Source organism: Euprymna scolopes, chromosome 7 (assembly GCF_053919585.1).
Source record: "Euprymna scolopes isolate OS-2025 chromosome 7, ASM5391958v1, whole genome shotgun sequence".
In the NCBI taxonomy this organism is placed as follows: domain Eukaryota; kingdom Metazoa; phylum Mollusca; class Cephalopoda; order Sepiida; family Sepiolidae; genus Euprymna; species Euprymna scolopes.
Genome location: NC_136488.1, coordinates 21716528 through 21788616, shown reverse-complemented (window position 1 = coordinate 21788616; position 72089 = coordinate 21716528).

Here is a 72089-nt window from a genome sequence, read left to right as displayed (position 1 = left end):
CCCATTGCTTGTCATAAATACTTTTACCAAAAATTCTTCATAAGTTTTGGTTTTGGTTTCGAGTATGGCTTATGGTACTTAAGTCATCTAATACTTTTTAAATGATTTTATCAAGAATTCTTCGTAAGTTTTGGTTTTGGTTTCGAGTATAGCATATTGTACTTCAGTCATGTAATACTTTTTAAATAATTTTACCAAGAATTCTTCACAAGTTTTTGTTTCGGTTTCGATTATAGCTTAAGGAACTCAAGTATATATATATATATATATATATATATATATATATATATATATATATATATGTGTGTGTGTGTGTGTGTGTGTATATATAATTCAAACAGTGTTGGAATATATGGTTAAGTGGCAGTTTTATTCATTTAGAAATGCTTTAAAGCTTCACCGCTTACTCATTTTCGACCAAATTTCAAACAATTATTACAGTTTATAGATCACCTTCTCAGCTATATTGTGATTTTTTTTTTCAATTTTCGTTTAGTAAAAGAAAAATTATAATGAATTTACTGGTGTTCAAAATCGTAAAAAAACGTAAGGAAGTGAGCGACATATTTTATGGCTGGTTTCCATAGCAACCACGTCGCTTCAGCGACTAGTGTTTCTACCAGTTCACTGCTGTCGCGAAGAGATAAGTAACAAGTGAAACAGACAGAATGAAAGAACGAAAGGGAGATAATTCGGGGGATTTTATTGAAGCAGATGAGTGCCGTACATTGTTATTACATATAATGTTATGTCTATGGGGGCAAAAAAATAAGGCTGAAATTAAACAAAGAACAACTGAATTTATTGGAAGCCTGGAAAAATCATGGATTACAATAGAAAAATGCGAGCATGAAAAGTAATATGGTTAAGCTTAAATATGGAAACGTAAAGGACTAGTTGTTAAAACTGGAAAAGAAAAGGACAAAATATTCTAGTAAAAAAATATAATAAAGTTATAACTTAAAATATTGCAGCATTAAATTAAAAAAAAATCAATTTAACATTATATAATCAATTCTTAATGCTGCAGCGAATTGTGTGAATAGATGTTGCTTTTGGTGGGGTTAATCATCTTCTCTGTATTTTACGCATTTGTCTAGTCTCTCAGGTTTTCTACGCAATCTTCGATACTTATAATTTATACAACTATTAATCATTTTTCTTATTCTTATTCGAGTTATATACTTTAGAAATTATTTTTTGTGTCTTTTACCCAAATTTCTATACTTATCAGCCCTTTTTCCTCTTCATTCCATTTCATGTAGTCGGTCAGTATAAACTTTCGGATGTAATACATTTTCATGGTCATTAGTTTCATAGTTTTCTGATCATGCTGTTTAACTTGTTTAATCCAGTCTATGAATGGTCCAGCGTATCTTAGTGATACTGGCCAGGTGTTCATTTCTTTAATTAGATCTTTAATGTACAGTTTCTGAGAATTTCCTTGTTTTCATCGAATACTCTTTTCCAACCTTCTACTTCATTTATTATTATTATTATTATTATTATTATTATTATTATTATTATTATTATTGCAACTTTCTACAAATAGAAGATACACTTTATTCATACTAAAAATGTTACTTGTTTATCACTAGGAAGAAAGGCAGGGCTATTAAGTTTTGGTCAGACATTTAATTAGAGATTCCGTTTCTCGACATATGATGGGCAAAATAAGCAAAAAAAAAAAAAAAAAAAAAAAAAATCAATATAAAAAATTGAAGACCATGGAATAATTCATAAAAAAATTTCCGATGGTCGAAATTTTGACGTGAATGCAAAAATAGATCTCAATTTGTGTGGGTTTTATGAAACTTTAAAAACAGACTAAAATATTCGGTCATGGAAATAAACAACTGTATATAAAAGTAATGGATTTGAAGTTATTCATAATCGAATTATTCATATCGAGTATCGATCGGACTCTCTCTCTCTCTCTCTCTCTCTCTCATCGCTTGTTCTCTTTCTTTCTTATCCCCTCTCTCTTTTACTTCCTAAGTCTTTCTTCCACTCGCTCTCATCATTCCTCTTTCTTTCACCCACTCTCTCTTCCTTAAGTTCTGTCTTTCTTTCTCTCTTTCTCTTTCTATATATCTATCTTTACTATTATATAAAATCACTTTGTGTGTGTGTGTGTGTGTGTGTGTGTGTGTGTGTGTGTGAGTTCCTGTCTCATAGCTTCCAAAACGGCTGAAACTATCTTTAGCAAATTTTCCAAAGGTAATTCATATGCCTGGCAGTGTTTTTAGATGTTTTGTACAGAAATTCACACGATAAGTAATGAAAATCGAAAAAATCCTGTTAAAACAGTCTTTCTCTCTTATAGATAAAAAAAGAAGAATTTTTACATGGGAATATTTTACGTTACACCGGTTGAGGTGAATAATAAAATCTCAGCTAATCATTTTCGAAAATCGAAAAATCTGATCTTACAAATAGTCTTCCTTTTTTCATAGATAAGAAAGAATTTTTACAGGGGAATATTTTCGTTACACTGACCAACGGAAATAATAAAATCTCAGCAAATCATTTCTTCTTAAAAACTTTTATTGTGATCTGGAGATATAACTCAGTGGAAGAGAATTCGACTACAGATCGAATGCTCTACTGTTTAAGCCAGGGTGTACCTCCATATTTTAGTTAAATTTTTTTCTTATTAAGGAGTTCAATTTACGATAAAAGAAGAGGCACCATTTAAAATCGCCGCCAATCATTTCTTCGTTTGCATATTTTAAAACTAAACATTAATAAGAAGTGACTTTTCTAGGGCATTTATCGTCAAGCCCAAATATCAGCTGACGTGATATTGTAAACAACCACAAACGGAATTTGATGAACAACATTATCATTAAAAAAATTTTTTTTTATCATTTGCGAATTAGTCCATCAAGCAAATTATTCATTATATAATAATCAACAGATTATTGATTCTATAATAGTACATACGCAATCTACATAAATTAAAATATCATATTTAAGCGTATTGTACGACCAGGCAACGACCGGTGACCGTTTAGTATACATACATACATACATACATACATACATACATAATGATTGGAACGTCTTGTCAGACGAGTGTCACTCCCTCAGACACTTTGTCTATGAGCCAAAAAATGACTTTTTTTTAGTCCTACTGGTGAATTCACACGCTCAAGCAGGCATGATACTGAAAACGGTCATTGAGATCAATTATTACATGCTTCCAGCATTTCAAGCCTCCACGCGTCACAACTTTTCTATCGCCACAGGACCATTTTTATAGACAAATGCCTGAGGGAGTATCTATACACAGATGATGTTACAGAGTCTTAGCTTTGTACGACAGCTAAATCTCCCTCTCGGTTCAAAATTTTGAGATCCAGCAACAAGCAAGAGAAAGATAGTCAGCAACAAGTTAAACTGTAGACCAGCTTAATGCGGGTACTGGTCTCCCGCTTTATGTTTTTTTTTAAATCAGAGATTTGCTTCTCCTAGAAAGGTTGCCTTCACCACGGTTTGCCCTCTCCATCCCAACACACACATGCATACACACAAATATACACGGTGCTAGTTTGCCGTTGACCCCGAAAAAGGGTTCATTCGCTCTTTGGAAGGTCTTGTTTTTAATTCTTCAGGGAGACTAGCCACCTTCCTCACCAAACAAGTCTGGTGGGGAAACCAGTTTAGTCGCCGGTGACCCGACCATACATACATACATACATACATACATACATACATACATACATACATACATACACACATATATATATAAATACATAAATATATTATATATATATATAAATTAAATAAATGAAATACTGAAATGTAATGTAATGGAAAGATAACTTCCCCCAAAAGAATATGTGTATGAATATTGATAAAGACGATCCCAAGCAGTTAAGTAAAGTTCCATATGCGAGATAGAGCAATAATATAAATGGAAATAATAAGATTATGTAAAATTACAATAAAATTTATTGTTTTATAAAGGAGTACGAACACTTATTACAGTTTTTTCTTTGGATTATTTATGAATGTCTCATCGCATATCAACAATAAGTTTTGTTGTACGTCTACATAATTTAATTAATGATTTACACACACACACACACACACACACACACACACACACACACACACACACACACACATATATATATATATATATATATATATATATATATATATATATCGGATTGTAGATCCGAGATAGACGTATTGTCCTTAACAGGAATACTTCCCATAACAAATCTTCATGTATATGAAAAGTGTTAGAATTGAAGTGAAACCATTGACGTGATAAAATATTTCACCAAATATCAGACTTTTCAGACGTGACAACTGACTAACTAACCGATCCTAAAACGTGTAAGATGTTTTTTGGGATAGTCTTACATTTGGGGGATGGAGTAAGAGTTTAACTTTCTTAGATTCAGTTGAACTTTATGCCATTTCCTTTATGAAAGAAATCTGATTTATTGCCTACAGGTCCTCACGCAATTCCTCTCTATACCCATCATAACATATCCAATATTTTCCATCCTCAATTACGTGAACCAACGTAAGGATTGTATACATATAATGTGATAACTATATCAACTGGAATACATAGTAAGGAATAAACCTAATCCATACACAATAAATATGAACGGCGTTCTAAAAGTAATGTCTCCTAAATTTTATTTCGCCCGAATTGATCAGAGTGGATTGCAAATTGTCTTGTCATAATGACTAAACATGCATTCATGACCTGAAAGTTTCATCTCTTTGTTTCAGATATTGATGGTGTGAGACTCTATGAAAGCAACCCTTGTTAATGACATGCGTCACGAGCAAAGATGCGTTATTGAATTCCTAGCAGAAGTAATAAGTAAAAACATTAATATATACAAGTAATAAGTATGGAGGTAGATATACATTATAATATAGTAATAATTAGTAATAAATGGTGATATTTACAACTAGAAATAAAAATAGATTTAAGGCTCCTAAAATTCGTACTAGAATTGTCTGCAAGGGCCGTGGCTGACTGGATAGAGGTCCTAAGTAAATTAAGGGTTACGCTCAAGATTCCGTCCAAATTCCCGAGTTCGATAAAATATACCTGAAGAAGGTCGGGGGTTATATCGACCGAAACGTTGTGAAAATCACACTCAAGATGAGAACAGTAGTCTGATGAATAATAATACAAATAACCAATCCTCATCTAAAAAATTCAGAAACTTTAAACCTAAAAGGCCAACCGTTAATAAAGTTAATTTCGACAACAGTGAAAACATGTTAAAATACTTTAATGCTATTCCTAATGCTCCATTAATACTAAAACCAATTCTTACAAACTTAACTACTACCACTCATAATTGTTCCAGAAAATATAGCTATTTTACAATTTAAACATGAATAATACCTTCCGTCATTTCTAAAACGTATAAATAATTCATTATAGAAAATACTACTAACATTAATTCGTCTATTTGTACGATACCCTCATTATATCCAAAATCCTGCCCCGCTTTTCAAATCCTAAACTCACTCTAAATATTGATAATTAAAATGTTAGTAATTGTTTTTTTTTCGGTTTCATATAATGCTGAATCTAATTCTTCCACGTGCTGTATACTGATTGTTATTTGATGTCGACAACCCCTTCTTTCCACATTGCCGAGGAGACTATATCTAAACACACACGATATCGTCTCTGAAACGATCGTACACTATCCTTGGCTGTTTATTGTCTTAATTCCTTTGAATATAAAACTGAACTTATATTAATTCATTAAATTCATTTACTCCCCATATATATATATATATATATATATATATATATATATATATATATATATATATATATATATATTCTAGCAAAAGTACCCGTCGTTTACTAGGTTCAAAAACAGCCTACAGAAAATGGACTCTGATTTATGAAAGTATGATAGGTTATGAAAAGGAAGGATTGTAAAGAGATAGCTTCGAATTTGGGGGTATCAAAACCAAAGCAAAATATTATGAAAGTAAAAATAAAATAGATAAACCCCATAATTCATTATACCGTACCTGTTCACACTGAAACACTTATCACAATATTCTATAGATCTATATTAAAAAACCTTGTTAAACTTTGTGACATATTTCCATTATATGGAGGTCAGGCGCGAACGAACACCCCATAATTTTATTATACCATATTTCTTCAAACTGAAACATAATTATCAAATTATACTTACGCAGATAGATATGGAAAGTCTTTATTAAAGTTTGTGCCTATTTCCATTCTATGGAGGTCAGGCGCGAACGCAGACCCCACAATTTTATTATACCATCCCTATTTAAGTTAAAACATACTTATCAAAGTATTATTATGTACATCTTTATCAAAAACACTTGTAAACGGTTTTTTTTAATTTTTAAATTTTCTATTTCCATACTTTGTGGACAAGGCGCGTACGCAGACCCCACAATTTTAATGAGTCATCATTCTGCCAGATCAAACATACCCATTCCTGTGTCTCGATACATCTTTTATCATTATATGTGATCAGTTTTCTATAATAGTCAACCATATAGGATCCTATTCGTGACCAGACACACACACAGACGTTCAGCTTTATATTATACTAGCGGGGGGGGGGGTACCCGGCGTTGCCCTGATTTTTAAAAGCGTATGTGATTGGGGTGGGTGGGTGGTAAAATTAAAACAAAGCAAAGTCATAACCCTGTTTGAATATGATAAAAACAAACAATGTTAAAACTATATAAAAAAAAATCGTGTAAAAAAAAATGAACGTGATGCAATACGAACGGTTCGGCGGTGCCCGTGTGTTTGAAAAATCCCCAAAAAGTTTGAAGCGGGGGTGGGTGGGTCGAATTCGAATCATTGAGGCGAAAGCGCCCCCCAAAAAAACAAACAAAAAAAAACGTGATGAATTAACTAAAAAGTGAATTAGGTCAAATATCAATTCCGCAGTGAAGTTTGTTTTGGTTTAGTTTCAGTAGTCACATCACACTCGAATTCTATATGAAAGTTTTTGTTTTCTCGAATTCTAAATGAATTTATTTGTTTTAATTTTAATTTAAGTGTAATACAAGTGAAATCACGATATCGTTGCGTTGTAATCCTTGTGTAAAAATAAATGATGAGTTGAAAGTACTAATATATAAAGATCATAGTTAGATTTCACGGTTAGAGTCGTTAAAACCGGAAGTAAAATCCGGTTAGTCTCTCAAATTGCGTCCTACACTAACGAAAAAAAAGTAAAAAGAAAACAATAATAGCAATCGCATTTTCGCGTTTTGTTTTTGTTTTTTTTAATGTTTTTTATTCTATTTTATTATGGAAAAAACAGAAAGCATAAATCAGGGACAAAGATAAAATAAAGAAACGGCATAAGTAACGTCGTACGATTCCAAGCCAGTATGTTTCCTCGCAGTGTTCCGTGTGAACGCATCCGCTGCGGTGTAAATGGGGAGAGGAGAAAGGAGGAATCTAATAGGGAGAAAAGATGCTGCAACTTCCATTGAATCTAAGCGATTTTGTCAGTGGACTCTCACCGGAAAAATATAGGAATGTACCATTGTCGAGGAACTGTAGAGGTAATAGGCCTATAGCAAACCTCAGATAATGTGCTACAGTCTGTACGCATTACATTTGCATGTAATATCATGATTTTTAATCCTATTAAGGTCAAAGTTGGAGGGGGAAAATGCGTTTATTTTATTTATATAGAGAAGAGAAGAGGATATATATATATATATATATATATATATATATATATATATATATACATAGATATTTGTAGTATTCCAAATTATACTGGGTTAATATAATTCAATAATTGTTCATATACCAATAAATTTAAGTCAAAAAGGAGAGATGACTTAAAAAGTAAGCTACAAAATTATCATATTTAATAATTGAGCATACATATACTGTTTTAATATATATATATATATATATATATATATATATATATATATGGCTACTTCATTTAATCACATAAATTAATATACGAAAGTATAATTTTATGCGTAAACATTAAGTATTTACTTCAACAGTGCTCAATACATATGTAGAGCTAGGTAGTAATTTATAAAAAATATACGCTAGGATTCGTGAGGTATAAGCCTAGCGTGGATGAAACGCGGAATATTTTGTGTAGTATAATTGTCATATATATTTTTATAACTTACTACATATATATATATATATATATATATATATATATATATATATATATATATATATACATATATATATATATATGTGTGTAGACAAAAGATTTTGAAACATCAGTTGGAGATATTTATTGATTTAAAACCACCTGAACAGTGAGATTTTTTTTCTCACTGGTCTTCCATCTGAAACCAAATTCCCTTCTTTCCTCATTCGTTTCTTAGTTTTTAATTTATCATTCTGACGTTTCCTCTTAGAGGGTCAGACGATAAGGCCTTAAGGAAATTTTAATAATTTCACCTGCCCGTTTTTTTTTTTGTATTTAAATTAAATTATGTTTCCTCTGAAATTTCTCCTTCCATTTTGCTGTACCAAGAATTTATATATATATTTGCTGTACCAAGAATATATATATATATATATATATATATATATATATATATATACGTAAGCAAACATTATTAAATGCAACGGAAATACTTTACATTAGGATTCTTCTTTTTATTTTTTTTTGATTTTCCGTATAATCTTTTATATCAAAATCGAAAATATTAATGAAGGTTCAATAATTGTTACTGTCACGAGCGCTTTCGATTCGTCCACGAATCATCTTCAGATGTTGAAGAAGTAAATGTGAGAAGGACCGGAAATGGAAATTAAAAAGTGAAAAGTAAAATATACATTGAACCGCGTTAGGTGATGATAAGTTAAAATATATAAAGTCGATGAGAAGTCAATTAAAATATAGGTCGATTAAAAATTAGAGAATCATAATCAGCAAGTTCATAAGCACTACTGGTAAAGCCCGTCTATTACGCGCTACACAAGACATTTTAACACTTTGCTGCTTTTCTCGAATGCAATATTACTTATAGTAGGGTGATGATTTCACTGGTTTATAAAAAATAATTTTTGGTCCGAAGTAAGAATGGGGATAGTAGTTTTTTGTTAATTTGCTCTATCATCTCTGGCTTTTAAATAGTCTCATTTTAGTATAAACAGAGAATATATGTGAATATTTCAAGAGTTGCAGCAGCTTATAGCAGATAAATCAAGATAGATAAAGAAGACTGATTGAATTAATATACTTGGATGACACAATTACACAATTCAAATACCACAGACAGTCAGAAGTGTATTTTCTTAGAAGATCTGGTGTATTTTGCATCCGGGATGTCATGTAAGAGTATCCAACAGAAGTCTCCCATCATGCCGAGGCTCCATTTGCCTTGATGGTTACTCTCTATCTTCGTAATGTCTTGATGGAATCTTTCTCTATGCTCATCACTCACTGCCTCAATGTTTGGCGGGAAGAAGTTGAATTGGGAATGGAGAAAATGAAACTTGAGTGACATTCCGCACTCCCTATCTAGTACACGTGTGTTACCAAGGAATCCACTACAGACTGACTTGAATATTTCCCATGCTCTCAGTTCCTTTTCTTTAAGTTAAGAAGCTCATCAAAATCAGCACTTCTCGGATCTGAAGTCCGACAAAGATGCCCTCTTTGAGCTTAGCAGCACTAAAACCTGGGAACACAGTAGACAAGTGTTTGAAGGCAGCACCGTTTTTGTCCAACGCTTTAACGGATTTCCTCATCAAACCAAGCTTGATGTGAAGAGGAGGAAGAAGCACTTTATTCATGTCCACCAGAGGATTCTCCTTGAGGCTCTCTTCGCCAGGAACAAAAGTGCTTCTAGACCCCTAGTCTTTCTGCTTGTAATGCTGGGATACAGCCTGTATATCCCAGAGACAGAAAACAACAGTAATTTGTGAAGTCTGCTTGCATACCCATAAGAAGACCAATGACCTTGAGATCCCCACACAGACTCCATTGGTACTCGCTGTACTTAATAACTTCTAAAATAATCTCCATATTGTCATAGGATTCCTTTAAATGGACAGAGTGTGCAATGGGAATGCTGGGATATTTGTTCCCGTTGTGCAGAAGAACATCTTTGAGATTTCACTTGGAAGAGTCTATGAAAAGATGACAATCTGAAGGATTAAGTGGCAAACCAAGGGACGTAAACAAGTCAGGTATGTTTGTGCAGTAGCACAACTTGTTTTCCATGTCGAAAAAGAAAGCAAGGTCTTTGTTCCAATTTCTGAAACTGGCGATCCTTACATCTTCCTAGACTAGGTTCCACTATTTAAGACTGTTTTGACAGATACAAATCTAGAGCAAGATCATTCAGGTCTTCTTGCGTGATCCAGTGAGACTTGTTGCCACTTGTACCTGAATATCTAGACTCAATATCCTGCAAAGACATTGACTCGGCAGAATCCTCCCCTGAAAGCATTTCTTCATCTTATGAGGAAAGAAGATCCTTATTTACTGGAGGTGCGGGTACAGGAAAATCATCTGAATAGGGAACGAGTCTCATAGCAGATCGAATGTTGGGATATTTGATCTTTTTTCTAGAAAATGCATTAAAACCAATTATATTAGTTAAACAAAAATAACAATCATCTACGTGGTTTCACTGCTCTCTTCAAACTATCGAGGCTGTAAAATTGAAAGCTGCTTTCTAGCCATTAAACCATGTCGTTAGTCCATCGTAGCAGAGTTTACAACAGATGTGTGGAGCCCAAGACGTATCCTGATCACCAATTTTACAGTCAAAATAGTGAAAGTAGGCGGTTCTGAGGAGAGAAGTAATGGTTCGACACTGTGCAACTGTTGTGAAGTCCCCATACAAATAGCAGAAAGAATTGGCCTTGTTGAGGCATCCTCGCCGTTTTAACGTGCTTGAAGCCGTTAGAGAATCTGAAAATATAACAAAGTAAAACTAAATAATATGCAAGGCAATAAAATGTGCAGTTGAGCAACCCAAAATATATGTAACACGATAGTTTAGGGACACCAACCTCCAGCGCCGCCTGCGAGCGAGACATCTTCCAATGACTGCCAGACTACTACTGAGTGTGGATTGAGACCTGCGGCCTTAACTGTAAAAATCCGTCTTGATATATATATATATATATATATATATATTTATATATATACACACAAATATATAAACACACATACACACACACAGACGCCACACTAGACGATCTGAAAACCACCCCTGCTCAGGTGCATGCTATCATAAAAAACCTTGACACTTCAAAAGCATGTGGACCCGATCTTATCCCAGCTGTGCTATTAAAAAGTGCTCAGCCGAAGTAGCTCCAGTTCTCTCCAAACTCTACAACAAATGCCTTAATGAAGCTTGCTTTCCGGGCTGTTGGAAAACTGCTTCTGTTGTACCAGTATTCAAGAATTCTGGCGAAAGGACAGACCCATCAAATTATCGCCCCATTAGCCTCCTCCCACTTTTTGCCAAAATATTTGAGACCGTAATTAACCATGCTCTAGTCCATCATCTTACAGATGCTAAACTACTGACTGACAAACAATATGGATTTAGACAAGCCCGTTCCACAGCAGACATCCTAACTGTGATCTCTGAACGTATATACCATTCACTGGACAAAGCGGGGGAGGGCAGAGCGGTAGCTCTAGATATATCTAAGGCTTTTGACAGAGTATGGCATGAGGGTCTCCTCAGTAAAACCAGATCATACGGTATCACTGGTAGAATACTTAATATAATTAAATCCTTCTTAGATAAGAGAAAAATCCAGGTTGTCCTCGACGGTCGTACATCTAAACAATATGATATAAATGCGGGGGTGCCCCAGGGTTCTATCCTTGGACCTCTATTGTTCCTGATATTCATAAATGACCTCCCCGACAACATTGCCTCTGAGATGGGTATATATGCTGATGACACTACACTCTATGGCAGGCACGACAGGAAGACGAATGAACACATTTCTAAAGAAATGGCAGAAACACTAGAGGAAGACCTCCAATCTGTAGTGGAATGGGGACAAAAGTGGTTGGTCGCGTTCAATGCTGCCAAGACTAAACTAGTTTCATTCAATAATTACAAGAAACCCTCTCTACCACCCATAGCAATGGCCAACGACTCTTTATCTGAGAGTCCATCTTTCAAACTCCTTGGCCTAACGTTCACAGGAAACATGAGTTGGAACAATTACATTGAAGGCATTGCCAGGGCCGCTGCAAGAAAGGTGGGCTCTCTCTACCGTGCTAGAAAACTACTAACACCCGAAAGTATCCTGTACCTCTATAAGGCCACCATTCGCCCATGTATGGAGTATTGCTGCCACATCTGGGCTGGTGCATCTGCTACTAGTCTCTCGCTCCTTGACAAGGTTCAAAAGAGAGTCGCAAACCTGATAGGCCCTGAACTGGCATCTAAGCTTCAGCCTCTGTCCCATCGACGAAATGTTGCATCCCTCTGCCTTTTCTACAAGTATTTTAGTGGTGAACGCTCTGACAAACTGCAATCACTTGTGCCCCCACGACGTGAGCACCCTCGACAAACCCGACAGGCTGCTAAATCCCACCCCCACACTGTAGAGATCCCTAGATGTAAAAGATCTTTTTACTCCAATAGTTTCTTCCCCAGAACCGCTAGACTCTGGAATTCCATTCCAGGTCCCTGCTTCCCCAACAGTACTGACGTGCAGAAGTTCAAGTGTAACGTGAACCGACACCTTGCTGCCCAAATCCCTACATAGTACCCTAGTAGTTGTTGCCCCTGACAGTAGCCCCCTACACCAAAGTGGCAATTTGCCTTGTTTGGGGTGAAAATGTAATAAAATATATATATATATATATATATATATATATATATATATATATATATATATATATATATATATATATATATATATAAATAATGTAAGGCTATCATTTACATTTATTGCATAATAACTAAAAATAAGCCAGAAGTCTCACAATATTAGAATTAATCCTGAATTCATGTACGATGTTATGTATCTTATATGCACAAAATGCACACTATGAATATCTAAAAAACTAGAGGTGATGAGAAAAAACAGATTTTAAATTTGAATTCGCCACCCCTCAAATTTGGTAAAAAAGGGTATTTTTGTGCTTGCTTAGATTTCTTCGTAAACCAGTGTTATTTATAGTAAGGTGATGATATATGATGCTTTAAGAATTTTGATGTTTTTAAGATTATTTTCACGTTGAAGAATTTTTGTGTTCTCGACGAGGATTTTTCTAAGATTGGAGGGGAGGCAGTTGTGTTATTTTAGTAAATGTTCATATATTGCGCTAGTATTGTTTAAATGGTGATTCGTATGTATTATTCCTATATTTATTTTAGGAGTTACATTATCCAAGAGAGCATTTAAATTTATACACTACATTGATTTGTTTCAATGTTTTTATAGTCAATGATATATATTTGTTTGTATTTTATATACAAATATAAAACATAAATAACAAACATAAATTCTAGCCTCCTGAACTTGAAAAGTGAGTGCTTAAAAAGATGCAAAATAGCCATAATAAAAAAATTATTAAATCCCGCTAAAATGATATCATCCACAAAAAGGCACCACTCATTGAAATAAAAAAAACCCATTAAACAAGTACTCATTAAAAATCACTTTCCGAATTATATTGTTGATGAACAAATAAAACGAATATTACAATCCCTTGAAAACCCTAATAATATTATTAGCCCAAACCGTAATACAAACTCCATTAATATATTTTACCAAAATAAAAATGACACCTAACTTCAGAATCGAAGAAAATGCAATTAAAAATATCGTTCGTAGATACTTGACGCCTATTGATAGTAACTCTAAAATTAAATTTATTATTTACTACAAGAAGTTTAGAACACAAAACCTCGTGGTTAGAAACAACTCATCACCAACTATATAAATGTTGGAACAAACCAATGTAGTGTATAAATTCAAATGCTCTCTAGGAGAATGGAACTCCGAAAATAAATATATAATACATATATTGGGCAGGCAACAGCAACATTGTCCCAACGAATAATCATGCATTTAAACAATACTATGCATTTATGCATTTCAACATATCAATATTTAATAAAAGAACACAACTGTCCTGCCTCCAATCTTAGAAAGATCCTCATCGACAATATAAAAATTCTTAAACGTGAAAATAATTAAAAAAAATTAAAAATTCTTGAAACGTCATACACTAGAACTCATCATCTTACTATAAATAATATTGCATTCGAGAAAAGCAGCAATGTGTTAAAATGTCTTGCGTTGCGCGTAGTGGACAGACTTTGCCAATAGTGCTCATGAACTTGTTGATTTTAATACTCCAATTTTAATCGACCTATATTTTAATCGATTTCTCATCGACTTTATATATTTTTACTTGTAATCACGTAACGTGGTTTAATGTATATTTTATTTTCACTTTTTAATTTCCATTTCCGCTCCTTCTCACTTTTACTTTTTCAACATCTGAAGATGATTCGTGGACGAATCGAAAGCGCTCGTGACAGCAACAATTATCAAATCATCATTAATATTTTCGATTTTGATATAAAAGATTATACGGAAAATCGAAAAAAGAAAAAAAAGAAACATAAAGCAAAGTATCTCCTTTGCATTTAATTATAATAATAATAATAATAATAATAATAATAATAATAATAATAATAATAATAATAATGATAATAATAATAATAATAATGATAATAATTATAATAATAATAATAATAATAATGATAATATAATAATAATAATAATAATAATAATGATAATAATAATAATGATAATAATAATAATAATAATAATGATAATAATAATAATAATAATAATAATCATATATATATATATATATATATATATATATATATATATATATATATATATATATATATATATGAGGTTTATGTAGTTTTCGTGATGCATTGTATAGTGTGTATATAAAAGTAATTTCGAAAAAGCAATTTAATGCAGAGGAGTAAAGAATCAACACAAACTAAAGTGTTACTAAATTTATATTTTCTACACAATCTCTACCATTCTTAATGCGTTTTTGACAGAAATTCAATGACACATCTCTGCTGCTGACGTACGTCCGTGACAGGGATTCTTTTCTTAGAGTCTCCCACCGTCAGTATCTACAACAGAGAATAAACTTTCAAGTCATGAATGCATTAGTTCAGTAATCATAATAATGCAAAGGCGGGATAAAAATACGAGGTATTACTTTTTGAACAGCCCCACGGATTAATATATACTTTGAAATTATAAATGTCTGCCATTGTTAATAGTAAAAGTGGCACTTTTTTGTGTGCGAATAATTGTAATTAACAGTTAAATAATCTTTAAATTAATAAAGCGATCAATTCGGACAGAATCACAAAAGAGGAGGTATCGCTTTTGGAACGTCTTTTCTATATATATATATATATATATATATATATATATATATATATATATATATATGTGCATATATATTATTATTATTATTATTATTATTATTATATATTATACTATATATATATATATAGTCATCCACATGCAGTATTGTTTCGCAGCTCATCAGTGCGGCTAGATAAGCAACTACCTCAAGCCAGGATCGAAACCCGATCGCCCAAACGAACGACAGTCGGAGCTTCTAACAATTGCGCTATACGGCTGCTGCTATGCGGGTAGTGAATAAACAATGTTTTGACATTGTCCAAAGTACCTTAGCTCTATTTGCTTATACAATATATATATATATATATATATATATATATATATATATATATATATATATATATATATATATATAATCTTCTGAAAATATTTCTATAAACACCAAAGTAGCACATTCGAGGCGGCGGTCGAACCTTTTTTTCCCAAAGAAAGAAGTTTCATGAGAATATCAAATTCACAAACGATCGAAAATCGCTTGCATATCCTTATTAGAAAAGATTGCGATGTTTGGTTGCTGCAGTTCTTGCAGGAAGGTATCGAAATTCTGCATACAACGCACAGTATTCACAGATAGTCACCTACCTGGTACTGACCAGAGTCAACGTTGCTTAACTCCGGTTATCTAACGAGAAACGATGTCTCAACGTGATTATGCCGTACTCTATGTACTCTCTACAAACGTACTTCAATAAATATAAAAATCTAACACAAAGCAGTGTTAGATTAAAAGTCTCCCTTCTTTTATAAATATGACCATTTCAAAACGCCCATTTTCCGTTGTGTTTTTTTTATCCGTTGCAAGCATAAAATTTGAATTAAACAAATGGTCTTCGGTGCATAACATATCTAACGTCAGCACCGAGCAATATGAGCTGGGCGTGACAAGTTACGAATACTTGATTTATTTATGTAGTCACTCATACTTCTCTCAAAGCAAACTAAAAACAATTCGTAAGCTTTTCAGAAAAGATGTTCGTATCATTCGTTTTATGGAACCAGTCTTGCGTATGTGTGAATGTATTTTTTTTAATTAATGAAGAAAGCACATTCAAGTTATGCGCAATTGAATTTTATAATGAAATTCATTTAACTTCGGTTGTATAGAGTGTGTGTGTATGTGTGTGTGTGTGTGTGTGTGAAACGGCTCTAACCCTATTCGGGTTTAACCGGATTCCTCCAAAGGAGGAAGTTTCATGGGAGTATGAAATTCACAAGCGGTCCCCAATTGCATGTTTTTACTCCGTTAGGGGAGATGACGACGTTAAATTTTTGTAACTCTAGCAGGGAGGTGTCGACATACTCCTACATACAGCGCCTGGAATTCCCAAATTGGACACTTACTTTAATTATGACCAGGCTTAATGTTGCTTAACTTCGGTGATCTGGTGTATCAATGTGATTTTGCCATATATGTTGTATGGATTGAATTACGTATACTCTTGGTACAACGGAAAGGAATGTATATTCGTAGAAGGTTGCATGGTATTTGATCTAGGAAGAGCAAAATAACTGATGACAAAAAAAAGAAACCCAACTTTCTATCGCTTTGTCATGTAACACTTTTCTGAAAAAATCTTCAGAAAATAATAAGGATTAAAAACTAGGACAATATCAAACAATAGAATTATGTATTTTCCAAGAGTGTGAGAAAAAGTGAACAAAAAATGATTAAATCTTGAAATGATGAGATTATTACTTCTGCCCAATCGTAAAAAAATCTCAAACACGTGTTAATACGCTTTATCTGCATACGCTAGGTCAGTTAATGTTAACAATATTTACCTCAAAAGAACCACGAATCAGCATGTGTGTGGAAAGCAAATGGTCTCCAATAGTAGATTTATAGGCCTGTAAGGTCTCGAGTCTTCTCGAAACATAGTGTATGCGATTAATGCGTGGGATGTGTTGGGAGATTCTTATATATAACCTTTCGGTTGTTTTACCTATATAGTCAGTTCCATGATGAGAAATGAATTCATACATAATGAAATGCTTGTGAATTGTAAATGGAACATTTGTAAAAAGAGAGGAGAAAATGTAAAGCGTTGTGTTAGCTACTCTTCTCTTGCTTTTTTTATGGCAAGTTCTCGATTAAGCTTCAATCCATTCCCTTTCCCGCAAAAGAGTCAAAACAAACGCGCGTCTATCTACAACCACTGTCAACAATTTTCCTTATTCTTTATCTGCGCCGAAAGTTAAAGTATAATTCTGTGAATAAAGTTGTTCACTAGAATTGCCCGTCTGTGGAACTGTATATAGAGAAGGTGCTTTTCAACTAACTATAATATTCGTCGTTTTCTAAGTCACATGTAAACAAGTTCTTCTTGAACCGGCCTCTAAAATAATAAACTTCAACTCAATTTCCACTGATATCCATCATTGTGTTGTCTTACCGACCTCTTGACAATTATTAATCCTTACCCCCGAGTTCCCTTTGGGACTTGATAATTTCCTATTCCAGTAGCTTCATTCCAAGAATTACAAGCGTGTGAAATTCTTATCCTGTTGAATATTTGCCTTCTCCCTAATAGATTTGGTATTTTCAAGACCAAAGTCAATAGGCATTGATTCTGTTTTTGTGATAACCATATTTCATTCTTGTTAACCCTTTTACATCAAGTAGCTAGATACCCTGCCTCATAATGGGCGTATTTAGTCGATTCGTTTAAGGATGAAACACCATTTACGCGCGATTTCAAATTCATTCGTAACAGAGACAAAAATGCCATTTAATACTTAAGCTTGATTCATGACTGACAGAATTTTTCAAGAGATTCTTTAGCATGTTTGGAATAAGATGCATTTAGTGCAACATTGCGTTTCATGATGACAAAATTCACCATAGATTTTATTTATATCTAAGCGTGATAAATGAACAATAATATTTCAAATTAAACGTGACATTATGAGAACATTTTAGTTAAAACATAAGAATGACAGACCAATAAAAATTTTATTTAACGCAAGCGTGGCAGGTAAAGAAAAATGTTTGAAATATACGTTTGAGAGACAAACCGAACATTTCTTAAAGACGCATGTGAAATATAACTGATTCATCTAATATCGGCGTTTGTTCATAATCTGCTATTCTAAACCTATTCTTGACCTATACATACGAAGAAAAGTTAATTGCATTTCTATATGTGAGTCGTGGCATCACAGTTAAACGGTTGATCTAAGAGCCGAACCCAACGCAGAATTGGAATAATCACCTTCAATCCGATGTGCTAATCAATGTCAGAAATTATCCATCTAGTTATTTAAAATTAAAAGGACATAAAAATAACAACACTAGAAATAAATGTTCCGACATGTTTTCACCTCTCATTTACTCGATCGAACAACGACTTTTCACGTCAGTATCTGAAATTGCACTGTTCGACCACGTCTGCGATGAGAATATTGAGATAAGAGAATAGAAGTACATGTGCTTGGCGCCAATAACAACATCGTCATGAAACTTGCCTTTCCATTAAAATTCGCAAAAATACGCCCAACGAGAAAACCAATCATGAGATTAGATGACAACTTGCATAAAGGTTTATGTAAAACTGCCATTTAACCGGACCAAGCCTGTGATCGTGTTAAGTAGAGGCAAAATCTATTATGTAGGACTCCGTTATAGCTTGGCATAAACTCATAACAAAAAATTGAAAAAAAATATTTATTAATCGATAGCCTTGTGGATAAGTGTTCGCCTTCTGATCTCATATTTTATGTCATCACAAGTTCGAATCTCACCTTAAAGAGTTGTTTTTCTATAGCGTTCCAGTTATGTCTTAATCGATATCGATTATCGTAAAACCCCGAATATTTTAAATAAAAAATAGATGAACTCTGTATATATATATATATATATATATATATATATATATATATATATATATATATATATATATATATATGTGTGTGTGCGTATGTGTATATATATATGAATATATATGATTACTTCATTTAATCACATAACTTAATATACGAAGATATAATTTATGCATAAATTTTTCAGTATTTACTTCAACAGTGCTCAATATATAGGTAGAGCTAGGTCGTAAGTTATGAAAATATATACGGCAATTAAGCTACACAGAATATTTCGCTTAAGCCTGACGAATTCTCAAAATAATGAAACGCGAAATATTCTGTGTAGCTTAATTGCCATATATATTTTTATAACTTACTACTATGTATATATATGTGTGTCTATATCTCTCTCTATATATATCTATAACGTAAAGCTGAACGTCTGTGTGTGTGTCTGGTCACGAATAGGTTCCTATATGGTTGACTATTATAGAAAACTGATCATATATAATGATAGAAAATGTATCGAGACATAGGAATGGAGATGTTTGATCTGTCATAATGATGATTCATTAAAATTGTGGGGTTTGCGTACGCGCCTGGTCCACAAAGTATGGAAATAAAAAATTTTAAATAGTAGTATAATAAATTGATACACCGGTTCTCGATAGATCAACGAAGGTAATCGCCGATGAGTCTGAGCAATGCTAAAATCGGTTGCCATTTAGGAATATCAGCTGTTGTATGTGCTCTGTAGTATGCGAGTATTATAATGGTGACTTTCGTAATATATTACGAAGGTCGAGGAAATAAAGTCATGAAACCCGTTGACGTCATTGGATTGAGTCTATTGATTCTGGTCACAAGCCCCAATAAACAACCGGAAGTAGATAACATCTTATACCAAAACCGAAAAAAAGATAGATAACTATTTACGAGGATTTAGCAGAGAAGCCAACAAATGAGAAAACGGTCAAAACTTCAAATATGTAACAAATGAATATTACCAAAAGCAAGATGTATTATAGTTCTATATCTACCTGGATAAGTTTTGTGTGTTTTAACGGAATCTAAAGCTTTTATTCGGCTCGAAAAAGAACTAAAGTCGAGCTGCTAAGGCAAACAAGCAATCAAGATGGCTGACGATAAAACTGGTTCAAAATTCGAAAGAATAAACAAACTACTGATAGAAACGCACCCAACAAGTGCCAGGAAGTACCACAATGACACTTATTGGGTATATTTTTATCAGTATTTTGTTTATTATTCCAAATTTTGAACAATGTTTGACACTACAAAGACAGTATATTCGTCAGCCGTTACGTTTTAATACATGCAATTAAAAGAGAGAATTTATTGCCAAGTTAATATAACAAATAAGGATTTTTAAAAAGTTTAATTATGGGTAAAATTGTAAATTTCATAACGATATTTTAAAAAATTCCATCGTATATAATAATTATGAAATAAATGAGGTTTTTATATTATCATTAGAGTTTATTTAATATTTAATTTATTTAATTTTCTATTTATTAATTTATTATTTATCATATTTTTCTATAACTGTATATTTGTTAGTGCAAAGAAAGTGGCACGAATCAGGTGAAAAATGTGTTTCAACCTCGCAAAGAGAATAACAAACTAAAAGTAAACGAATCCAGAAAAAGAAAAAATATTCAAACTTTTAATTAAATTCTACAACAGACATTTTTTGAAATATTTAAAGTTTGAAATATTTCTGCACTTTGGTTATATTAACATTATTTGTTTGAATTTAATTTGTTTTTATTGTTCTTGACATATCGTTCGTTTTCCAGCTAAACTTATTTAGCACTTTCAAAATTATTTATTATTGGTTTTCATTTAAAATAAATATCGTTCGTTTTGATTAAAACAGTATTGTTGCTCGTTTTAATTAAAAAAGTATTTATCGTTCAATTTTAAATTCATTGTTTAATAATTGCTTTCTAGTAAAACTTATTTATTGATTTATTTACATTTTCCAAATTATTTATTATTGGTTTTCATTTAAAATAAATTTGATTAAAACAGTATTGTTGCTCGTTTTGATTTTTTAAAAAATATTTATTGTTCGTTTTAATTAAAAAATATTTATCGTTTGATTTCAAATTGATTGTTTAATAATTAATTTTTGTCTAAATTTATTGTTAATGTCTTGCAACAGTTGTCTTCTGCTTCAAATATTCATAATTTTACATGTATAATTTTTTAAATTTATATTGAATAAAGTTCAGTTTTTCTATAAATCGAATCTTGTTCCTTTCTTTTCTTCTTTTTAATTGTAATTTATAAGTAAATAATGAATATTTTAGTCTTTGAAATCCACGAAACAACGAAATGTTTAATTACTTTTAACACATAAACATAACACTTTTCCGTTTCTAATGCTTATTTTTTAACTTAATATTGAATGAATTTCCGTACAAATCATTGTATTTTTTTTTCTCTTTTCTAATGCACTTCTAAATTTTCTAATGTTTTCTGTAAAGAAATTGATCCATTATCGACAATCTGTCTGTTCGACTGATCTTGCTTGCTAGTACCTCAGCGATGACATTATTTTTCAGTTCACGGAATTTAATGTCATATATTACGAAGACCACGATATAATATTCCAAGGATCTGAAGGTCAATACCTTGCACAGTTACAGCCGAGCTGAAGGCAATCTATGTATGAAATAGAAAACTCTAATGAAAAACCAAACCGAATAGCAAGAGTCTGATAGTCCTGTAAGGCAGTCTTATAGTGATGGCGTCATAAGCAACACACCCGCTTCCAATTTGTCATGAGTTAGCACGAAAGTAGTAAGGTTTATAAAACTGTCATGAACAATGTTCAGTCGAGGAATCAACGGAATATATTTCCTCATGTTAGTGTGCAATCTGGTCTAATTGAAGAGCGAAGTATATAAAAATGATAGCCGTTTCTTCCAATCTTGGCTATAAATTTCAACGAAAATTGTGAAACACCGAATAGAGCAGTAGATGATGTAGTAAATTATATTTTGAACTTTACAGTCTAACAAATATGTTATTTTTAATTTACGAATAAGAAACCGATGAAAAAGTTGTTTAAAATTTCCAACGAGAGAAAAACTTACCAACTAACGAATGTGACTTTTTTATTTGTGACACTTGGCCGCATCCGCAATAAGATACATCCACTTAATCTAGACAGCAATACAGTTTCGGGCCTTGTGTAGATTTGTGATATTTTAAACCAACACATTTCAGGTGGAAACATAATTATATCCATACGTGTCATATAAAAACCAGTATAAATTCAACAAAATACGAAAAGTGATGAATTAGATGTGCTAGATGTATTTTTAATAACATTTATTCACAATAACGTTTGTACAGATTTTATTTTAAAATGGCAGACTATTAATTTTAATTAAGGAAAATATGTCAATTTATCATACTGTATTAGATGCACAACTTTTACATATTAAAACACAATGAAGCTCAATCATTTTATAATATTAATTATTTTTCTAGTGGATCATTTTTCATAATTCTTGGAATTTAATGTACGTAATAATATTTTCATATGAAATCATTAGTTTAAAAGATAACCAATCTTCATAAGCACCATTATATTTAGCTGAAATGTGACAGGTTTGCCAACCGATGAAGAAAATTTCTCAAATAGATGCGAGGACGTTTTTTTTTTTTTTTTTTTTTTTTTTTATTATATTTTCACCCCACTCTAAACGGTAACATGTAATTTTCAGAAAAGGCTTTATTGAAAAAGAAATTCGGTTTTAAAATATTTAGGTTTTTTTCTTGTTAACGTTCGGATGCAGAGCATCTTTCAGTGGCCCTTGTTTATTTTGTTTCAATTTGTTTATCTACACTCTTGATACGATATTCAAATAGCAGAGAGGCCAACGTCTAACGTAAAAAAAAGAAACCTGATTTGGTAAAAATCAAAGAAAGGCCAAAGAAAAATAGACAAAAAAAAAAAACATAAAAAAACACAACGGGCGCAAACTTTTTGCTTCAAATTAACCATGCGTCCTTTTTTTTAGTTTCTTGAAGTTTTCATAACTTGTGCAAGGTTATCAACAATCGGCGTCATTCGTGGATAAAAAAACGTTCTTTTTGTCAGTTGTCAAGAAAGTAAGATGGATATATTCGATTAAAGTATCTGTTATTGTCATCTTTGATGAAAGAAGAGGAGAGAAGTAGAGAATATATGCACAGTAATACATTAAAAGCACTTAAACACACACACACACACACACACACACACACACACACACACACACACACACACACACACACACACACACACACACACATATATATATATACTAGTAGAGAAAACTTACGTTGCTCGGGATTGAATACGGATTTCACACTTTCAATATTTTTTGTCTTCGAAATCGATGAGATCACTGATTTTTCAATCAAAAAGGCTGACTGACTGTTTTTGTCGGGGACTCATCTTGGTTCACCGAGAAGAAGCTTCACAATAAAATACTCAAAATTATATATATATATATAGTTTATATATTTATATGCAATTTATTTACTTTGGGCAGTCATTACATATGGTTAAATAACAAAGTTTTAATTTAGATAACTCTATATTCTATCTGGCCTAAAAGAACATGAAATATTGTTTTTTTTTTCTTAACGCGTCAATGAAGCCCAAATTTGTGCAAATTATAATTTGATGAGCAGGTATATTCTGATATTTCAACACTGGGGCGCAATGTTGTGACTAATAAAAACTTCCCGAAAATGAATAAATACTGGTGTATCTACCCCTCTCTCTCTCTCTCTCTCTCTCTCTCTCTCTCTCTGTATATATATATATATATATATATATATATATATATATATATATTACGTACATTCAAATAAGAAAAATGCTGAATAAAAAACAGCATTAGCGAACCGCTATTGGGAGCTCAATGAAAGTGAACGATCACCAAGTGAAAAATAGTACGGCAAGCCAGTTCATGTAGAAATCTACTGTAGACTATGTTTGAATGAGGAATCAGCTACCGTAAACTTTAAAGAACCCCCAAATTTATTAAATATCAAACGTATATATACACAAAATAATGATTAACTACCACTACTACTAATGATAACAACCAAAATAACAAAAATGATAATCATTAATAAACAAATCCATAAACAAATACTCTATAACTTGCAATGTAAATAAACATTCATATTAAAACCAGGTCATCTCCTGTCACAAAGAAATGAAAAATAACCTAAAACAAAAATGAAACATGTGCGCATACTCATTGGCTGCAATAAATGGGTGTGTGAATAACTAAGTATCTGATCGGCTGACTAGAAAACCCAGTAAAACGTGGATATATAAAAACACGGAGCAACATTAATTCCATGCAATAACCTGACGAATTCTCACAAGGATGAAACTCGGAAAATTCTGTGTAGCTTAATTGGTACTAACATTTTCAAAGCTTATATATATATATATATATATATATATATATATATATATATATATAAACTAGCGAGAAGATGCTGTTTTCCTTTGTCTTTCTGAACCCACCCCATAACACCATATTAAAGAGCATATGACGTCGGATATATATTTCACATTCTATATAATAGGGAGACCGAACGTTCGTTTTTATAATTGACAATTTTGTTTATGTGAGCAATACTGATAAATAAACGGTTAAATTGAAAATAGATTAACCTTGCTTTAATCATAGAAAGAATAAAAATCAAGGATCGAGTGAATATTAATGGATATTTAAAATGACGACAAGCGTATAATAAACAACAGTATACAATGCAGTATAATAATAAAACCGAGAAAATATAGACAATATTAATAGAAATATTCTATTCGGCAATAAACTGAATAATGTTGGGTAAAACCAGAAGAAATGATAGAAAACAAAACATAAATCATTCTGTAGTTATATTAGTTATATCCGCACACAAAAAATACGAACATCTTGGCAAACCTGAACGAGAATCACTTCCCATGATTTTTATAGTATGTTTTAGTATGTACGATAGTTTTCGAAGTTAGGGGTGTTCATTCCAAAGGCCGTTCTTAACATGGGAGGGGGTTAAAGGTGTCTATACTACGCTTGGTTAGGTTGTCAAAAATACCAACTGCAGAATACCGGTAAAAATTATAGAGTTGGGTGATTCTCGTTCAGGCCCGCTCAAATCTTAAAAGTACTATATATATATATATATATATATATATATATATATATATATATATATATATATATATATATATATATATATATATATATCAAGTTAGAGGTATTTAGGAGAGAAAAGTCATGACTTTTACGAGGTTATCAAAAGTGCTCAATAAAAGATGAGCAAGATAATTTTTATTTATGTAGATAAATTTACAAGATTGCGACACTGGACATACTAATGTTTTTTGTTTTTTTTGCTTTATTCAATTTTCCCCACAAACAAAGCACCGTGCCACTTTGATGTAGAGGACTACTATTGGGGACATAGATTACAGGGATACTATGTAGGGAGTTGAGCAGCAAGGTGTCTGTTCACATTACACTTGAACTTCTGCATGTCAGTAGAGTTGGGAAAGCAGGAATCCGGAAACGGATTTCCAGTCTAGCAGTTCTGGGGAAGAAACTATTAGAGTAAAAGGCTCTCTTACATCTAGGGATCTCTACTGAGTAGGGATGGCATTTGCTGCTTATCGGGGTTTTCGGGGGTATTTACGTCGAGGGGGTACAGGGGTTTGTAGTTCGTCAGAGCATCCACCATAAAATACTTGTAGAACAGGCAGAACGGTAGACAGAGGTTGAAGCTTAGATGACAGTGCAGGTTGGCGACTCTCTTTGGAACCCTGTCCAAGAGCGACTAATAGCAGATGCACCAGCCCAAATGTGAGAATAATACTCCATACATGGGCGAATGCTGGCCTTGTAGAGGTATAGGATACTTTCAGGGTTAAGTAACTTTCTAGCACAGTAGAAGGAGCCCGCCTTTCTCGCAGCGGCCTTGGCAATGCTCTCAATGTATCTGTTCCAGTTCATGATCCTGTGAATGTTAAGCCGAGGAGTACCATTAGCCATAGCTATTTGTGGTTGAGAAGTTTTCTTGTAATTATTGGAAGGAAACAGGCTTAGTCTTGTCAGTATTGGAAGTTTTCCTCTAGTGTTTCTGCGAATTTCATTAGATATGTGTTCATTTGTTTTCTCCTCGTATACGGCCTTCAATTTCTCAACTAAAAAATTAAATGCTTAAGAGGTATGAAAACAGAAGTAGAATTATTCGAACCAACGATCGTTTGTATTTTAAAAGTTATTTTTCACCACACTTCCCAATACATTTTTTCAGTTTTTCTTTATGTATTACTCGTAAAAGTCCGGAGCGAGCTTTGTCACCATTCAGAAATTGACGAAACCATCTCCTAATTGTTCCTATTTACCATGCCTTCCCCCCGTTGTGCCATTATTTTAATCGTTTTTTAAACGTTAATAAACTTTATTTTAGTGTCCCCGTAATTTTTGGCACATTTAATAGTTCCCCATCAGAACTCTTTACTTTAGACATAGTATTATTTTTTACGCTATCGATTTTCTCCTGATGAGATGATAGATGAAAGAGCTCTCGAGAGACTTCCGCCCATTATATTTAAAACTGTATTTAAATTCTGTACCTCTAAACATTTATATATATATATATATATATATATATATATATATATATATATATATATATATGCCTGCATTATATCTTACACACGTTGTTTTGTTCACATTAGTTTTAGGAAGTAATCGTTTTATTTAAAATTATGTGGCTAGAAACTTTTTAATAATATATGATTAATCTGATTTAATCTAAATATTAATTTACTGATCCGTATGTCCAGTGCCATAAAACCATCATCATCGTAAACATTGCTAGATGCGAAACGAATTACCCCCTTTTATAATCGCACTTTATCAGTTAAAAATCATAAATACATTTCCTCTCCAAAAATTTTCCAAATCACAAACATAGCTGTCTTCTTACGGGTTCAGAATAGAAAATATCCGCAAAATGTACATTATATATATATATATATATATATATATATATATATATATATATATATATATATATATATATACTAGCATGGGTACCGAGCGTTGCCTGGGTTGGCATGAAGTTCTGTTTGAAACACACCGCTATACTAATCAGTTTCATCATGGGCAACATGGATACCCTCACAACAAAAATAAAAGAACGGATGAAAACATGTAAATGTAATCGCCCCAAAAAGGAAGTATGTGATATCCTCTTCACCAGATGTTTCGACAGAAGGGCTACACAGACAAGAAACTATTCTCCGGATATTGAGCACTGGAAAGACCCCCCCCCCCAAGAAAAGATAATTAAAAATAAATCATTACAACTTTTGTTTCAATAAAAATAGCAGTGAATGCCCGTGCGATCTCAAAAAAAAGAAGAAAAGAAACAAGATCTACCAAAAATTAATTCCAAAAACAATTATATGACATTTTTCGTCATTTTATATTTCTAATGCAATTCCCCCCCCCCCCACCAAATACTGATTTTGTCATATTTTGGGGTTCGTTCTGTTTATAAAATTGTTAGGTGAAAGTACAGAATAGTTTCATAAAAATTAATTAAATTTATCGTTATTTTATGTTTCAAATGTAATTCCCGCCCCGCTCCGCCCCATACAAAAAAACTGAAAATTTTGGTATTTGTCATGTTTTGTCTCCCCCCCCCCCTCGATCGCCAAACTTGAAAAAATACTAGAGATTACATGTCTGGTTGAACGCTTTGTGACCAAAAAGAGGGAGCTCATTTTACGTTAAATTTATATAGAAAAGTTATCCCCCACGCTAAAATGTTAAATTTTTTTTTCAAAATTTCTTCTTTCATATTATTTATAAAGACTGCTTAAACGTATTAGGCCACAAAAAAAAAACAGGTTTTAATTTTTTTGATCAATGCAAAGTTTCTTTCCAACTCCACCAAAAACTTTCAAATGACGACTTTTAATGGTTTTCGATGGTGCTGAAAACGAATATTACGTTTAAATTTGGGCAGAGAAGTAGTTTTCATGATATGAAGAAATTAATTTTTCAAAAAGTGGGGGATCACTTTCCTATACAAATTTAACGTAAAATGAGCATCCACTTCCTGGTCACCTAGTAATTTCTTCATATCATAAAACACATTTAATCTATATAGGAAAGTGATCCCCCACTTTTTGAAAAAGTAATGTTTCATATCATGAAAACTACTTATCTGCCTCCAAATTTAAATGTGATATTCGTTTTCAGCACCATTGAAAACCATTAAAAGTCGTAATTTTCAAGTTTTTTGAGGGAAAGAAACTTGACATTGACCATTTTTTCTAGGGGTTAAACGACGCTGAGTCCCGTCGTAAAAATTGACCATTTTAAATTTAAGATATTAAATAAATTATTAAGAATATCTGTTTCACAGGCAATTAAACACACTTGCTTTGGTATAATTATTATAATAAATCCTGGGCAACACCGATTTAATTTTATAAACAAAAACAAAAAGAGCAGGGGATGATGGATTTTGTTCACATGTATCTCTGACTAACTCTACCCCCCCGTGAGGATGCAAGTAAATGAGGAAATTAGTTTTAATTATTTTTCTCTAACAAATAAAAATGGTTACTTAAAAATTTTAGAATAAGCGAAAAAAATTTCCTCCGACTTTTTAAAAATTTTTTACATGGAGTTCACCACTTATCAAGGCCCAACGGCCACTCAGGGATAAGGGTTATTATGTGTACAGTAATTAAAGGGATAGTGTAGCAATAGTATTGGAGAATTGGTAAGGTGTCATTACTTGGGGGGTGCGGTTCATCAGGAATTTGTTTGTGTTGGACTTGAAGACATCCAGGTTGAAGTCGGGAGGGAAACAGGCAAGCGGAACAGAGTTCCACAAGCGTGCAGTTCTAAGAAAGAAGCTTTGTTCATGGTATCTACGTTTTGATTTAGGCACAGATAGGGAGTGGGGAAAATTATTGACGGTGGTTTCAGCTAGTCGGGTGTTTTTTGAGAAAGATTGGCGAGAGGGGACCAGAGAATGGAGCTCAGAAGAGCACCTGCCATGGAAATAAAGATAGAACAATGACAGGCTCGCTACGTCTCTTCTGTGAGAAAGAGGTTGCAGGGTAGAGAAAAGGGCATCCCCCACTAAGCCACGGAGTCTATTTTGTATTCTGTCAAGGCAGGATAGGCTTTTTTGCAGTCCTCGCCCAGATGTGGCAGCAGTACTCCATCTTTGGACGTACTTGGCTTGTATATAGATAGAGAATTGCGTCAGTAGTGAGATATCTTCTGGAGCGGTAGAAGGATCCCACCATTTTCCCAGCGACCTTGGCAACAGACTTGATGTACGTGTTCCATTTCAGATCAGGAGTAAAGGTCAAACCCAGAAGCTTATCAAAACATGAGGCCTCCCATAAACGAGAGTCATCCATTTCAATGGATGGCAAATGGGGATCAGAGCGTTTATGATATAGAGATAGGAGCTTGGTCTTAGATGCATTAAAGGTAACCAGCCACCTCTTTCCCCACTGTACCATGCGCTCAAGATCAGAGGAGAGAGAATCAGAGAGAACATCATCATTTACGGCCTTTGATGTGTTGTCAGAGATGGTCGTGTCATCAGCATAGATGTCAACGAAAGATTTTAGTATGTGTTTTGGGAGATCATTGATGTAGATTAGGAAGAGAGTTGGGCCCAGTATGGACCCCCGAGGGACTCCAGCATTAATATTGCGGGCCTCTGATTTCTGCCCATCAACAACTACTCTTATGAGTTTATCTGAGAGAAATGACTTAATGATAGAGAAACCATTTCCAGTAATACCGTAGCTGGAAATCTTGTGTAGTAGGCCTTTATGCCAAACCTTATCAAAGGCCTTTGATATGTCGAGAGCAATTGCCCTAGAAATGAAGCCTTTGTCGAGAGATTGGCTAATCCTATGAGATATAAGCGTTAGCACATCTGCTGTAGATCTAGCAGAGCGAAACCATATTGCGTGTCGCTAAGAAGGTTATTTCTGCTGAGGTGGTTGACTACTTCTCTATTTATTGTGGATTCCAGCAACTTACTCATGACACACAGGAGACTTATTGGTCTGTACTGAGAGGGGGATGACTTATTACCTGAATTCTTAAATACAGGGCATACTGATGAGTTTTTCCAGGGTGTTGGAAAGCACTTCTCCTTAAGGCAACAGTTTGGAAAGTATGGGGGCAAGTCCTGATTGTTATTTTTTTAACACTATAATTGGAATACCGTCGGGACCAGTTGCTTTATTGGAATCAAGGTTCTTGATTAGCTTGGCGACCTCACGCACTGATATTTGTATGTTGCATAGCGTATTGTCTGTTAGAGGAGGGAATATGGGGAGTTGATGGCCTTCGTCACACAGGGTAGAATTTGCCGCAAAGTCTTTGGCAAATAGTTTGGCCTTGTCGGATGCTGTCGAGGTGACCTCTGGTCCATTGATAATAATTGGAATAGAGCGCACGTTTCTGTTCAAGATCCTATTTGCTATTTGCCAGAACTGGTGGGAACCAAGCCTCTGCTCAGCTACTTTGGACTTAACGGATTGCGCATATAGTTCTCTTGCATTTTGATTACTCTTTTACAGCCGGCGGTTCTGAAAGCAGCTTTAGTTTCAGTGCATCTATTACGTTGGTAGCTATGGAAAAAGTGATTTCTGTGTGCGATGGCAGCAGCACATTCGGGGGAGAACCATGGCTGGCTGTTAGGTTTTTGTTGGAATCTTTTGGATGGTATAAATTGGCCTATGCCTTCAAGTAACCATTTGGTCGGATCGGATACTATAGACGACACATCCCTTTTAAACATGGAATGGAGAGGGAGATCAGATATGAATGTACGGAAGCTATCCCAGTCCGCCATAGAGTATCGGTATACAGTACGGTGGAGAGGTACGTCTGTAGATTTATTATATTTCATTTTTATCTTAACTGATACGATGCAGTGGTCGGAGGATCCCAGAGGAGATAGAACGGAACAAGAGCATAGCTCAGGGGAAGTGAATAGAAAAAGGTCTAGGAGGCTTGCGAACTGACCGGTACTCTCGGGCACATGGGTGGGCTCGCGGACAATCTGGGTGAGGTCATAGGCAATGGCAAAATCATAACAGAACCTCCCCTCCTCATCAGTCTTATTTGAGTGGGTCAGCCATTTCACATTATGGACATTGAAGTCACCGCAAATGTGAATGTTAGCCGAGGGATGAGCAGACAGGATGTGGTCAATTTTTTTCTAATATACTCTTAAAAACAGTAACCCCACTGTTGTGGGGACGATAGAGGGCAAATATAAATGCGGTGGTGTAAGCAAGTGCAACCCGGAAGCACATATAAGGTTGATTAGGGTCTTCTCTGGAGATATCCCTGCCACATGGGAAGCCATCTTTAATGTAGGCACATATTCCATGCCCGTGGCGATCTTGGGGGTCAGATTTAGATGTTAGGTAGAGTATCCTTTAATTATGAACTCATCTAGGGAGGTGGTCGGCCCTATTCCAGTTTCGCTTTATATATATATTAACAATAACATTAACATTACAATAACATTAACATTAACAATAAAATTAACAATAACATTAACAATAACATTAACATTGACAATAACAATAACATTAACAATAACATTAACAATAATATTAACAATAACATTAACAATAACATTAACAATAATATTAACAATAACATTAACAATAATATTAACAATAATATTAACAATAATATTAACAATAACATTAACAAAATATTCACAATAACATTAACAATAACATTAACAATAACATTAACAATAACATTAACAATAATATTAACAATAACATTAACAATAACATTAACAATAACATTAACAATAATATTAACAATAACATTAACAATAATATTAACAATAACATTGACAATAACATTAACATATAACAATAACCACGTTAATATAGATTAACAATAACATTAACAATAATATTAACAATAATATTAACATTAACAATAACCACGTTAATATAGATTTACATTAGTATATATATAACATCAACAATAATATTAACAATATCAATAACAATAACATTAACATATAACATTAACAATAACATTAACAATAACATCAACAATAACATTAACAATAACATTAACAATGATATTAACAATAACATTAACAATAATATTAACAATAACATTAACAATAACATTAACAATAACATTAACATATAACAATAACAATAACATTAACAATAATATTAACAATAACATTAACAATAACATTAACAATAACATTATCAATAACATTAACAATAACATTAACAATAACATTAACAATAATATTAACAATAACATTAACAATAATATTAACAATAACATTAACATATAACAATAACCACGTTAATATAGATCAACAATAACATTAATAATAACATTAACAATAACATTAACAATAACATTAACATATAACAATAACAATAACATTAACAATAACATTAACAATAACATTAACAATAACATTAACAATAACATTAACAATAATATTAACAATAACATTAACAATAACATTAACAATAACATTAACATATAACAATAACAATAACATTAACAATAATATTAACAATAATATTAACAATAACATTAACAATAACATTAACAATTACATTAACAATAATATTAACAATAACATTAACAATAACATTAACAATAACATTAACAATAACATTAACAATAATATTAACAATAACATTAACAATAATATTGACAATAACAGTAACAATAGCATTAACAATAACATTAACAATAACATTAACAATAACATTAACAATAATATTAACAATAACATTAACAATAACATTAACAATAACATTAACAATAACATTAACAATAATATTAACAATAATATTAACAATAACATTAACAATAATATTAACAATAATATTAACAATAATATTAACAATAACATTAACAATAATATTAACAATAACAATAACAATAACATTAACATATAACATTAACAATAACGTTAACAATAACATTAACAATAACATTAACAATAATATTAACAATAACATTAACAATAACATTAACAATAACATTAACATATAACAATAACCACGTTAATATAGATCAACAATAACATTAATAATAGTAGCTAGACGAGTGTTCGTTGGGAGCGGTTTTGTCTGGGGTGGGGTATAGATCGAATCCCAGGTCACCATTTGCCATAAAAAATAACGACAGAACAGAGAGTGACTGTAAAAAAGAGGTAATAGGAAGGCGAAAATGTCCTCGCCCACTAGATCTTGGTGACGGTTTTGTAACCTATCAAGTTAGGAAAGTGCACTCCATTTTACGGCGTATTTGGTTCTTGTATACGTAGAGGATTTCGTTGAATGTCAAGGTTAGGGTTTAAATCAGATGTTTTATCGCTAATCGCGTGTGCTAAATAGACGCAGCTGAAAATTTTCCGTTGCAGTTGTTGTTGTTGCGCGCGTGTGTGTGTGTGTGTGTGTGTGTGTGTGTGTGTGTGCGCGTGTATGTATGTGTGTGTGTGTGTGTGTGTGTGTGTGTGTGTGTGATGTTTAAACGTTTCTTTATTTAATATTTTTTGTCAAACAGTCACCAGTAGGCGTTTCTTACTTTGAAAGCGAAAAAAAAAACAGTACAAAAAAAAGAGCGATAAATATCCGGAGAATAACGAGCAAATTTCAAAGGGAATTGGCGCCAGAAATGTCATCTTCTGAAGACGCAGACATGTTTTTATGCAGAAACACTAATTCTACTGCGTTCAATTCGGAAATACTTTAATACAAAACGGAAACGAAAATTAACTTTGTTTATTAGGTAGCAACAATTCATGTATGCATGTTTGATTAAAATGATTATTTTTTGGACTTTCGTCTACATATAATTTATGCTGTGTACGGACTAGTCATTTTAGATTTTTAACTTTTATCTTGACAAAGAGTGAATAGACTTCTGTTTGTAAACACTATGAGAAACGAAAATAGCACATATTTTAATGCCGCCTAGTAATATTGTACCAAAGATGAAGATAACAAACGGAAGTTGAAATGCTAATTTATTTGCTTGTAAACGAGGGAAAGTAAATCAACGACAAATGCGGCAAAAACTATACATTAATCACAACCAAACACACGGGCGCGCACACACACAAACACACACATACACACACATGTATATATATATATATATATATATATATATATATATATATATATATATATATATATATATATATATATATATAACGTGCCCTTGTTTGTTGTGTATGCAGAACGGTTTCTACCAAAATATTCTGTCAATTTTTGGTATACGGACTTGAAGCTTGATATATAAGGGATTTGAACCTGTGAAACAAATTCTATTCGGTGTTTTAGCCGGTAAAAATAGCTGTTACGAAGTCAGAATTGAAAATTTGGAACTTAACGAGCCTAAGTCGATTTTAAGCATACGCAAATATATATTTATACATTTAAGTCAATGAATGTGTAAAGTTTTTATATCCGTTTGGACTTAGCTTAGTTGGTAGCAAATAAAACTGCAAACCTAAAAGTTTTAGTTTCAATTTTAGCTGATGGCACACAAGTCAGATTATTTTTTTTACCTTTGAAATCACTACTATGTAATGGGTACAATATAATAATCAATAGGAAATTGGCTCTATAAGAATAAATACGAAATCTGCATCAGTTAAAATATAGTTAAGCGTATTTTTCGACCAAAGCAACGCCAGATGACGTGCTAGTATATATATATATATATATATATATATATATATATATATATATATATATATATATGTATGTATGTGTGTGTGTGCTTGTGTGTGTGTGTGTGTGTGTGTGTGTAACATAGCCGTTAATCGTCTTCATCGGTATCGTTACATTTAAACATTCTAGTTAAAAGTGTCGCGAAGAAACAAGGAAAAAAAATTGATAAGCTTTTTTGTTAGTTGAAATAAAAGGCATTTCCTCATTGTACCTTCCAAAATAAAGCATTGCATCTGAGTTTAAACGTATCTTAGTTCTCCACGTAGTTAATAAAACACGGTCGTGTCGAACACGTGTTTCTCCCAAACCAGGTCTCGCCGCCTACGTAACACGTTTATTTCACGCCAGCATGCCTTGCGGGTCTTCTCGCCACGGGGTGCTTTTGTTTTTCTCCGATATTCTTTCCATTTTCTTCCATCGTTTGCATACATATCATGCTGATACATACACGTCATGGATTTTGTTATATATATATATATATATATATATATATATATATATATATATATATATATATATATATATATGTGTGTGTGTGTATATTACATAAATTGCATCATCAGTGTGATATGAAACTTATCACCTAATGGCCCAAAAGTGAGGTAAACAGAGGGAGTTATGTAATTTACACTTGTACTTTTTCCTTGTTTGCAGCGTGAAATTAATTCATTTTTAGAATAGATGATGTTAAAACCTTGAGATAAGGTGATAAGAATTACAGCTCCCATTATACAGATATGTCAAGAATATATATATATATATATATATATATATATATATATATATATATATATATATATATATATATATATATATATATATAATAAAATAAAAATAAAAATAATAATACCAGTGATGGTTGACGTTATGTTGTTTTGGAAAAAAAACGAATGAATTTATAAAATGACCAACGTTTCGTCCCTAGTGCAGAGGTCATCTTCAGGATATTAAAAGAAAAAATGCAAAAAAAAAAGAAAACGATCATAGACCATACAAAAATGAAAAGGAAACAGTGTTAGAATCCTACCCATATCGGGAAGGAAACTATGTGTGTGTATGGGAAGGTTGGGTTGTTCAATGTCTATATATACACTTTTAAAAATACGTTAAATAAATATGTACATTTTTTTTTTACATATGTATTTAACGTATTATTTAACGTATGTATTTAACGTATTTTTAAAAGTGTATACATAGACATAGTGTATACATAGACTGGGGCTGCTGTATTGCCATTTGGTGAATGGATTCTGGACCATGCAGTAGTCTCTGGTGGGGCCTCTCGATGCCATACTAGTGGGTAACTGCTACGGTTTTACCTTATCATGTGCTACAAAAAAAATTCCTGTCTTTCCTCTCTTACTTTCCCTCTCTGTTCTGCTCTAACCAAGTATGCTGACCTGTTCCACAAACCCCAAAATCCTCAACATGAAATATCTCAAAAAAGAAAACACGAATAAACCTAGAACTCCATCCTCCTACGTAGACCCCTACTACCATATCTCCTTCTCCAACATCAGGGGTCTACGTTCTAACCTTCCAGAGGTTGAAACCCAATTACAGGAGAAGAAACGGACATTGTTAATCTATATTAACGTGGTTTTTGTGATGTTATTGTTATTGTTAATCTCATTGTTAATGTTATTGTTGATCTTTATAAACGTGGTTATTGTTAATGTTAATGTAATTGTTAATATTATTGTTAATGTTATTGTTGATCTATATTAACGTGGTTATTGTTAATGTTAATGTTATTGTTAATGTTATTGTTAATGCTAATGTAATAGTTTATGTTAATGTTATTGTTAATGTTATTGTTAATGTTATTGTTAATATTATTGTTAATGTTAATGTTAATATTATCTTTAATGTTATTGTTAATATTATTGTTAATTTTATTGTTAATATTATTGTTACTGTTATTGTTAATGTCATTGTTAATATTATTGTTAATGTTAATGTTATGTTATTGTTAATGTTATTGTTGATCTATATTAACGTGGTTATTTTTAATGTTAATGTTATTGTGTAATGTTATTGTTAATGTTATTGTTAATCTATATTAACGTGGTTATTGTTAATGTTAATGTTATTGTTAATGTTATTGTTAATGTTATTGTTAATATTATTGTTAATGTTATTGTTAATGTTATTGTTAATGTTATTGTGAATGTTATTGTTAATCTATATTAACGTGGTTATTGTTAATGTTAATGTTATTGTTAATGTTATTGTTAATGTTATTGTTAATGTTATTGTTAATATTATTGTGTGATGTTATTGTTAATGTTATGGTTAATATTATTGTTAATGTTAATGTTAATGTTATTTTTAATGCTATTGTTAATGTTATTGTTGATCTATATTAACGTGGTTATTGTTATATTCATGTTATTGTTAATGTTATTGTTAATGTTATTGTTAATCTATATTAACGTGGTTATTGTTAATGTTAATGTTATTGTTCATGTTATTGTTAATGTTATTGTCAATCTATATTAACGTGGTTATTGTTAATGTTATACTATTGTTAATATTATTGCTAATGTTATTGTTGATAATTAATATGGTTAATGTTATTGTATATGTTATTGTAAATGTTATTGTTATGTTATTGTTAATGTTATTGTTAATCTATATTAACGTGGTTATTGTTAATGTTAATGTTATTGTTAATATTATTGTTAATGTTATTGTTGATCTATATTTACTTGGTTATTGTTGATGTTAATGTTAATGTTAATGTTATTGTTAATGATATTGTTAATGTTATTGTTTATGTTATTGTTAATGTTATTGTTAATCTATATTAGCGTGGTTATTGTTAATGTTAATGTTATTCTTAATGTTATTGTTAATGTTATTGTTGCCCCGTATTAACGTGGTTATTGTTAATATGATTGTTATATGTTAATGTTATTGTTAATGTAATTGTTAATGTTATTGTTAATGTTATTGTTAATCTATATTAACGTGGTTATTGTTAATGTTTATGTTATTGTTAATATTATTGTTAATGTTATTGTTGATCTGGATGAACGTGGTTATTGTTATATGTTAATGTTATAATTAATATTATTGTTAATGTTATTGTTGATATTATTGTTAATGTTATTGTTGATCTATATAAACATGGTTATTGTTATATGTTAATGTTATTGTTAATGTTATTGTTAATGTTATTGTTAATCTATATTAACGTGGTTATTGTTATATGTTAATGTTATTGTTAATGTTATTGTTAATGTTTTTGTTATGTTATTGTTAATGTTATTGTTAATGGTATTGTTAAGGTTCTTGTTAATCTATATTAACGTGGTTTTTGTTAATGTTAATGTTATTGTAAATATTATGGTAAATGTTATTGTTGATCTATATTAACGTGGTTATTGTTAATGTTAATGTTATTGTTAATGTTATTGTTAATGTTATTGTTAATGTTATTGTTGATCTATATTAACGTGGTTATTGTTAATGTTAATGTTATTGTTAATATTATTGTTAATGTTATTGTTGATCTATATAAACGTGGTTATTGTTAATGTTAATGTTATTGTTAATATTATTGTTAATGTTATTGTTAATGTTATTTTTAATGTTATTGTTAATGTTAATGTTATTGTTGATCTATATTAACGTGGTTATTGTTAATGCTAATGTTATTGTTAATATTATTGTTAATGTTATTGTTAATGTTAATGTTATTGTTAATATTATTGTTAATGTTATTGTTGATCTATATTAACGTGGTTATTGTTAATGTTAATGTTATTGTTAATGTTATTGTTAATGCTAATGTTATTGTTAATATTAATGTTATTGTTAATGTTATTGTTAATGTTAATGTTAATATTATTGTTAATGTTATTGTTAATATTATTGTAAATGTTATTGTTAATATTATTGTTAATATTATTGTTAATGTTATTGTTAATGTTATTGTTAATGTTATTGTTCATATTATTGTTAATGTTAATGTTATGTTAGTGTTAATGTTATTGTTGATCTATATTAACGTGGTTATTGTTAATGTTAATGTTATTTTTAATGTTATTGTTAATCTACATTAACGTGGTTATTGTTAATGTTAATGTTATTGTTAATGTTATTGTTAATGTTATTGTTAATGTTATCGTGAATGTTATTGTTAATATTATTGGTTATGTTATTGTTAATGTTATGGTTTATATTATTGTTAATATTAATGTTAATGTTATTGTTAATGTTATTGTAAATGTTATTGTTGATCTATATTAACGTGGTTATTGTTAATGTTAATGTTATTGTTAATGTTATTGTTAATGTTATGGTTAATCTATATTAACGTTGTTATTGTTAATGTTAATGTTATTGTTAATGGTTTTGTTAATCTATATTAACGTGGTTATTGTTATATGTTAATGTTTTTGTTAATATTATTGTTAATGTTATTGTTAATGTTATTGTTAATGTTATTGTTAACGTTATTGTTATGTTATTGTTAATGGTATTGTTAATCTATATTAACGTGGTTATTGTGAATGTTAATGTTATTGTTAATGTTATTGTTAATGTTATTGTTAATCTATATTAACGTGGTTATTGTTAATGCTAATGTTAATGTTATTGTTAATGTTATTGTTAATGTTATTGTTGATCTAAATTAACGTGGTTATTGTTAATGTTAATGTTAATGTTATTGTGAATGTAATTGTTAATGTTATTGTTAATGTTATTGTTAATGTTATTGTTAATGTCATTGTTAATGTTATTGTTAATCTATATTAGCGTGGTTATTGTAATTGTTAATGTAATTGTTAATATTATTGTTAATGTTATTGTTGATCTATATTAACGTGGTTATTGTTAATGTTAATGTTAATGTTAATGTTATTGTTAATGTTATTGTTAATGTTATTGTTGATGTTATTGTTAATGTTATTGTTAATGTTATTGTTAATCTATATTAACGTTGTTATTGTTAATGTTAAGGTTAATGTTAATATTATTGTTAATGTTATTGTTTATGTTATTGGTAATCTATATTAACGTGGTTTGTGTTAATGTTAATGTTATTGTTAATGTTATTGTTAATGTTATTGTTAATCTATATTAGCGTGGTTATTGTTATATGTTAATGTTATTGTTAATATTATTGTTAATATTATTGTTGATCTATATTAACGTGGTTATTGTTAATGTTAATGTTATTGTTAATGTTATTGTTATGTTATTGTTTATGTTATTGTCAATGTTATTGTGTGATGTTATTGTTAATGTTATTGTAAATCTATATTAACGTGGTTATTGTTAATGTTAATGTTATTGTTAATATTATTGTTAATATTATTGTTTATCTATATTAACGTGGTTATTGTTAATGTTAATGTTATTGTTAATGTTATTGTTAATGTTATTGTTAATGTTATTGTTAATGTTATTGTTAATGTTATTTTTAATCTATATTAACGTGGTTATTGTTAATGTTAATGTTAATGTTAATGTTATTGTTAATGTTATTGTAAATGTTATTGTTAATATTATTGTTAATGTATTTGTTAATGTTATTGTTAATGTTATTGTTAATGTTATTGTAAATGTTATTGTTAATGTTATTGTTAATGTTATTGTTAATGTTATTGTTAATCTATATTAACGTGGTTATCGTTAATGTTAATGTTATTGTTAATGTTATTGTTAATGTTACTGTTAATGTTATTGTTAATGTTATTGGTTATGTTATTGTTAATGTTATTGTTAATGTTATTGTTAATGTTAATGTTATTGTTAATGTTATTGTTACTGTTATTGGTAACGTTATTGTTAATGTTATTGTTAATATTATTGTTAATGTTATTGTTCATGGTGTGTTTAATGTTATTTTAAATATTATTGTTAATGTTATTGTTAATGTTATTGTTTATGGTTTTGTTCATGTTATTGTTAATGTTATTGTTAATCTATATAAACGTGGTTATTGTTATATGTTAATGTTATTGTTTATGTTATTGTAAATGTCATTGTTAATGTTATTGTTAATCTATATTAACGTGGTTATTGTTATATGTTAATGTTATTGTTAATGTTATTCTTAATGTTATTGTTAATCTATATTAACGTGGTTATTGTTATATGTTAATATTATTTTTAATGTTATTGTTAATGTTATTGTTAATGTTATTGTTAATGTTATTGTTAATGTATATTAACGTGGTCATTGTTAATATTAATGTTATATGTTAATGTTATTGTTAATGTTATTGTTAATCTATATTAACGTGGTTATTGTTATGTTAATGTTATTTTTTATGTTATTGTTAATGTTATTGTTAATCTATATTAACGTGGTTATTGTTATATGTTAATGTTATTGTTAATGTTATTGTTAATGTTATTGTTAATAAATATTAACGTGGTTATTGTTAATGTTAATGTTATTGTTAATATTATTGTTAATGGGTTTGTTGATCTGTATTAACGTGGTTATTGTTAATGTTAATGTTATTGTTGATCTATATTAACGTGGTTATTGTTAATGTTTATGTTATTGTTAATGTTATTGTTAATGTTATTGTTAATATTATTGTTAATGTTATTGTTAATGTTAATGTTATTGTTAATGTTATTGTTTATGTTATTGTTAATATTATTGTTAATGTTATTGTTAATGAAAATGGTATTGTTAATGTTAATGTTTATGTTATTGTTAATATTATTGTTAATGTTATTGTTAATGTTATTGTTAATGTTATTGTTAATATTAATGTTAATGTTATTGTTAATGTTATTGTTAATGTTATTGTTTATGTTATTGTTCATCTCTATTACCGTGGTTATTGCTAATGTTAATGTTATTGGTGATATTATTGTTAATGTTATTGTTGATCTGTATTAACGTGGTTATTGTTAATGTTATTGTTATATGTTAATGTTATTGTTAATGTTATTGTTAATGGTTTTGTTAATGTTATTGTTAATATTATTGTTAATGTTATTGTTGATCTATATTAACGTGGTTATTGTTAATGTTAATGTTAATGTGATGTTATTGTTAATGTTATTGTTAATGTTATTGTTAATGTTATTGTTAATGTTATTGTTAATCTTATATGTTAATGTTATTGTTAATGTTATTGTTAATCTATATTAACGTGGTTATTGTAAATGTTTATGTTATTGTTAATATTATTGTTAATGTTATTGTTGATGTGGATGAACGTGATTATAGTTATATGTTAATGTTATAATTAATATTATTGTTAATGTTATTGTTAATGTTATTGTTCATCTATATTAGCGTGCTTATTGTTATGTTAATGTTATTGTTAATGTTATTGTTAATGTTATTGTTGATCTATATTAACGTGGTTATTGTTATATGTTAATGTTATTGTTAATGTTATTGTTAATGTTATTGTTGATCTATATTAACGTGGTTAATGTTAATGTTAATGGTATTTTTAATATTATTGTTAATGTTATTGTTGATCTATATTAACGTTGTTATTTTTATATGTTAATGTTATTGTTAATGTTATTGTTAATGTTGTTGATAATCTATATTAACGTTGTTATTGTTAATGTTAATGTTATTGTTAATGTTATTGTTAATGTTATTGTTGATCTGTATTAACGTGGTTATTGTTATATGTTAATGTTATAATTAATTTTATTGTTAATGTTATTGTTGATATTATTGTTAATGTTATTGTTGATCTATATTAACGTGGTTATTGTTATATGTTAATGTTATTGTTAATGTTATTGTTAATGTTATTGTTAATCTATATTAACGTGGTTATTGTTAATGTTAATGTTATTGTTAATGGTATTGTTAATGTTATTGTTGATGTATATTAACGTGGTTATTGTTAATGTTAATGTTATTGTTAATGGTATTGTGTATGTTATTGTTAATAGTATTGTTTATGTTATTGTTAATGTTATTGTTAATGTTATTGTTGATCTATATTAACGTGGTTATTGTTAATGTTTATGTTATTGTTAATGTTATTGTTAATGTTATTGTTAATATTATTGTTAATGTTATTGTTAATGTTTATGTTATTGTTAATGTTATTGTTTATGTTATTGTTAATATTATTGTTAATGTTATTGTTAATGTTAATGGTATTGTTAATGTTATTGTTTATGTTTTTGTTAATATTATTGTTAATGTTATTGTTAATGTTATTGTTAATGTTATTGTTAATATTAATGTTAATGTTATTGTTAATGTTATTGTTAATGTTATTGTTTATGTTATTGTTCATCTCTATTACCGTGGTTATTGTTAATGTTAATGTTATTGGTGATATTATTGTTAATGTTATTGTTGATCTGTATTAACGTGGTTATTGTTAATGGTATTGTTATATGTTAATGTTATTGTTAATGTTATTGTTAATGGTTTTGGTAATGTGATTGTTAATATTATTGTTAATGTTATTGTTGATCTATATTAACGTGGTTATTGTTAATGTTAATGTTATTGTTAATGTTATTGTTAATGTTATTGTTAATGTTATTGTTAATGTTATTGTTAATCTTATATGTTAATGTTATTGTTAATGTTATTGTTAATCTATATTAACGTGGTTATTTTTAATGTTAATGTTAATGTTATTGTTAATGTTATTGTTAATGTTATTGTTAATGTTATTGTACATATTTTTGTTAATGTTAATGTTATTGTTAATGTTATTGTTAATGTTATTGTTAATGTTATTGTTAATCTATATTAACGTGGTTATTGTTAATGTTAATGTTTATGTTAATGTTAATGGTAGTGTTAATGTTAATGTTAATGTTAATGTTAATGTTAATGGTATTGTTAATGTTATTGTTAATGTTATTGTTTATGTTATTCTTAATGTAAATGTTAATTTTATTCTTAATGTTATTGTTAATGTTATTGTTAATCTATATTAACGTGGTTATTGTTAATTTTAATGTTATTGTTAATGTTATTGTTAATGTTATTGTTGATCTATATTAACGTGGTTATTGTTAATGTTAATGTTATTGTTAATGTTATTGTTAATGTTATTATTGATCTATATTAACGTGGTTATTGTTAATGTTAATGTTATTGTTAATATTATTGTTAATCTTATTGTTAATGTTATTGTTAATGTTATTGTTAATCTATATTAACCTGGTTATTGTTAATGTTAATGTTATTGTTAATATTATTGTTAATGTTATTGTTAATGTTATTGTTAATGTTATTGTTAATCTATATTAACGTGGTTATTGTTAATGTTAATGTTATTGTGAATGTTATTGTTAATGTTATTGTTAATGTTATTGTTAATGTTATTGTTGATCTATATTAACGTGGTTATTGTTAATGTTATGTTATTGTTACTCTTATTGTTGATCTATATTAACGTGGTTATTGTTAATGTTAATGTTATTGTTAATGTTATTGTTAATGTTATTGTTAATATTATTGTTAATGTTATTGTTGATCTATATTAAAATGGTTATTGTTAATGTTAATGTTATTGTTAATGTTATTGTCAATGTTATGTTTAATGTTATTTTTAATGTTTTTGTTAATCTATATTAACGTGGTTATTGTTAATGTTAATGTTATTGTTAATATTATTGTTAATGTTATTGTTGATCTATATGTCCGTTGTTATTGTTATATGTTAATGTTATTGTTGATGTTATTGTTAATGTTATTGTTGATCTATATTAACGTGGTTATTGTTAATGTTTATGTTATTGTTTATGTTATTGTTAATGTTATTGTTAATCTATATTAACGTGGTTATTGTTAATGTTAATGTTATTGTTAATGTTATTGTTAATGTTATTGTTAATCTATATAAACGTGGTTATTGTTAATGTTAATGTTATTGTTAATATTATTGTTAATGTTATTGTTGACTATATTAACGTTGTTATTGTTAATGTTAATGTTATTGTTAATATTATTGTTAATGTTATGGTTGATCTATATTAACGTGGTTATTGTTAATGTTAATGCTATTGTTAATGTTATTGTTAATGTTATTGTTGATCTATATTAGCGCGGTTATTGTTAATGTTAATGTTATTGGTAATGTTATTGTTAATGTTTTTGTTGATCTATATTAACGTGGTAATTGTTATATGTTAATGTTATTGTTAATGTTATTGTTAATGTTATTGTTGATCTATATTAACGTGGTTATTGTTAATGTTAATGTTATTGTTAATATTATTGTTAATGTTATTGTTTATCTATATTAACGTGGTTATTGGTATATGTTAATGTTATTGTTAATGTTATTGTTAATGTTATTGTTAATCTATATTAACGTGGTTATTGTTAATGTTAATGTTATTGTTAATGTTATTGTTAATGTTATTGTTGATCTATATAAACGTTGTTATTGGTAATGTTAATGTTATTGTTAATGTTGTAATGTTATTGTTAATACTATTGTTAATGTTATTGTTAATTTTATTGTTAATGTTATTGTTAATATTAATGTTAATGTTATTGTTAATGTTATTGTTAATGTTATTGTTAATGTTATTGTTAATGTTATTGTTAATCTATATTACCGTGGTTATTGTTAATGTTAATGTTATTGTTAATATTATTGTTAATGTTATTATTGATCTGTATTAACGTGGTTATTGTTAATGTTATTGTTATATGTGAATGTTATTGGGGATGTTATTGTTAATGGTTTTGTTAATGTTATTGTTAATATTATGGTTAATGTTATTGTTGATCTATATTAACGTGGTTATTGTTAATGTTAATGTTAATGTTAATGTTATTGTTAATGTTATTGTTATGTTATTGTTAATGTTAATGTTATTGTTAATGTCATTGTTAATGTTATTGTTAATGTTATTGTTAATGTTATTGGTAATATTATTGTTAATGTTAATGTTATTGTTAATGTTATTGTTAATGTTAATGTTATTGTTAATGTTATTGTTAATGTTAATGTTATTGTTAATGTTATTGTTAATGTTAATGTTATTGTTAATGTTATTGTTAATATTATTGTTAATGTTATTGTTAATGTTATTGTTAATGTTATTGTTAATATTATTGTTAATGTTATTGTTAATGTTATTGTTAATATTATTGTTAATGTTATTGTTAATGTTATTGTTAATGTTATTGTTAATGTTATTGTTAATCTATATTAACGTGGTTATTGTTAATGTGAATGTTATTGTTAATGTTCTTGTTTATGTTATTGTTGATCTATATTAACGTTGTTATTGTTAATGTTAATGTTATTGTTAATATTATTGTTAATGTTATTGTTGATCTATATTAACGTGGTTATTGTTATATGTTAATGTCATTGTTAATGTTATTGTTAATGTTATTTTTAATCTATATTAACGTGGTTATTGTTAATGTGAATGTTATTGTTAATATTATTGTTAATGTTATTGTTAATGTTATTGTTGATGTTATTGTTGATATTATTGTTAATGTTATTGTTGATCTGTATTTACGTGGTTATTGCTAATGTTATTGTTATATGTTAATGTTATTGTTAATGTTATTGTTAATGTTATTGTTAATGTTATTGTTGATCTATATTAACGTGGTTATTGTTAATGTTAATGTTATTGTTAATGTTATTGTTAATGTTATTGTTAATCTATATTAACGTGGTTATTGTTAATGTTAATGTTAATGTTAATGTTAATATTATTGTTAATGTTAATGTTATTGTTAATATTATTGTTAATGTTATTGTTGATCTATATTAACGTGGTTATTGTTAATGTTAATGTTAATGTTAATGTTAATATTATTGTTAATGTTCTGGTTGATATTATTGTTAATGTTATTGTTAATCTATATTAACGTTGTTATTGTTATAGGTTAATGTTATTGTTAATATTATAGTTAATGTAATTGTTAATATTATTGTTAATGTTATTGGTTATGTTATTGTTAACGTTATTGTTAATGTTATTGTTAATCTATATTAACGTGGTTATTGTTAATGTTAATGTTATTGGTAATGTTATTGTTAATGTTATTGTTAATGTTATTGTTAATGTTATTGTTAATGTTATTGTTAATCTTATATGTTAATGTTATTGTTAATGTTATTGTTAATCTATATTAACGTGGTTATTTTTAATGTTAATGTTAATGTTATTGTTAATGTTATTGTTAATGTTATTGTTAATGTTATTGTTGATATTTTTGTTAATGTTAATGTTATTGTTAATGTTATTGTTAATGTTATTGTTAATGTTATTGTTAATCTATATTAACGTGGTTATTGTTAATGTTAATGTTTATGTTAATGTTAATGGTAGTGTTAATGTTAATGTTAATGTTAATGTTAATGTTAATGGTATTGTTAATGTTATTGTTAATGTTATTGTTTATGTTATTCTTAATGTAAATGTTAATGTTATTCTTAATGTTATTGTTAATGTTATTGTTAATCTATATTAACGTGGTTATTGTTAATTTTAATGTTATTGTTAATGTTATTGTTAATGTTATTGTTGATCTATATTAACGTGGTTATTGTTAATGTTAATGTTATTGTTAATGTTATTGTTAATGTTATTATTGATCTATATTAACGTGGTTATTGTTAATGTTAATGTTATTGTTAATATTATTGTTAATCTTATTGTTAATGTTATTGTTAATGTTATTGTTAATCTATATTAACGTGGTTATTGTTAATGTTAATGTTATTGTTAATATTATTGTTAATGTTATTGTTAATGTTATTGTTAATGTTATTGTTAATCTATATTAACGTGGTTATTGTTAATGTTAATGTTATTGTGAATGTTATTGTTAATGTTATTGTTAATGTTATTGTTAATGTTATTGTTGATCTATATTAACGTGGTTATTGTTAATGTTATGTTATTGTTACTCTTATTGTTGATCTATATTAACGTGGTTATTGTTAATGTTAATGTTATTGTTAATGTTATTGTTAATGTTATTGTTAATATTATTGTTAATGTTATTGTTGATCTATATTAAAATGGTTATTGTTAATGTTAATGTTATTGTTAATGTTATTGTCAATGTTATGTTTAATGTTATTGTTAATGTTTTTGTTAATCTATATTAACGTGGTTATTGTTAATGTTAATGTTATTGTTAATATTATTGTTAATGTTATTGTTGATCTATATGTCCGTTGTTATTGTTATATGTTAATGTTATTGTTGATGTTATTGTTAATATTATTGTTGATCTATATTAACGTGGTTATTGTTAATGTTTATGTTATTGTTTATGTTATTGTTAATGTTATTGTTAATCTATATTAACGTGGTTATTGTTAATGTTAATGTTATTGTTAATGTTATTGTTAATGTTATTGTTAATCTATATAAACGTGGTTATTGTTAATGTTAATGTTATTGTTAATATTATTGTTAATGTTATTGTTGACTATATTAACGTTGTTATTGTTAATGTTAATGTTATTGTTAATATTATTGTTAATGTTATGGTTGATCTATATTAACGTGGTTATTGTTAATGTTAATGCTATTGTTAATGTTATTGTTAATGTTATTGTTGATCTATATTAGCGCGGTTATTGTTAATGTTAATGTTATTGGTAATGTTATTGTTAATGTTTTTGTTGATCTATATTAACGTGGTAATTGTTATATGTTAATGTTATTGTTAATGTTATTGTTAATGTTATTGTTGATCTATATTAACGTGGTTATTGTTAATGTTAATGTTATTGTTAATATTATTGTTAATGTTATTGTTTATCTATATCAACGTGGTTATTGGTATATGTTAATGTTATTGTTAATGTTATTGTTAATGTTATTGTTAATCTATATTAACGTGGTTATTGTTAATGTTAATGTTATTGTTAATGTTATTGTTAATGTTATTGTTGATCTATATAAACGTTGTTATTGGTAATGTTAATGTTATTGTTAATGTTGTAATGTTATTGTTAATACTATTGTTAATGTTATTGTTAATTTTATTGTTAATGTTATTGTTAATATTAATGTTAATGTTATTGTTAATGTTATTGTTAATGTTAATGTTATTGTTAATGTTATTGTTAATGTTATTGTTAATCTATATTACCGTGGTTATTGTTAATGTTAATGTCATTGTTAATATTATTGTTAATGTTATTATTGATCTGTATTAACGTGGTTATTGTTAATGTTATTGTTATATGTGAATGTTATTGGGGATGTTATTGTTAATGGTTTTGTTAATGTTATTGTTAATATTATGGTTAATGTTATTGTTGATCTATATTAACGTGGTTATTGTTAATGTTAATGTTAATGTTAATGTTATTGTTAATGTTATTGTTATGTTATTGTTAATGTTAATGTTATTGTTAATGTCATTGTTAATGTTATTGTTAATGTTATTGTTAATGTTATTGGTAATATTATTGTTAATGTTAATGTTATTGTTAATGTTATTGTTAATGTTAATGTTATTGTTAATGTTATTGTTAATGTTAATGTTATTGTTAATGTTATTGTTAATGTTAATGTTATTGTTAATGTTATTGTTAATATTATTGTTAATGTTATTGTTAATGTTATTGTTAATGTTATTGTTAATATTATTGTTAATGTTATTGTTAATGTTATTGTTAATATTATTGTTAATGTTATTGTTAATGTTATTGTTAATGTTATTGTTAATGTTATTGTTAATCTATATTAACGTGGTTATTGTTAATGTGAATGTTATTGTTAATGTTCTTGTTTATGTTATTGTTGATCTATATTAACGTTGTTATTGTTAATGTTAATGTTATTGTTAATATTATTGTTAATGTTATTGTTGATCTATATTAACGTGGTTATTGTTATATGTTAATGTCATTGTTAATGTTATTGTTAATGTTATTTTTAATCTATATTAACGTGGTTATTGTTAATGTGAATGTTATTGTTAATATTATTGTTAATGTTATTGTTAATGTTATTGTTGATGTTATTGTTGATATTATTGTTAATGTTATTGTTGATCTGTATTTACGTGGTTATTGCTAATGTTATTGTTATATGTTAATGTTATTGTTTATGTTATTGTTAATGTTATTGTTAATGTTATTGTTGATCTATATTAACGTGGTTATTGTTAATGTTAATGTTATTGTTAATGTTATTGTTAATGTTATTGTTAATCTATATTAACGTGGTTATTGTTAATGTTAATGTTAATGTTAATATTATTGTTAATGTTAATGTTATTGTTAATATTATTGTTAATGTTATTGTTGATCTATATTAACGTGGTTATTGTTAATGTTAATGTTAATGTTAATGTTAATATTATTGTTAATGTTCTGGTTGATATTATTGTTAATGTTATTGTTAATCTATATTAACGTTGTTATTGTTATAGGTTAATGTTATTGTTAATATTATAGTTAATGTAATTTTAATATTATTGTTAATGTTATTGGTTATGTTATTGTTAACGTTATTGTTAATGTTATTGTTAATCTACATTAACGTGGTTATTGTTAATGTTAATGTTATTGTTAATGTTATTGTTAATGTTATTGTTAATGTTATTGTTAATGTTATTATTAATCTATATTAACGTGGTTATTGTTAATGTTTATGTTACTGTTAATATTATTGGTAATGTTATTGTTAATATTATTGTTAATATTATTGTTAATGTTATTGTTAATGTTATTGTTAATGTTATTGTTAATATTATTGTTAATGTTATTGTTGATCTATATTAACGTGGTTATTGTTAATGTTTATGTTATTGTTAATGTTATTGTTAATGTTAATGACATGAGAGATGTCACAATAAGTCCTTAAAACTCTATTGTTGAAACAAAATCCAGCTTGAACTTATCTAAAGGGCGACTACAAATTACCCCCCTAAAATATCTCACTCCCAACGCAATACTCTACTGATAGAAAAATCAAATATGTCCTAACATAGACTATTATTTTCACATCTGTGGAGGATCTGCTAAGAGTATCCTTTCCTGCCTCGACTCTCTACATCTTCTTTCTGGCAGAAGAGGTGTTGTGGATATATCTCTGCTTTATCTTTATTTTTATGACAAGAGCTCGACTGAGCTCCAATTTCATGCCACTCATGTAGAACATTTGTAACAAATACTCGTCTAACTATAACTTTTAACATTTTTCTCTTACCTACTTGTTTTCAAGTCTAATGTAAATAAATTACTGTTGAACCCTTTTCTTAAATAATCCAAACAGTACTTAAGTTTAAGCATTAATGATCATCGCAAGGTTTTTTCATCATCTACCTAACACTTACTAACTCACCCCTATCCTAGAGTAGCATCTGGGTCATGATAAACGTTGATTTCCAAGTAAAATAGATATCGACTAACAGACTACTAACGCGTCACACACCAATGCAAATACGATTCTTATATCTAATCCGGCAGGTTATATTTACCAGTACACAATTTTTATAGAGAGGTTTACCATTTAAAATAAGATGCATCCGTTAAATCTACGCGGGTAGCAATGAAATTGAAATATGAAACTGAAGCATGACACATAGTGCCACCGTCTCTCTTCCTTTATTTCTCCCCATTTTTCTCTTTCTCATTCCTCTCTCCTACTTTTTTCTTCCACTCTATTCTTCTCTGCGCTAAACACCGCTGCTGCCCCCTTGCACAAATTATCTACCCTCATTATGTTAAGTCCCAACAAACAATACAAGATTAAACCCAGAACCCCCATTCAAAACGTAGACCCACAATTACGAGGCGTCCTTCTTCAACCTCAGGAGTCTACGTTATAGCCCTAAAAAAGTGGGAAGACGGATCTGAAAAAAAGAAAAGCATTTAGATTTGGAATAATCCTAACGGACGGTTACGAGCGTTAATTGTCGGGAAAAATCCCAGCTCTGTTAAGATTTCGCCTTAACACTATTAACGGTATAACTACAATGAATAGCTGTGATACAACGAAACAGGCTAAGAATTACTATATATATATATATATATATATATATATATATATATATATATATATATATATATATATATATATACTAGCATTTCAGCCCGGCCTTGCCCGGGTGTTTGGATGTGTATGTTGAGCAAAAAAAAAAAAAAAAAAATAGTAGAAAGGCAGGCTCAAATCCGTACTGCAAAGGAGGAAAAGAACGGGGAAAAAACTGAAGTCTATGCTGTTACGACCACCGCCAAACCGGAAGTGACATTTTTAAAATTTAGGCTAGACAATGGAAAGTAGACGATGACTTTAAAAAATATCGGTGAAAAAAGCGACCCCCCTGTAAAAAAGGCACAATTTAAGGTGAAGATACTAATGTTTTTAGCCAATTTTTCGATATTTGTCGTCTGAAAGGTTGAACCTCAAAACGATACTGATCTTGAGAAAATCCGTCGCCTCTGTCGAAAGTGTTGGTCAGAGATGCAAACATACATACATACATACATTTATATATTGGCAACTAAAAGATTTCGACCCAAACCGATGAAAAAACTTGCCCATCTCTGAATACCCTTTATGCAAAATTTCAAATGTTTAGACCAGAAATTGTCTGAGTAATTTGGTAGAGACCGCAGAGGTTAAATTTTTTAAAACTTTGACCGCTGTTATGACTCCTTAACATTTATTGTTTTGGGCTCAAATCAAGTTATTAAGTTAGATCCATGTCCAAGGAACCTATATCTAAAATTTCAAGTGTTTATACCAAAAATTGTCGGAGGAGTTTGGTAGAGTTCTAAAAGGTCAAATCGTTGAACTTTGACCTCTTAACAGCCAAATTTCCGGCCAAAACCCAATCACAAAGATTTTTCCAAATCTCAATACCCTGTATATCAAATTTTGAGTATGTAAACTTAAAATTGACATAGTTATTGCGTAAAAAATTGACCTTTTTTTTTGTTTTTTGCACAGCATACACCTCCAACACTCGGGCAACACCGGGAATCCATGCTAGTATATCTATAAAAGTGAAAATGCCTGTGTGCGTGTGTGTGTCTGCCTGTCTGTGTGTGTACTCTTCCCTACCAAATAACTCTGTCAATTTTCAGTCTACAGACTCAAGATTTGACATAAGGGGTATTGAGATTTGGGAAAATCTTTTTAACGGTTTTAGAGCCAGAAATTTGGCTTTTAAGTGGTCAACGTTTAACGATTTTACTTTTGAGATCTCTACGAAACTCCTCCAACAATTTTGTGTCTAAAGACTTGAAATTTTAGATGTAGGTAACTTGGACATAGATCTAACTTTATAATTCAATTTGAGCCCAAAACAATTAATGCTAAGGGGTCATAATTGGGGTAAAAAGTTAAAAAAATTAACCTCTGCGGTCTCTACCAAATTACTCAGATAATTTCAGGTCTAAACATTTGAAATTTTATATAAAGTGTATTCAAACATAGGGCAAGCTTTTAAATCGTTTTTTTTTTTCTGAAAATTTGGGTTTCCAAGCGGTCAAAGTTCAAAAGATTTTACCTTTGTGGTATCTAGCAAACTCTTACGCCAATTTTGGGCCTAAACATTTGAAATTTTAAATAAAGGGTATTCAGACATGCAGCAAGCTTTTTAATCAGTTTTTGGGCGAAAATTTAGCTATCCAAAGGTCAAAGTTTACAAAGTTGACTTTTGCAGATTCTACCAAACTCCTCCGCCAATTCTGGGTCTAAACACTTGAAATTTTAGATGTAGGTTACTTAGACATTGATCGAACATTTTAATTTAATTTGAGCCGGAAACAATAAACGTTAAGGGTTCAAAATTGGAATTGCCGTCTGCGGTCTCTACCAACTTTTCTCTATGGTAGTTAAGAAAGCCTATTATATAGACAGGCATTACCGTGCATATTCACACTTTTTAATATACAAGAACACAAGTTTGCTCAGTTTGGGCAAACTTGAGTCCTTGTACCGGAAAAATATCCAGTAAATTAAACGTTGTTTAGTAAATCGTTATTTTTTTGCATTTTATGCTGGGTCATAAACTTCATTTCGATACCTTACTTGCCTGGGTGGATTGCCTATAGACTGAGATAAACCGCGTCACAGACAGACAGACAGACAGACATTAGGAAAATTTATAATAAGTTACATATGCACATAAAGATATGAACAGTACATAGGATCCGAACAACGCCGTGCCGAACTGCTAGTATATATATAAAGTAGAAACACGCACACATACACACAAACACACACACATATATAATTATATATCTATATCTTCTATACTATTAATAAAATTCTAAATTTTTATTTATTTATGTGTGTGTGTATATATATACTAATACAATTTCGAACGGATGCAACGAACTGAAAAATTCTTTTTTTCCCCTGTAGATGAAGAGTAAGCTGATGGTCTACTTGTGTTGCATGTCTGGTATTCTTCACAACCACTTGTCCAGTATCTCTCACCCTGAAACTTTAAAATAAAGTAAAATGAGAGTTCAAGCAAAAATTACGATTAAACCAGGCTTAAACTCAAAGAAAACCAACCTGCCTTCTCCCATGAGACTTGTATTTATGAATATCCGCGGGCTTAGAACTAATTTAGATGATGTTGAATCATTTCTCCTAGTAAACACCCGGGATATCTTAGCATTAAGTGAAACTAACCTACACACCTCTATTAACATGCCTGGTTAGCTCTCACTCTCACTCACTGTAAGGACTCAGTCAGACATATACACGGACTTGGAGTCTGTATTCGTAACACCCTCCCCTTGACTACAGAAACAAAACTAGAATCAGACGACCAGTCTTTGATGTGCTTCAGACTTAACATGCAAAATAACATTAGCTACTTATATTTTCTCTATCCCTCTCCCTCGACCCAGGACTGTACCCTAATAGACAAAGTCTCTGAAAGCATAGATACAGCACTCTCCCTCGATACGAGCGCACAAGTATATGTATTTGGTGACTTCAATGTCCACCACAGTAACTGGCTTGGATTCTCTACTTACACAGGCGCAGCTGGTAGCATAACACGTAGATCTTCTATATTTCATTCCTTATCACAGACGGTTACATTTCTAACACGTTTCACAGCCCAGCTAGATCAACATGCCTCACTTCTAGATCTATTTCTGACCACAGTTCCCGATGATTATGTAACAAATGCCCACAGCCCACTCGGGAATGCTGATCACGCTGTGGTAATAGAAGAAATCGCCCGAAATTCTCGACCAAAAACTGAAGAGCCATTGCTCAAAACAACGAGGTATTATAAAAAAGTTGACTGGTATGCCATCAGGAATCTCATCAGAGATGACTCATGAGGAATATCTTTTCTCTTTCCGCTACACAGTGTGCAAATGAGACCATCAAAACAGCAATTTAAGCACATGTTTTCACGCGGACATTATATAGCAAGCTCTACTCTCCACAATGGTTTACTTTTACTTGTGCACTTGCCATTGCTCAAAGGTAGCATGCATACCGCAGATTATAGCGACATAAGCTCAGTTCAAACAGACAGAAGTTTATAGAAGCTAAAAGTAAGTGAAAGAGAAAATTAGCGACAGCTCAGACAGAATGCACTGAAACCACCAGAAAACTCATCGAATCATTGAAATTAGGAACCCGTGATTTTTGGAAAATCTACAGCAGTTTAGTAAATATTGAGCAATCAATAATTCCTCCACTGTCAAATAATCATGAGGTTTTTTGCACAGCAACCGAGAAGACTAACATGCTTGTCAAGCAGTTTGCCTCAAACTCCACATTGGACCCAGCAAACCGCTCCATCCCTGACTTTCCTTTGCGGACAGCCGCCACACTAGATGATCTGAAATCATCCCTTCTCAGGTGCATGGTATCATAAAAAACCTAAACGCCTCGAAAGCATATGGACCCAATCTCATCCCGGCTGTGCTATTAAAAAATGCTCCACTGATGTTGCTCCAGTTCTCTCTAAACTTTACAACAAATGTCTTAAGGAATCTTGCTTTTCTGACTGCAGGAAAACGTCTTCCGTCGAACTGGTTTTCAAGAATTCTAGCGAAAGAAGTGACCCATTAAATTCTCGTCCGATTAGCCCCCTCCTGCTTTCCGACAAAATATTTTAGTCCATAATAAATCAAGCCCAAGTCCATCACCTTACAGCTACTAAACTTCTGACCGACCATAAATATGGATCTAGGCAAGCCCGTTTCACAGCAGATATACTAACTGTAATCTCTGAACGTATATACCATTCACTGAACAAAGCAGGGGAAGGTAGAACGGTAGCTCTAGATATATCTAAGATTTTTGACAGGGTATGGCTCGACGGTCTTCTAAGGAAAATCAGATCATATGGTATCAGTGGCAGATTACATAACGTAATTAAATCCTTCTTAAGTGAGAGAAGAATCCATGTTGTCCTCGACGGTCGAAGAATGATATAAATGCTGGTGTACTTCAGAGGTTTATTCTTGGACCTTTATAATTCCTAATATTCATAAATGACCTCCCTGATAAAATTGTCTCTGAGATGGGTATATTTGCTGATGAAACCACGCTCTAGAACAGGCATGAGGAAAAAACAAAAAACAAAAAAAAACACATATCTAAGGAAATGACAGAAATACTAGAGGAAGACCTCCAATCCGTAGTTGAATGGGGACAAACATGGATGGTCACATTTAATGCTGCCAAAACTAAGCTTCTATACCACCAATAGCAATGTCCAAAAACACATTACCTGAAAGTATTTCTTTTAAAATCCTCGGCCTAACGTTCACAGGGAACATGCGTTGGAACAGATACATTGAGAGCATTGCCAAGTCTTCTTCCTTTCTAGGGCAATTGCTTTTGACATATCAAAGGCTTTCGATAAGGTATGGCATAAAGGCCTACTTCACAAGATTTCCAGCTACAGTATAACTGGAAATGTTTTCTCAATCATTAAATCATTTCTCTCTGATAGGCTCATAAGAGTAGTTGTTGATGGGCAAACATCAGAGGCCCGCAGTATTAATGCTGGAGTACCTCAGGGGTCCATCTTGGGCCCAACTCTCTTCCTGATCTACATCAATGATCTCCCAAAACAAATACATAAATCATTCGTTGACATCTATGCTGATGAGACGACCATCTACGTCAACACATAAAAGGCTGTACATGAGAAAGTTCCCCCTGATTCACTCTCCTCTGATCTAGAGCGCGTGGTACAGTGGGGGAAGAGGTGGCTGGTTACCTTTACTGCATCTAAAACCAAACTCCTATCTTTACATCATCAACGCTCTGATCCCCATCTGGCATCAATTGAAATGGATGACTCTCGTTTAAGAGAGGCCCCATGTTTTGATAAGCTTCTGGGTTTGACCTTTACTCCTGATCTGAAATGGAACACGTACATCAAGTCTGTTGCCAAGGTCGCTGGAAAGATGGTGGGATCCTTCTACCGCTCCAGAAGATATCTCACTACTGATGCAATTCTCTATCTATATAAAAGCCAAGTACGTCCAAAGATGGAATACTGCTTCGACATCTGGGCAGGAGCTGCAAAAACAGCCTATCCTGCCTTGACAGAGTATAAAATAGACTTCGTGGTTTAGTGGGAAATGTCCTTTTCTGTTCCCTGCAAGATCTCTCCGACAGAAGAGACGTTGCGAGCCTATCTTTGGTTTATCGTTATTTTCATGGCGAGTGCTCGTCTGAACTCCAATCTCTTGTCCCTTTGCCAATCTTTCATGATAAATACCTGTTTAACTGAAACCACTGTCAATAGTTTCCCCACTCTTTATCTATGCCTAAATCAAAACGTAGATTCCATGAACAAAGCTTCTTTCTTAGAACTGCACGTCTGTGGAACTCTCTACCACTTGCCTGTTTCCCTTCTGACTTCAACGTGGATGTCTTCAAGTCCAACATAAACAAATTCCTGATGAACTGCCCACTTAAGTAATGGCACTTTATCAAATCTCCAATACTAATGAATACTGCAATAGTATCCCATTGATTACTGCACACAAAATAACCCTTATCCCCGAGTGGCTTCTGGGCCTTGATAAGTGATGACCTCCATGTAAAAAACGAACAAAAAAAACACTTACGCTTGAAAGTATATGTATGGAGTATTGTTGTCACATTTGGGCTGGAATATCTGCTACTAGTGCCGCACTCCTGAACAGGATTCAAAAAAGCGTCGCCAACCTGATAGGTCTGAACTGTCATCTAAGCTTCAGCCTCTGTCCCATCGACGAAATGTTGCATCTCTTTGATAGTTCGACAAGTATTGTAATGATAAATGCTCTGACGAATTACAAGTACTTGTATCCCTCGACGTAAATATCCCTGACAAACGCGACAAGCAGTTAAATCCCATCCCTACACAGAAGACATCCCTATGTATAAGAAAACCTTTTACTCCAATAGTTTCTACTTAGAACAGATAGACTTTGACACTTCCTTTCGGGATTCTACTTTCCAAACAGTACTCACATGCAGAAGTTCAAGTGTCATTTGAACAGATATCTTGCTAATCATCTCCCTTCATAATATACCTGCAACTTATGTCCATGATAATAGTCCGCTACTCTAAAGTAGCACTGTGCCTTTGTTTGAGGTTAAAATTGAATTATATATACAGGGTGTCCACAAAGTCTGGCTGCATAATGTAGCCAGACTTTATGGACACACACACACACACACACGCACACACACACATACTCTCTCTCTCTCTCTATATATATATATATGTATATATAATAGGACAACAAGAGTATGAAATGAAGTCACAAAACTATATATTGATAGATATAGAATGGACCATTTATTGAATAATGGAATACAAGCAAAATTTGGGGGATAGAAAGGACTCTTTATGCCAGGGCACTTCGAAGCCTAATGCTTCTCATCAGAAGAGTAGAGAAGGTGCTAGGTAGCATGGGGAAGATTCGGCGTCTGGCGTAGAGTTCATTAGGGACGAAAAAGATTAAGAAGAATTATAGAATGTTGGGGGAAGTTTTATTGAATTGTAAATAAATAAGAAGCTTGTTAAATATAGTATGATATATAAGATTGTATATGGTCTTTAACATAGTATTGAAATTAAGGGGTATATGAATTAGGGTTAAATTGGGGGTGTATTGTTGTTGCGTGGTAATTTATTTTAACGGTTTGTGGGGTGTCTATTTTCTATGGAGTGGTAATTTTGACTGGTGCAACCTAAACGGCAAATGGCGGCTATAAAATTGCTTATAATGTGAGGTGGGTATGCAAGGTTGTAAAATTGAAAGGTAATATGCGGCAATATTTTTAAGTTTCTTCTGTTATGATATAGGGAGTATGCTTATAAAGGGGGAGGTCGGAGATTAGGATGGCAATGACTATGAGTGCGCTTAACTTGATGCAAAAGGGTTATGAATACATATAGATGGCAAGATGGAGGAGTAAGGAGACCATTACTACTTATAAGAGTGGTAAAAATATACCGAATAATAGTAGGATAATTATAATAGTACGAAAGATAATAATAATGAAAAATATAATAATAGTAGTAATAATAAAGTTGAAAATAAAATAAAAGTAAAATTGAAGATAAAAATAAAGGAAAAGATAAAGACAAAATTAAAGATAAACATTAAAAATAAACATTAAAAATAATATTACCAATAGTTGTGATAAAAGTAAAGTCAAAGTTAATATTAATAACAGTGAAAATAAAGATAATGGTAGCGGTTATGGTAGCAATGACGGGGATAATAACGGGGATAATAATAATTACAACAATTATAATAATAATAATAATAATAATAATAATAATAATAATAATAATAGCGGTAAAAACAAGACAGTAACAATACTGATAATAATAAAGATAGTAGTAACAATACTACTACCACTACCTCCACCATCACCACCACTACTACTACTACTACTACTACTACTACTAATAATAATGATAATACTCTTAATAATAATTACTAGGGGATGCGTAAAAGAAAGGGATACAGACATGGGTATATATATACATGCGTATATATATATATATATATATATATATATATATATATATATATATATATACATACGCAGATACACATTTATATATCGATATATACAAACATAGATTTAAAAAAATAGATGTAAAATTAGCCGGGAAAGCGAAAGAGTTCGGTGAACAAAAAAAAAACTCTTGGGTTTAAATTAAATTAAAGGATTGCTTCACTGGGAACGATAGTTTCAAGAGTCCACATTAAAACTTTAAATTTCTTTAAGTTCAGTTATAAAGGCTATCAAATATATGAATTTATGAACAAGCAAGGCCTAGAAATTTGAATACATTTTTTCTCGTTTACGAATAGGAGGGGCAAGTCCATCCAATCGGCGTAACTACTTAATGTAGTAGTTCTAATCTCCAAGAGATTATGCAAGAAGCATAGTTTATAGCTGTCCGTTAAAATTCCATATTTCTCCAAATATTTTGTTAGGGTGGTCTTGCGTAGATGCGTTGGCCTGTTGAATTCGTTATTCCTCCTTTGGATGGAAAAAAACTGTATTTGTTCAACAGAGACTCTTGTGATGGAAATTACCCAAAACTGGACTGGTTCAACTGCGTTCAATCTAAGTTGGATTATCAGTAGGAAGTGACAACTAGAAAGCAATTTGTAAAGTACACGTGTTTGCTTGTGAGGAGTTGGGAACGCGCTTGGCTAGTAGTCGGAGAGGGTAGAAGAGGGATGGGGATATGTCTGTATGGGTGATGGGGGTGGGTTGGGTTGAACCGGGGGAGGTTTTTAGGCAAAGTTGTCTGAGGACTTATATTTAAAGTAGATATATTGTTAATTAGGCCTTGTCAAGATGCAGGCAATTCTAGGTCGGTAATTTATTTAAAGTTATGTGATGGTTATGTATTCAGAGACTTTACTTTTATCACAACTATTGGTAATATTATTTTTAATGTTTATTTTTAATGTTTATCTTTAATTTTGTCTTTATCTTTATCTTTATTTTTATCTTCAATTTTACTTTTATTTTATTTTCAACTTTATTATTACTACTATTATTATAATTTTCATTATTATTACCTTTCGTACTATTATAATTATCCTACTATTATTCGGTATATTTTTACCACTCTTATAAGTAGTAATGGTCTCCTTACTCCTCCATCCTGCCATCTATATGTATCCTTAACACTTTTGCATCAAGTTAAACGCACTCATAGTCATTGCCATCCTAATCTTCGACCTCCCCTTTATAATCATACTCCCTATATCATAACAGAAGAAACTTAAAAATATTGCCGCATATTACCTTTCAATTGTACAGCCTTGCATACCACCCCCCTCAAAATTATAAGCAATTTTATAGCTGCCATTTATCACCAGTCAAAATTACCACTCCATAGAAAATAGACACCCGACAAACCGTTAAAATAAATTACCACGTAGCAACAATACACCGCCATTTTAACCCTAATACATATACCCCTTAATCTCAACACTATGTTAACGATCATATATAATCTTATATATCATACTATATATAAGCTTCTCTTTATTTATTTAGAATTCAATAAAGCTAACCCAATATTCTATAATTCCTCTTAATCTTTTTCGTCCCTAATGAACTCTACGCTAGATGCCGAATCTTCCCCATGCTAACTAGCATCTTCTCTACTCTTCTGATGGGAAGCATTAGGCTTCGAAGTGCCCTGGCATAAAGTGTCCTTTCTATCCCCCAAATTTTGCTTGTATTCCATTATTCAATAAATGGTCCATTCTATATCTACCTTTAGTTTTGTGACTTCATTTCATACTCTTGGTGTCCTATTGTATAAGCTCCAATAATAATCGTTGAGCTTGGCATTATCCGGATAAGTCTCCTCTTGTAGAACTGAACCCTCTCTTTTCCTCTTATACATTAAGCTATATATATATATATATATATATATATATATATATATATATATATATATATATATATATATATATATATAAGTCAGCAAGCTAAAGTGAAAGTAGGAGTCAATATTAATAAAGACACTACAAGAATTGCCATGGTAGTTGTCAGATTGTCTATTTTTATCTACTTCTCGCACTTCTACCTTTCTACATTCATCTTTTTCTCGCTCTCCGGTCGGACACCTCACACACACACACACATATATATATATATATATATATATATATATATATATATATTATGGCATTACTTAATCTATTTGCTTTTTCGTTGCAGGCTTTACAGATTTAAAATATGTTGCCAATCAGATGTTATTAAGATAGGTCACTCCACATGACATGTCGTCAAGTAGATTTACCCCCGCGGTGGTTTTTCAAAAAGACTAGATCTTTGTATGAATGTGTTTAGACATTTAACTATGCTAACGTTTGCTTTACACAGTATCAGCTTGTTTGGAATTATCAACTGTGCCCGAGATTATTCGAAGTTATCCGTGTGCATGGACCGATGTAGAGTTTGCGATTTTCATGATATGCTCAGCATCCAACAGCTAAGTTTTGTTACATTACTGCTTATTAGGATTATCATGCTACACATGCTGATATTGTTACTTGACTTCTATGTTGGTTAGTAGTTCACCGGTTATTATAATCAACCGATTGTAATGTTGTTTTAAAAAAACAAACTTTAAAAATCTATTAATTACTTTGCCGACAAAAACAGTGTGCGGTTTTTTACGCAGATATTTTTCGGATGTTTGAATATAAAAAACTGTCAGTGAAAAAATTGTATATATTTAGTAAGTAATGCCTCCCTATGTGTTTACTTCTATTTTTTCTATATCTTTCTTTGTAACTCTCTCTATATATCTAGATATATCCACACACACACACACACACACACACACACACACACACACACACACACACACACACACACACACACACACACACCCACACACACACACACCCACACACACACACACACACACACACACAAATTCACTCCTAAACACGCCGTCACACACGACTGTTGTGGAATGAACGTTATTCTAGTACATGTGAAAAGGGTTCAAATCCCCATAGTGTTTTAAAGGCAATGAACTATAAATGAAAATTTTACTTTTTAATTGCAGATTTGGCAACTATCTGTTGTAAATGTCAAAAATAAATCATTGGATTAAAACACACATTTGTAAGATAAAACTTGTATATTGGAATATTTTTCTGTTATATACTTTGATTTAAAGTTAGCTGCCTTTAAAAACGCCGTATGAACCTTTCTTCACATGAGTCTGAATTACTTTCATCCTCCGACCAACGTATTATTTTTTAAATATTACATGTAGAGATATTTTCTTTAACCATTACGTGTATCATTTGGGCTTCAACCACTCATCAGTAAGTATGCCACTGAAACAAAAAACATATCCATGCAAAAAAAAAATGTTATTATTGTATTAACCAGAAGATTTTATGTGCCAATTTATTGATGCAGTTTTATTATAACATGAAATACATGAATTTGTCACCAAATAATAGCTTATTAATAAAATGACCATTTTCCAAACCACTATGTTAAATTTCAGGAAGTTTCATCTGATGTCCGGCGTGAGTAGGCCCAATTTTTTGGCTCAAATTGGAGAGTAAATCCACAATGTCTCTGGTGTGGTGCTTCATTAATATACCAAAGAAGCTGAGGAAATCCCGCATGTCTGAGCTCATCGTTACCCTCGTGTCCATGACGATCGGTTAAAATACAATTCTGTGGAGAAAACTTGGGTATTTTGATTGCTTGTGGTCCTCTGCATAGGTTACTAATTCATTACGAGGGGCGTGAAATAAGTATTGCTCCTGACCCACTTTCCATAGAAGTAGAGCAACGAAACTTGGCACAGTTATTAATCTTTCTCTACATAGGAATCACCCAGAGTTATGCATTTATCCCATCGTTTGATGCAGCTCTGGGGACCATTTTTGTAGAACAGCCCAGGTTGATCCTCCAACCACGACGTGACTTCAGAAATCAAGGCTGCATCATTTGGGAAACGCTTTCCTTTCAAAAACAACTTCATGGCTGGGAAGAGGTGAAAGTTAGAGGGTGCAAGGCCAGGAGAGTAGGGAGGATGGGAGAGGATTTCATAACCACATGCCCGTGCTTCTGATCTGGCGACATGTGAGTTGTGGACCGGAGCGTTGCTCTGCAGGAGGAGGGTAGCTTTACTGATCTTACCCCGCCTGTTGATTTTGATAGCTTCCCTTCATTTTCTCAAAAGTGAAGCATAATAGGCTCCTGTAATTGTGGTACTCTTTGCCAGGAAATCTGTCATCACTATTTCGGCCTGGTCCCATAAGACTGTGAGCATGACCTTGCCAGCAGAGGGCTGCAGCTTTGCCTTCTTTGGAGGTGGTGAGTCCAAGTGCTTCCACTGCATTGACTGGGCTTTGGTCTCTGGATCATAGTGATGGACCCAGGTTTCATCCTGTGTAATCAGTCTTTTGAAAACTTATACTTATCTTCTTGGCACATCTCCAAATTCATCCTCGAGCACTCGATGCGTTCTCGCTTATGGTATGGTGTGAGCAATCTGAGAATCCATCTGGCAGACACCTTACGCATATGCAAATGGTCATGAATGATAGTTTTCACAGACCCTGTACTAATCTTGACATCTTGGGCTATTTGGCGAATAGTAATGCGCCGATCTTCCAAAATAGCAGCCTCAACTTAACGGACAGATGCCTCATCAATGGCAGAAGTGGGCGACCAGGTCTGGGAGTTGTTTTTGTTTGAATTCACGATGCCAGCGTTTTACAAGGTCATATGATGGGGCATTATCACCATAATTTTCTTCCATTTCATCAAAAGTCTCCTATTGTGTTCGTCCTTTCAAATACAAAAATCGGATCACTGCTCGACATTCAACAGGCTCCATTTCACACCTGACTCAGTTCAAACACCTGTAAAACAGAAACCACAACTAGTTCAGAGCTGTAATTTGCCACATAACCCGTAGAGATATAAATCATTGCACATGCAAAATTTCAGCTAGATGAGACATCGGAAGTGGGTCAGGGGCCTTACTTATTACACGCCCCTCGTACTTTCTTCCCACCAGGAGAAGATGAGGCACAAAGCCATAAGGTGGAAAAAATGAAGCCAGTGCTTCTAAAAGAAAGTCTATTCCTGATTTATTAAAAATTTCCTTTGGCAGCCACTTCGGCATTCTACGGTCAAAGCCTGGCAGAGTGAACACCCTAGAACTATTCAAGACTAGAACCTTCAAGCCGACAGAGAAAAGGACACCGAAAGGGTTCAGTTTCTGCCATACTGAATGTCGAGAACTGATTCTCGATTGGTATTTAACAGTCCAAACTCTCAAAACAACTACAGCCGCGGAGAGATTGCTGACGTGTGTGACTTCGTTCCCTATGAACGCGAAACGGCTGGGCCGATTTTTATGAAATTTCACACGAAGATTCTTTATAATCTTGGTAGTATTCTTAAGTAGGGTTTGTATCGGAATGTCTCCGATGAGTATCGATAATCGATAATCGAAATAGTCTGATGAAAGAAGGAACACGCAATTTAACACGTTACATAGCCTAGCATCACAAGCACATTTGAAAGTTTTATTACCACACAAGGCCTGTATGGCCAAGTAGGAATTGAGATAATATGATTTTATATATAATTAGCAAGGAAACCAGAGGTTGCCCGTGATTGAATAATGATAAACGAATGTTTCACACTACCATATTTTTAGTCATCGAAATCGGTGAAATTGCCAATTTTGCAATTAAATCGATTGATTTTATGTTCTAGTTTTGGACCTCTCACAATGCACATGCATTACCGCAGTAGCTTACTCCATAATGCATTGTAGTGTATATTGCACTGTAGAGAACCTACTGTTGATTTTATACAATTATTTTCATGCATAATGGGTTTAATTACAGGTTAAAATGCAAAAATTAAGTATCCTGCTTAAAGTGTCACTAAACAGAAACATTCATTTCGAACGTGCCCATGTCATATCGAAGAACCTACTGTTAATTTCATAATGTAAGACTTGGTCCCAAATAATAGTCCTTTATATCTAAGTGGCACTTTGCCTTGTCTGGAGGGAAATAACAGTAAAAAGGACTAATCTCCAGTGCGCGAAAACTTCTACATCTATCTTTTGTCTTTGTGATTTCTCAAAATATTTTTTGAAGTGATGATTTTTTTTTTATTGTTGATGAAAGGTTTATAAATTGTGAATAGGAACAGCTATGTTCTTTCAGGTGGTGGTAGATTGAACTGTAACAGAGCGCGGACGCACGTATGCAACTATCGAGCCGTTAGCAAAATGGCGTCACGGAAAAGAAAGACTATAAAAAGCAGAGAGAGAGCACGTTAGAGAAAACGATCATGTTAGAGACGTGGATGACGTCATAGCTGTAATGAGAAGTCACGTATATCGGGAGAATGAAGAAATAAATATTGTTGTTAAAAAAGGGAGTCGAGTTATTACTTGTCCTCTGTTCCTTGTGATGTATTCTGCTACAAAGTGTGTATCCCGTGTGTAAACGTGTGTGTGTGTGTGTGCGTGTGTGTGTGTGTGTGTGTGTGTGTGTAATATTCAAGTCATAGAAATGGAATATGAGCCTTTAGTAAAGTAATGGTGCATTCAGTGTCACAAATTGTTTTGGTATTGTTGGAAGTACATTCTCAAAAACAACATTCGTAATGATATTTTAACTCAGTTCGTTCTACTAAGTTTTAATTCAACTATAATAGTTAGTAATAAGGACGATGGAATTATTAATGTCTGGAAATTAAGAATTTCCGACAGAGGTAGGTAAAGTTGAAAACTAGTATCTTACGTTTATCCATATAAATGAAACAGTACATGTATGTGTATGTGTGTGTAAATATCTTACGGGTAAACTCTTAAACGACTGGTTATATAACACTGAAATTCTCAGGAAATAATATTCATGCACCAAGGATGGTTTACAGCGAGTAATATCTTTGTTTACATACATGTATATCGCGTACAGACATCGGCAAATTTACATGCAAGATGCACATTTCCACTAGGCGACGTTTTAGTTTTTAAATGAGCATGCGCATATTCGCTTCCTTCCTTCAAGTTGTTTAGAAAACAACATCAGGCTGGAACGCTAGATGTTTTGATTTCAAGTCTAGTTGATGACATGAACTCATTTTTTCATTTATTTTTTTTAAATAAAAAGGAATAATACGTAAATTTTACTGGCGGTTTAGAATTTGTATATACGAAAAGAAAACTACATGGCTGTTTTTATTATTCATTTATCGATAGGACAATGAAATATTACTTTCAAATCAAATATTCTAACGCTTCCAAATGCGTGCGTTTTTCTTTATTTTTATAAAAATAAGCATTCCAGACATTAATTTAAATATACAAAGACATAGTTATATATCTAGGTACATGCAAAATGAATTCCGATGTTCAAAATGAATAAACATTTTGACCCCTCCCTTTACTTAAATATTCACCAAAAATCACACAATTAACCAATTTTAATGAAATTTTCAGTATCTATTAAATAATTATCACGAAATATAATGAACTCATTATTTATTATTTAAATATTAGTAGAAATGTATTATTTTGTTTAAACAAAAATGACTTTACTAAAGTTATGGTTTTTAGTAGTAAAAAAATCTATTTATTTATTTTTGCTTCTTTTGTGAAAATAAAGCATTGTAAATTATAACAATTGAAAAAAGTATTTAATTTTAACAAGAACAAAAAGCCCCTAAAGTCCGTATTAATGAATTCGATATAACTTGAAGAAAATTTAATTTCTCGAACTACCGATATAATAATTGAATTAAGCATTATGTATTTAATATTTTCACAGAAAAATTATAATTGTAAAAGATATTTCCACTTTTTTTTAAATTACAGGTTTCGCATAATTTTTATTTGTAATATTTTAATATTTTACTTGCTTCCATGAATGTGAAACTTTTTGTCGTAACATAATTTTTATATTATCTTGAAAAAATGTTTTTATTTAAAAGCAGGAACATAGAAAAGTTATTCAAACAAAAAATGTAAATTTCCCGAATGCTTGCGTTTTTATTATTTTGTATTTTTCTCATAAGGGTTTCCTTACAAATTTCCGCATGCGTGTTCGTGGTTCTGTTTTTATGTGGTATTTTCACATTTACTGCATTCAAATAATTTGAAGACAATTATGACACAAAATAGACGTTTATTTTCTTACAAAATATAGTTTTTCGTAACTAATAAATTATGAATAATCATTAGATTTGGAGTAAAATTCCTTTCTTCACATTTTGTAGTTTTTGTAACAAAGTTCAAAATTCATTGCAAGGAATGAATGACTGAAGTCCATCACGACCGAAGACGAATGCAGTTCATATATGTAAGGATATATTGAACGACAAGGGCCAAATTCTCAGTTTCATTGCCCATTTCTTTTTTAAACGACACTTCGCTTACAGCAGAATAGTTAATTTCCGTGAATATAATTTTCATAATAAAAAAACCCAACCAAACAAAAAAAAATTCACCATTATGAATTATGTTTTGTTTAATCTATTTTATTATAATGCACGAATACAAAATATTCAAATATATCATATACAACCTGGCAACGCCGGGTACTTCAGCTAGTAAATTATAAATTCCTTGAGAAACTGCGGCGGTAGTGATTTTAAATAATTGCCACTGAAAAATAATGTTTATTAAAAATTTGGCTTGTTTCGTTCTTATTTTTTCGTATGACAAATGAATAAATGATAAATGAATCAAAGCTTTTATAATACAAAACAAGCCCGACCAGGTATTCCATGGTACCTATTTACAATGCCTCCCCACGGATCAGAGTTAGACACCAGGGTCGTTTTTTAACGTGGAGAAAAGGTACAAAAATAAAAATTGTCTCAGTCGTGAAGGACTGTTCCTCCACCGAAAAGAACAAGAAATGAAAGTGCAGCATCTGAAGAACAGATACTACACTTTGATCTTGGCCAAAAGACAATAAACAAATATGGTGTACTTCTGCTACCAACCGTGAACCTTATATTGCCATCTTGTAATGTTCTGTAATTTGCAAATTTATTGTCTCATTGTTTACGTTATTGTCTTAATCTTCATTAACATTGATTCTTCTTCTTCTTCTTCTTCTTCTTCTTCTACTACTACTACTACTACTACTACTACTACTACTACTTTTCCTTTCATTTACTTTCCTACCACATTAAATCTGTAAAGCAATGACGCAGTTTTAATTTTATATAGATTGTTTCTAAATGTTAACGTTGAAAAACAAAAGATATTGTTACATTACGGATGACCTTATGTCGAACAGCGAACAAATGGGCTAGTATGAATTTTGACATGAGTGCAGATCAAGGCGATACGGAGTGTGGGAAATGGTTAACAAAGAAACAAAAGTTTCAACAAAAATCTGTGCGGAGTTCTAGTAAAGCGAACGCAATACAATATGTTCATATAATACGTTTAAAATGTTTCAGTTGCGAAAGGCGAAAACTTCCTCCCGGAGTCAGTCATTGTCCACTCATCTGTATTTTAGAAGTTATTAACTAATTAATTAGGTGAAATGTAGTTTCCTTCTCTCTTGTGTGAGATTTTTCTCTTTAATAATAAATTTTAAGAATACTCGTCTTTTTCTACTTATTCTACACCAGTAAAAATGTGTATTTGGCCAGCTCCACTGATGATGAATTACGGCTATTAGGTCGAGGAAGACTAAGCAAGCACTAGAAGAAACGACGACATCAGGAGCAATAGAAGAATAAAAACGACGAAGAAGACCACGTAGCATCAGTCAGCAACGAAAGCGGAAAAAGAAAAAAACAATGAGGAAAAGGTATAAATCCTGTAAAAGAAAGAGGACAAAATATCCACATCTAAAAACTTTGTAAAGAAAAAGTTATGTTTCTTTTTTTATTCATTTGTTAAATCTCTCGACCTTAATATATATATGATTTTAATTAAACATAGATATAATATATATAATGCATGATTTTAATTAAACATAGAACTAAATAATTGACTTAATGTCATGAAATTCTACGACAAAATTTGAACTCAGCACACTCGGTAATAAATGATAATACGGCATAATTATGTTAACACACCGGTTTCCGTCAGATTACCGAAATTAAGCAACGTTAAGCCTGGCCAGTACCAGATGGGTGACCATTTGGGAAGGTAAGGCACTGTATGTACCGCGATGTAAAATACCAGGTTGATAAACTGGCGCGGTCTATCCTTTTCTCGAGGGTAGATGGGACTCTCTTAAGCCGTTGTAGGCACCCCATCTAGTGATGGCGCCACGGTAAAAATACCCTTGATAGCTCTGGCGAAGCATCAAGTATTCAGCTACCGACAAGATTTGAATTACACTACAAACTCGTGTAGTGAGTTCAATTTCGTCTACGGCCGCGCTGAATGGCTGGATGGCTGGATGTATGGATGGCTGGATGTATGGATGGATGTAATAAATGATCCTGTGCTTATCATCTCTCATGATCTCAACCATGAACCTTTATAATGTTTTAATTCTTCCTTTCTTTTGTAAATTTACACTATGAAGTTATTTAAGTCTCCTTCTTACTTCCCTATGATCTCGACTCATTCAAAATGCAAAACATGGAATATGCAAATGAGCTTGCAAAGTTATCGGAGCTTTAGCATTATGTAGGGTTAAAGAAAACGAATTCCTCATCTAGAGTGCATATTAAAAGGGAAGAAACTCTTTACCTTGGCGATCTCGCTTACCTCAAAATATTTGAAGAGTAGAGATATGTCTCTTACACATTCTAGTAAGGGGAATCTTAAATTATGCATGTTCCAAACGACTGTATTAGTAGGACGTTCTAGGTCTGAGAAATAATTATTTTTCTCACTTGTTAATGAAAATAAATGTAAATAGTTGATTTATACAAGGGTTTTATTCAATTCTCTTCTATACCTCACAAATACCACCACCACGCATTATTTTATTATCTTTCAAATTAAACGTGACAAGTGAAATTAATGACCATATTGTAAAATATATGCATTTATAATTTAAAGGAAATACTTTCTATAAAATCCTAATGTAAATATTAATCAAATATTCGGTTCTAATTCACAATTATCTCTAAATTAAAAAAAAAATCTGAATAATTTATGCACATATGACAAAACAAAAATATTAAATTAAAAAAATTACGTAAAGTGATCAAATGGTTTTAGTTTTTAATAAGAAAATCAAATTTCGTATGTATCCGAGATGTGACTATCTCGCTCGCAATTTGGGAAAACATTACAAGAAAAAAAGGAAACAGTATAGAGGAAAATATAGCCAAGAACGGAATATTTTACTAAACTGTGAATTTCCTTTAAATTATTAATGCACGTATTCAGCAATTTGGCAGTTAAACAATTTCGTTTGTCACTTGTAATTTCAAAAGTAATATTAATATAAAATGATGTGCAGTTGTGGTATTTGTGAGGTATGGAATAAATATACCAAGAACCAAATATTCAGTGTTTCTTTCAAAAGACGAATTATATTCATATTGAACTAATTTTTAAAAATTCAGTCTGTAATAAATTACAGTGTAAGCATGCGTTAATGCCATTATTATAAATGGTGATATTATACAGATAATTATTTTATTATAGGAAATGTATTATTTTTTACGGCATATCAGCCAGTTTCAGGTTATTTTATGCCGAACCCGGTCGTTTTAGTAAAATGTTTTGGATACTTAAAATTCTTTATATCTTTAAAAAATTATTTATACTACAGAGTGGTCACTAGAAAAGCGGGAACTTTGTCAAAGAATGATTTATTTTTGCAAAGAATAATTTTTAGAAAGTTTTACAAAGACAAATATTATATTATACTCCTAGATACTCAAAATGTCGTCCGTGCACTTCACTACAGCGTCTTAACCTAGAAATCCAAGCTCGACAACAAAAAAAAACAAATAAAAAATAGCAATCACGCATTTTATTCATGATCTAAGCAAGCCTTCAAATTTCCCGCTTTTCTATCGACCACCACGTATTTATTTTCTTAT